Below are 57,111 nucleotides of genomic sequence, written 5' to 3' on the forward strand. Positions count from 1 at the left end.
ACTTATGCAAATTTCCACACCCAGCTTGGATTTCTCCTTAGAAAATGGGATTTTTTTCTTTTCCATTATATTGTTGGGCTGCAAATTTTCTGAACTTTTATTCTGTTATCTTTTAAAACTGAATGCCTTTAACAGCACCAAAGTCACATATTGAATATTTTGCTGCTTAGAAATTTCTTCTGCTAGATAACACTAAATAATTTCTCTCAAGTTCAAAGTTCCACAAGTTTGTAGGGCAGGGGCAAAATGCCACCAGTCTCTGCAAAAACATACCAAAAGTCACCTTTGCTCCAGTTCCCAACAAGTTCCTCATCTCCATCTGAGACCACCTAAGCCTGGATTTTATTGTTCATACTACTATCAGCATTTTGTTCAAAGCCATTCAACAAGAATCTAGGAAGTTCCAAACTTTCTCACATTTTCCTGTCTTATTATGAGCCCTCCAAATTTTTCCAATCTCTTCTTGTTGCCCAGTTTCAAAGTCACTTTCACATTTTCTGGTATCTCTTCAGCAATACTCCACTCTACTGGTACTAATTTACTGTATTAGTCTGTTTTCATACCACTGACAAAGATATAGCTGAGATTGAGCAATTTATTTTTTAAAAAAAGAGGTTTAATGGAGAACTCACAGTTTCATGTGTCTGGGGAGGTCTCACAATCATGGCAGACAGCAAGGAGGAGCTAGTTACATCTTATGTGGACGGTGGTAGGCAAAGAGAGAGCTTGTGTAGGAAAACTCCCATTGTTAAAACCATCATATCTTATGAAAACTCCCATTTTTAAAACCATCAGATCTTATGAGACTCAGATCTTATTCACCATCATGAGAACATAACAGGAAAGAGCCACCTGATAATTCAATTACCTCCCTTCGGGTCTCTCCCACAACACATAGGAATTCAAGATGAGATTTGGGAGGGGGCATAGCCAAACCATATCAGTGTGTCTAACCTCTTAATCCCCTTCCGTGAAGTTCTTGTTTGATCTCTGCATAGCTCAAACTGCTCATGTGAGAATGAGTCTTTTCCTGAGGTGGACGTCTGAGGTTTTCATCAAATTCTCAAAGAAGCCTGTGACCCCAAAAAGGTTAAGAACCACTGGAGTAAGCAATCAATGCTAGTCAAATGAGAAAAAACTGGGATTGTTTTAACTGCTCATTCTCTTCTTATATCCAATGTCCGGCTCAGATGAATTATTAGAGACACATCCTTTGGTCTCCATTTTTGGTCAATGGCACCACTTTCCATTTCTATTTTTACATTTTAGCTTTACTATCATGCTCCAGGTTCCACATAATTTGGTCATGGTTGTTCTGGTTACTCTCCAAGGAGAAATACATTTTTAAAATGTTCTGCTTGCTTGTTCATGTTTAATTATAAAGAATTATTCTCAAAAGCGTTTCTAAGCTGGAACATTTCTGTTAATTGCACTGACACATCTAAGACCAATTTTCTAGGGGTAAAGTATGCATGAGCAATACAAGATGTCATATGAAGTAGACAGATGGAAAGGTTTTTTTTTTTAATTATATCCAGACAGTCATTATTCTATGTCATTAACATAGTCTTGGAAGGCAAGTTAGTGAAGAAAATTTGAGAACACATTGTTTTACCAACAAGTAAGTCTAAATAGAATAGTTGCAAAATAGCTCATATGCTTTTGGTGACATGGCTCATTTTCCTTTATTGCTTAGTTTTGCTTTTCTCTTGAGAAGATATAAAACCTAGTATGTTGCTTTGGGTGGAAGTCTTTTAATTAGGCTGCATGGTACAAAGCATGGTTCAATGAAGGAAACACAGATGTTGGGGTAAAGAAGCACACCCAGTTTTATGGCTTTTTTAGCAACTTCTCTGTTCTATGCCTGAAAACCCCAAAATTAATGCCAGTTGTAAGAACTCAGCTTCCCAAGTGGCTGGGTGAAAGAAGACAGCTCCTTCCCGAATAGACCTGAAGAAATCTCTGATGAAAAATCAGGGAGGCTCAGACTCATCCATGAACTTAAGAGCCCACGGTCACTGTCTCTATTAAGAATGAGTGATGGTGATAGAAATCAGTCAAATGACTTCAGATGCTTCACAAGATGATACCATAGTTCTGCTGTATTTGAGGCCCCAAGTCCTGAAGTTTAGATTTTAGGTAATTACTGATGTTTGCTGTGTGAAGTGCTTCTTTTATCAATTTATTTTATAGCTGAGGATTTCCAAGCAGGGGATAGGCACCAAATATCCCCATGTGGCAATAAGTCCTTGTGTATTTTGTCCAAAAAGTACTGTTGAGTCATGTGTAATAAATATTCATCTCGGAACCTGGTAAGCATCCTGCAGTTTGAGAATTTTGTACTTTTAGACATTCAGCCAAAAGACATGAGTGGGAGCCATAAAGCACATTCAGGAAGGACCTTACCTTCACATTCCACTGTTTTCTATCTGCCAATCTTACTTCTGCCCCATGAAACACACACTATAAGCTTAATCCTGTGACTACAAGGCAGGCCTTCCGATAAGTTTAGACAGCTATCATGCCAGCACTAAGCCCTTTCTTCCCTGAGTAAATGCCTCCAGAGTGTTGAACCAGTCCTTGCACAACAAGTTTTCCAAGTCACTCACTGCTGTGGATTAAATGTCTATGTCTCCTCCAAATCCATTTGTTGAAGCCCTAATCTTCAATGTGATGGCATTTAGAGATGGCGCCTTAGAAGGTAATTAAGTTTAGGTGGACTCAGGAAGGCAGAGCCCCTGTGATGAGATTAGTGCCCTTAGAAGATGTAAAGACCAGAACTTGCATTCTATGTGCATGCACCATGGAAAGAGCATGTGAGAACATAACCCCAATGGGAGCCCTCATCAGAAACCCCAACCATTCTGGCACCCTGATCTCAGACTTCTAGCTTCCTAAATTATGAGAAATAAGTCTTTTAGTTAAGTCACCCAGTCTTCAGTATTTGTTATTATAGCCTAAGCTGACCAAATACCAACCTTGTCCCTCTCTTCTGAATGTGCTTCAGGTTATTCCTATTTCTCCAAAGCTGGTATCAGCTAGAACTAAATATAGCCTGTTATCAATCCAAGAATATAAGCATGCCCCACCTTACATTCTTGAGTTTATGATTCTGCTTATGTGGCTTAAGCCATATCATGCCATACTTGAATAAACCTTCCTCTCTTTCCTTGGTACTCTCATTTTAAAAGATTATCTTTTCATGACTGTAGATGAGCATTGACTGCCAAGTAGTTACTAAATGCTGAGTATAAAATATACCCTATGATAATACATATATAATATATAAATTATTAAATATATGATATCAATATAACATAAGTATTATAACATATATAATATAATGAGAAGTAAGGTGCTCCCCTGCCTGAGAGATCTAGAGGCTAGTCTGAGACACAAAGTAAAAGCATCTAATTCCAAGTCAGTTATTTCCAAAGTCAGAGGAATAAGGCAGCTCACAGAGGGGAGATTCTACAATATGCTAAGTTAGGAGGGATCATTCTAGAAAGAACATGGCACTTGGCAAGAAAATTGCTAGCTAGAAAGCAATCATTACACAAATATTTATTTTTATACTTATTACATTCCAGAAACTAAAAGGGAAAACTAATTTAATTAGGACTCAGAGAATGTCCTGATGTAGTCTACTTTCTAGAAGCATCAAGGATTCCCCAATTGCTCATATGCTTTTCTAAACAGGCCTTCTGGAAAGCAGATGAGAGTGCCAAAATCAGTTAACACTTCCTTTGCAGTAGTCCTCTGAGAAGAAAAAAGGCACATGAGAACTTTGCATCCACATCTGTCCCCAATTATGACTGATTTTCACTCTGCTCAAATGCATTTAATGTGGATACCCTTGTTGGCTTAAGTGACTGAGTCATTGGCATTAGACCCGAGGAAAATAAAAGACACTGATTGCTCACAGAATGGTGATTATGCCTGGCCTCATCATGAAAGAGCCCACCCATTGCAGGGATCTGTGCATGGCTTCCTCCTCATGGTCATCCTCAGAGGCTAGAAATGAAGTCCAAATATGCAAAAAGTCCACTATGGGTCTATTAGAATATAACAGAACTGAGAGAGGTTTCGGAAAATATCTAGTGCCATGAATAGCAATAGGTTTCTTTTGTTTAAATTTCACATACAATCTTGGCATTGAAAGTACTCCAAAGAAGAGAAGTGACTTCTTGTAGCATGGCGTTGAGATGAAGTCTGACCCTGCAGAAAGATTCAATGAGAATATGTTTAGTAACTGATTAGCTACAACTGCCTTTGACATAGAAGGAAGATGTTGAAAAAGTGGTGCCACATATTTGCAATTTAGTTTCATGCCCTCATTATACAAATGGAAAAACTAGGACTAGAGAGACAGTATCTTCCTCAAGGTCACACAGTTGGTGCAACGTATTACCAACACTAGGTCCTCTTCTCTTCCTATATATCTTTCTTTTTAATTTCAATCTTTACTTCAGAAAAATTAATCCTATGAAATATACCTAGACCCCATGTCAGATGATCTTGAATTTGGTTCTGGCTTTGTTAACTAAAAAGGTAAGCAACCTATTAGAACTTCTTCCAGAAGTAAATCCTAGAAGAGACCAAAAGGATAGCCCAATCAGATGCACTCATTGCATAGATGTGAAAATGGGTCCAGAGAGGTTTCCATGAATTAGTAGAAGAGCCAGAATTAGAACATGTTTCCAAAGTGTTGTCCTTCACAGTATCCTTTCTTATTTGTAAAATCTATTTATTAAATAAGCATTCATTGGGTACCTGGTATGAGACATGCATTGGCCCATTGTAAGGGGGGACACAAAGATAAGTTTGTGATTTAGTAGGGGAACTGGTTGTGTAAATACTTTTCTTACATTTTGATGAGTGCCAAAAAATGGTTTGTGTAAAGGTGTAAAGTGTCACTAAAGAAAGGGAAGAACCACTGAACTCTTCCTGAGTCATGACAACATTCACAAATAAGGTGAATATTTTGGTGAGTCTTAAAAGTATAAATAGGAGTTTCACAAGAATACAGAGTGGGCCAGGGTGTTCCATATAAAAAGTACCACATGAGAGAAGGCACGGAAATATGAAGAGGCATGGCATAGTTTAATACCCACAAGTCATCTGGAAACTAAAGAAAGGTAGATGAAGACTCAAGCAAAAACGATCTTGTGCATGACTTGACCTAGGATTCAGACTTCATCTAGGAAGGCAGTGATGAGACATTAGTATATCAGTGAAAAGACAGGGACAGGATCAATTTTTTACTTCGGAAATATAATGATAATATGTGAACAGAAGAATCAGAAGTTTAGGAGACCAGCTAGGAAAAAAATTACTGAGGACTAAGTGAGAGAAAATGGCAGCCTTGGTAAAGCTGGTAATGCTGTAGGAGTGTTTAAAGGACTGACTCAGAAACAATTGCAGAGGTATAATCAATGGCTTTGATTTACATTGGATATAAGAGTTAAGGGAGATAAAATACCAAGAAATGAAAATAATGCATTCTGCTTACCTTATATGGAAGTAGAAATGAAATGAGGTTGTGGATAAGAAAGTGCTTGGGGACAAAATCAACAACATGCAAAGAAGGCATTTTTATTATCACAGGTCTTATTACCAAATACTATCTCAGTTTGCTCTTTGGCCCAAAGACATGGATCAAATGCATTTTGAACAAAGAAACATGACAAAAGGAAAAGTGCAATGTATGGTGTTGGATTTATCCATTTGCTCCTCCAGCAGTCACTGGCAACATGATGGATTAGGCTTTGCAAAGTGGTGAAACAGAGAGATGAACCAACTACACTGTCTGTAGATCAATGGTTATGGTTTACATTTGCTTAAGGAACCTTACCTATTTCAGTAAAGAAGCATCATCTCAGAGTTTCTCCAACCAAATGATATAACAGACCTTTAAAGAAAACTACCTTAGGTGAGTGGCAGAAGATATTTAAATATGTGAATCTGGTTTAGCTACTCCACCAACAAGCTGTCAAATTGAGCTTTTTTGTAATTATCAAAACATCTGTAATAGGATTAGCGTGTCAGAAGTAGCTGCTGCTTTCTTGGTAGGAGAAGGAGGTGGGGAATTTGGACATGGACTTCACTTTAGTCCAGATGTTTCTCATTTAGAGAAAGGATAAAGGGTAGACACTGAGTCAGTAAGAAAGCATTAAGACAAAAGTGAAAAAGGACATGATTTCAAATCACACTGGCCCTAAGTTGACTCAAGTGCATACCATGGGCATGTGGTGAGCAAAACTTCCCTGCTCTCCACAGTCCTGGGAGCTAGGCTGGTTTGCCAAAAAATGTCCTAGTAAAAATATTTATATGAAAACAACACAAAGGCAGTGTTAAGAGCACTGCTGACCCCTTACAGTTTGACCTCATCTTTCCACCACAACAAGAACTTGGAAAATCTCCCTCTCTGTGTGGATGATGCAAGACTCTTGGTTACACTAGGTGGCTGAGCACTTCCTTCTGGCTATGAGCCTTCAAAGACTGGGAGGAGCACATGGGAAGCTCCAATGAATTACAGAAATACTTCCATGAGAGAAGCTATGTCTTCTGAGAAAGGCTGGACAAGTTATGACAAAATTCAGGCTCTAGCTCTCTACTTGAGAGAATAACCTGACTGAATGCAATGATGTATTCAAGTAATCAATGGGCAAATATTTATTGAGCACATTCAATGTGCAAGGCAATGTGCCAAATGTAAGGACAGCATGGAATGAGACAGACAAATTTCCTGCCCATATTTGTCCTCACAGTCCAGGGAAAATATGATTGCACAAGTAAGAATTTAAATTGCAATTGTCATAAATATTGCAAAAGACAACTGCCCAATGAATTCAGTCATGTCATAGTTTTTACAACTTTAGGTTGTTCTGCATGTGTGTAAAGTGTTGGTCATTAAGTTGCAGAATCCAGTAAAACCAGCATCTAATAAAAATGAGCCTTCAACTCCCATTTTTTTTATTAGAACATTATCTTAGGCCCTCTGGCTTTGGTACTACCTCTGACAATTTTCTGCATTCCCTTCTTCCAACGTCTACTCAGAGTCTGACTCATTAGCTACCATTCTGTGTGCTTTTGTTTTTATTGATGAGAATTCTGTTTTTGCATCCATCATGCACAATGAGACAGACACCCTTCGAAGAGAAGATTAGACAAGGATGACTTCATTCAACTAATGGTCAGTCCCGGGACAGAACTAGACTCAGAGGGGGCCTTTAGGGATAGCGCTGAGCAAAGCCTTTGGCCAATTATGAAGGCAAAGCTTCTTTTGATGGCCTTCAGCTCCTCAGTAGCACTATTTCTTCCTGTTCCATGCCCCTTGACTTTTTTTTTAACTTTCTTTCTTTGCTTAGAACAACCTTTTCCCTTATCTCTAGCTTTCAAAAGCATATTAATTCTTCAAATCTCACCTTAATTGTCATACTTTCTGTGGGATTTTCCTGCTTCCCACCTGCCTAAAGGCAGCTCCTTTAAACTCCTTTAGTACTTTGTACTTCTCTTGGGATGTCAGAGCCAGTCTTATTTTATTGTGCTGCTATTTTATTTTGCTTCTAATTAAATGAAACTATGTCTTATTCATCTCTGTATTCTATGCAGCCAGTGGTACAAAATTTTGCACACAGTATGTACTTTATTAGAACACTTTAATATAGATCTTCAAGTTAAAAGTGCCTTTTACAAAGATACAATTCACTCATCTCTGCACCTACTTATTCATCTCATCAAAAAATAAAATAACAACAGTGAAGTGATAGGGTTGCTAAGAGCAGTAAATGCTGGACCATATGGAAATCCCTAGCCTAGAGTCTGGCTCACTGGGGACATTCCACAATTGTTTTTTCCCCTTCCTGCTCTCAATATGTTTTATTGAATTAAAAATGAATTAAAACTGAGAAAATGGAATTTGAAAGACATTGAATAACTCACATTTTCCCAAAATCTGCTTCATTTTTTTGTTGTCATTCCATTGTTTAGAGGAAGGGTCTGTAGTTACAGCCTATGGGCCAAATCTGGTCAAACACTTGTTTTTGAAAATAGAGTTTTATTGTAACATGCCATGCACATTCATTTACATATTTGCTACGGCTTCTTTCACATGACACCTGTAAAGTCTAATAGCTGCAACAGAGATCATATGGCCATGGCTGGCTATGCCTAAAATACTTAATCCCTAGAATTTTGCAAGAAAAGTTTTCCAACCATGGTTTCTACTTAAGTTGGGGCTCTTGTTTCAGAAAACTTCCATGAATATTCAAACATACTATCTCCAATAGGCGTTGTGTCAAGCCACTTGCACTTGTTGTCATATTATTTTAGATCAAATTACCAGATGAGATTTGAAAGCAAAGAGTGAAAATTAAGGGAGAAACTTTCTGGGGGTGTCAATAAAAGATGGGGAGTACTGGGCCAAAGATGCTGACTCATAAAATAGAGAAATAAGCTTTGTTTTGTGAGTAGGGGAGTGGAGAGCTAATAATCAGCCATGGAAGCCATGGTTGGTGAACCTGAAGAAATGGAATCTGTATAAGAGGAAGAGTAGTGCCAATAGTAATACCAGTTACTCATTTTACCAGAGTTCTCATGAACATAGAGATTGAAACAAAGGTTAAATGCTAACTCCCCTCAAATTATTGAGATTGAAATCCCTGAAAACAGAAGTAAAATAAAGGGAAAAGTGAGGCAAGGAAAGGAGAGTCATTTCAATAGCATGCTCATAGCAAGCACTGCTGAGTGCTTAGTCTTATGGGGCATGAGAGAACTGCCTGAAACTATTGCACCTTAGAGCTGTCAGCTCTACCCAGTGACCTCAGTTCAGTTCTCTGGAGCCACCTTGTATGGATTTTGTCTCTTTTCCATATGCCCCAAATATGTGAAAATATCTAAACAAGTTACTTAACCACTCCAGGCCTCGGTTTACTTATATATAAAGCACAGACTAGTGTTGCTGTCAGGGAACAAAAAAAGGCTAGCTCCGAGCTCTTGTTAGTCAAAGTGTTCACAGAATATTGATTCTGTCTCATCTCAGAATTGCACCTCCTCATCTGGGGAAGCCAGAACCTGAGCCAGCAGCAGTGACATCCACGGCACAAGTCACAGAATGAGGGGTGAGCCCATAGTTGCCCATGAGCCTCGTCTGCAGCCTGCAACTGGCAGTCTCACTGGCCTGGCTGAATGAACCAAAGCACCAATGCGGGCACCTCTCAAGTTCTCTTGAGCCTTACAGGCAAGAGGGAAACACTGGCATGGGAAGTACAAAGTGAGCCAAGGCACTGCCAGGTCGTCAACGCCAGCAACACAAGGCAGCAAGAAACTTCCTCACAGTGGGGCTGTTGGGCCAAGTAACAGAGTTCCAAAAAGACACAGCCCCCACCGTGGAGAGCTGCCATGAGGATTAATGAAATCAAAACATCCTTTCTGTGGCCTTCAAGAAAGCATTTGACACTGGGCAATCTTCATAGAGAGTCATCAGTCACACAGACCTACACTCACTGAATCTGGGGAGGTGCTTACACTAAGTCCAGCGCACTACAGCTTATGAGCACCTGCTATAGTTAACCTGCCTTCACACACACACACACACACACACACACACACACACGTATTTTAATCCTCAGGAAACCACCATGAGTAATGCACTTTATATATGAGTAAACCCAGAATGGTTAAGATATGCTCACATATTTGGGGCATGTGGAAAAGAGACCAAATCCATCCTAGGTGGCCCCAGGGAACTGAACTGAGGCCAATGTAGAAATTACTAGAAACCAGTACTTAGAAGAGGAACTTTCTAGAAGTCTGAGCCAGTTTTCCAGCAATGCTACAGGCAATCATGAAATTAGAGTAAGGTGCCCACAGATGGCACTAATGAGTACATTGTGGATTTCTCTGGGAGAAAGGCAGGATTCTTTTGTCTGGTGAAGATTGAACTAGATGAAGTCAGAAGACTTCCAGGATCAATACCAACACACTTTTCTGATGTTATTTTAATGTCAATACAGGAGAAGAAAAGATACTTACAATATAATGATAATATCCACCAGTATTCAGCTTTTAATATGTACCAAGCATTTGGCAAATAGCTATATAAAATTTAGTCTTCGTAACAACTATGAGTTAATTATTATCATTATCATCAATTCACAAAAGAGAAAACTGAGACTGGCAGAGTTAAACCACAGAAATTTGCCCAAGGTTCCCAGCTGGTAAATGTCAATAACTGACTGCTTGCTAAACCAATGCTTTGCTCTGCTGCCTCAAATATTCTGCTTTGCCTGTTGTAAAGTCAAAATTTTAGAGCCTGAACACCCATGAAAGAAAAGTCACATATAAAGACACTAGGTGGGTCACTTTGGTAGATACAGCCACATTTGAAACAGCTTTAACATTTTTTTCCGTCCAAGTTCTCTGAAAATCCTTTCCTCATGAATCCTTTATTTTTCCATTTTATTTAAACACCTCCCAGACTGTTTGCTGCCATTTAAAATGTTTTGAAAAGCATTTTTGCAGGTTTCATCCAACAAAAAATCAACCAAATCATCAAAAGACAGACTGGGTTTCCTCCTCGCCTCCCTCAGAGTAAAAATCACCCTGGGGACAAGGCAACTAAAATATGAAAAAATAGCACTGGGAGCAAGTTGTTAGTACAACAAAGGGCTCGTGGCTGGTAATAATTTTAGGTGATTCAGACATAATCAAGTCTGCAGAAAATAAAAATTAAAAGAGAAAAACTTCAGCATTTTGAAGGCTCTGGCACCAAAAAGCCAGTGACAAGATAGCCCAAAACTGCATCCATGGAAAATCACAGCTGCAGGAAACCACAGGCTGATGGCTAAATGCTACCGCTGTGTTGTTTCCAATCTCCGCCTGAGACAGCACACATTTATCAGTGGTCTGTAATGCCTCATGACAAAAAATCTTTCTGCTTAAACTGTATTTTAATTTTGAAAAGATACATCTTGCTACAATTTACTTTTTAATGTCACCTATTAATGTCTAATATTAATATTCCTCCTTTTCTTTTGACAAAAACAAAACTCCTCTATCTGTGTGGCCTCATGGCCCTTCTACTTATTCTCTGTTATATCAGTAAGTTATCCTGCTCCTGCAGTATACGATCTTTTTTCCGCTGAGATGGAGTCTTGCTTTGTCACCCAGGCTGGAGTGCCGTGGTGTAATCTCTACTCACTGCAACTTCCACCTACCGGATTCAAGCACTTCTCCTGTCTGTCTCCCAAGTAGCTGGGATTAGAGGTGTCCCGCCACTATGCTTGGCCAATTTTTGTATTTTTAGTAGAGACAGGGTTTCACCATGTTGGCCAGGCTGGTCTTAAGCTCCTGACCTCAAGTGATCCACCATGCCTTGGCCTCCCAAAGTGCTGTGATTACAGGTGTGAGCCATCATGCATGGCCAGAACATGACATTTTAAACATCTACAATCCTTGGGCCACCAAAGGCTAAATGACTAATGATGAGCACTGGGAATCTGACCATTATGGCCTCCTCTTGAAGTCATGTGTGACTCTTGCCCCAGTTTATTCAATATCTTGTCTGTATATCCCCCATCACAGTTCTTCTTATACATAATTGCTTTTTTATGGTCCATGTCTCTCCTTCCCACTGAATTATGTGCCTCTTGAGTGGAAAACACTAATCTTATTTTTTTTTTCCCAAACCTCATAACATAGGTATAATATGGTTATTTACATTTTTAGATAGAAGAACTCTTAGGATCAAGTTTAAATCCTGGCACAAAGACAGTTACACCTTGAGCTCCTAAGGGAACAAAGTCCTACCCCTGACAAGGGGCAAATCCAGGTACATCATATATATGTGCACAATTTAAGCAGTGGGATCTACTTTGCTTTAAAACCTGACACTCTACTGGTACACTGCTTTGCTTCTGAGTAGCTACTGCAGTTCTAGCTATCTTAAAGGGGGCATTTAACAAAAAATGCAGAGACTACCACAGAAGAAGACTATGATTGCTTATGGCATTTGCCTATCTCACCTTTGCCTAGGCCTCTAGTCAAGCTGCTCACCATGATGCAGAACCTACTGGCAGCCCTCAAGCCTGGTTGCTTAGTATATTAAGGAATCTACTAATGTTTACATATGACATTATCTATACTTTGTTTCTGGCATAAAAAACTTTTGCTTTTTGATTTTTGATAGAAACCAGACATCACATCATTGATGTGTCATCAAAAGCAGTGCCAGACTTCCTGTTCTCCCTGAGAGGGATTCCATGGCTAGTGAAAATACATAGAGAAGGTCACCCTGGGGATTCAGCCCAAATATATAAATGCCAGATCCAGGGCCTCAAGATATGAAATTAGTTTTGCACAGAAACAACAGGGAAGCTTCTGAATTGAACTGTCAGCAAGGCTCGGATTTCCATCCTTGATTTATTCTTTGGTAAAACAGGGATGTTCCAATATTATGCCAATGTCTGCGCCATAAACAAGATTCACAGAGGTGAAATATGTGTATATTTACACACACATATAGATATGATACCTTCAAAGAACAAATATAGAAATGGTTCAATCTTTCAGAACAGATTAAAATTGTATAATAATAGAGGTAACAGATGTGTCCCGATGTATTGGTGGAATATATAAATAGTAGAAAACTGTGTGTGCATTAGAGTCTGAGGAAAAATAACTTTATAAAATTCTGGTACAAACCATGTGTATAACTGATTTCTCCTTTTTGTAATATCAAAAAATATTAATATTATTGAACATTGTTAATCAAGTACCGAAGTGAGTTACACATTTATATTTAGGTTATCTGCATATTTGCACCGAGGAAACAATATAACATTTGCAAACTGCATAACTTTAGTGGCCTTGCATGCTCTCTTTATCAAATGTATTTGGGAAGAGGTTCGTTCCTTCGTTAGGGTCTAACATAATTGCCTATGTGATGTCCATTGTAAGCTAGCCTAGAGGAGCCACAAACCCCATACTTCAGAAGATTATAGAGAGGCTGGTGCTAGGAAGGAGGAGAGATACCTACAGAAACTTCAGTATAAAGCTCAGAAAAAAATGTCTGTGTCTGTTCATCCTCGTGCATTTCTATTCCAGGATGAGGGGCACCTGGAGAGAGTAAAGTCTCCCACCTCCCAAAGGCTAAAAGTAATGAGGATAGCATCTAATAATGTTTCATTCTTGTATTTATTTGGGCAATAATGAGTGTGTGAAACCCTTTGGTTAATTTTTATTACCTGAATTTTTATTGTCATTCCAAATAAAATAATCAAAGTTCTATCTAACATAGAAAAGAATTTACTCCGATTGGGGGAGATTCTAAAGAAGGATAGGATGAAGATACTTTCAGGTAAAATGGAAGAGCATTTGAACCGACAGGAAGCGGTAGTAGTAATAATAATAATGTGCATTTACTATGTGATTATGCTAAGTACCATGCTAAATAATTTATATGCATCTCATCAAAATGCAAATTCAAGTGTGGATCCAAGATGGCCAAATTGGAACAGCTCTGGATTGTAGTTCCCAGTGAAAATGCAGAGAGTGAGTGATCACCACATTTCCAAAAGAATTTCTACTGCCCACAGACCAAGAGATTCCTGGGTGGAAAAGTGCAACGAGTCTCCAGCATGGCTGTTACACCAGTACAGCAGGTCTCCATATAAAAACTCACACAAATCCAGGTGCCATTTCAACTGACAACTGAAACACCTGGAACACAGAGTTGCCCATTCAACTGAAAAAAAGGGGGCTGAAACAGGGAGCCAGGTGATCTGGCTTGGCCAGTCCCATTCCCACAAAGACCAGCAATCTGAAACGCTATGGATGAGAGTTTCACAGCAAGCACAGCTGGACCTGGGATGGTCCAGCTCTGTGGGGGGAAGGGCATCCGCCATTACCGAGGCAGTCCACCACTACCAAGGCAGTCTGCCATTACTGAGGCAGTTCACCATTACCGAGGCATTCTGCCATTACAGAGAGAGTCTGCCATTTCTGAGGCAGACTGCAATTACTGAGGCAGTTCTAACTATACCTCTATAAACAAAACTGCAAGGAAGTTAAGACAGCAGCTGGGCAGAGCCCACGGCAGCTCAGCAACACCTCTGCTGGCAGACTGTGACTAGGCTACTCCTCACTGGGCAGGGCATCTCTGAAAAATGGCAGCGGCACATCAGGATCTTATAAATAAAGCCCCACCTTAAAAGGACAGAGCACCTGGGAAAAAAAGGCAGTTATGAGTTCTGCTGCAGCAGACTTAAATGTACCTATCCAGTAGCTCTGAATGGAACAATGGAGCTCACAGCTCAGACTTGAGCTCCTATAAGGGACAGACTGTCTTCTCAAGTAGCTACCCAACCCCTCTATGTCCAAAGAGACACCTCATAAAGGAGAGCTCAGGCTGACATCTTGCAGGTATCCTTCTGGGACAAAGATAACAGAAGAAGAAACTGACAGCAATCCTTACTGTTCTGCAGCCACTGCAGGTGATCCCCAGGCAAGGAGGGTCTAGAGTGGACCTCAGCAGTCCTACAGCAGAGGGGCCTGACTATTAGAAAGAAAACTAAGAAACAGAAAGAAATAACTTCATCATCAACAAACAGGACATCCACTCAGAGACCCTATCTGAATGTCACCAACTACAAGGACCAGGGGTGGATAAATCCACAAAGATGGGAAGAAACCAGCACAAAAATGCTGAAAACACCCAAAATCATAAAGCCTCTCCTCCTCCAAGGGATCACAACTCCTTAACATCAAGGGAACAAGGCTGGATGGAGAATTAGGCTGATGAATTGATAGAAACAGGCTTCAGAGGGAGGATAATAACAAATTTCTCTGAGCTAAAAGAACATATTCTAACCCAATGCAAAGAAACTAAGAACCTTGGAAAAAGGTTTGACAAAATGCTAACAAGAACAAACAGTTTAGAGAGGAATATAAATGAATTGCTGGAGCTGAAAAACTATACAAGAACTTCGCAAAGCATACACAAGTTTCAATAGCCAAGTCAACCAAGCAGAAGAAAGGATATTAGAGGCTGAAGATCAACTCAATGAAATAAAATGAGAAAGCAGGATTAGAGAAAAAAGAGTAAAAATAAATTAACAAAGCCTCCAAGAAATACGGTATTATGTGAAAAGACCTAATCTGTGTTTGATAGGTGTACCTGAATATGATGGAGAGAATGAATCCAAGCTGGAAAACACTATTCAGGATATTATCCAGGAGAAATTCCCAAACCAAGCAAGGCAGGCCAATATTCAAGTCCAGGAAATACAGAGAACACCACAAAGATATTCCTCAAGAAGAGCAACCTCAAGGCACATATTCATCAGATTCACCAGGGTAGAAATGAAGGAGAAAATACTAAGGGCAGCCAGAGAGAAAGGTCAGGTCACCAACAAAGGGAAGCCCATCAGACTCACAGTGGATCTCTCGGCAGAAACCCTACAAGTCAGAAGAGAGTGGGGGCCAATATTCAACATCCTTAAACAAAAGAACTTTTAACCTAGAATTTCATATCCAGCCAAACTAAGCTTCATAAGTGAAGGATAAATAAAATCTTTTACAAACAAGCAGTTGCTGACAGATTTCATTACCACCAGGCCTGCTTTATAAGAGCTCTTGAAAGGAGCACTAAACAAAGAAAGGAACAACAAGCACCAGCCACTCTGAAAATGTATCAAATGGTAAAAAGCATGGACACAATGAGGAAATTGCATCAACTGATGGGCAAAACAACCAGCTAGCATCAAAATGGCAGGATCAAATTCACACATAACAATATTAACGTTAAATGTAAATGGGCTAAATGCCCCAATCAAAAGGCACAGACTGGCAAATTGGATAAAAAGTCAAAACTAATCAGTGTGCTGTATCCAGGAAACCCATCTCACATGCAAGGACACACACAGGATCAAAATAAAGGGATGGAGGAAGATACCAAGAAAATGGAGAGCAAAAAAAGCAGGAGTTGCAATCCTAGTCTCTAATAAAATAGACTTTAAACAAACAAAGATAAATAGAGACAAAGAAGGATATTACATAACGGTAAAAGGATCAATGCAACAAAAAGAGCTAATGACCCTAAATATATATACACCCAATACAAGAGCACCCAGATACATAAAGCAAGTTCTTAATAATCTACAAAGAGACTTAGACTTCCAAACAATATAGTGGGAGATTTTAACACTCCACTGTCAATATTAGTCAGATAAACAAGACAGAAAATTAACAAGGATATCCAGGACTTGAACTCAGACCTAGATCAAGCAAACCTGATAGACATTTACAGAACTTGCCACCCCAAATCCACAGAATAACATTCTCCTCAGCACACATCAAACCTACTCTAAAAATTACCACATAGTTGGAAGTAAATCACTCCTCAGAAAAGGCAAAAGAAGGAAAATCATAACAAACAGTCTCTCAGACCACAGTACAATCAAATTAGAATTCAGAATTCAGAAACTAACTCAGAACTGCACAACTTCATGGAAACTGAACAGCTGGCTCTTGAATGTTGACTGGATAAACAATGAAATTAAGGCAGAAATAAAGATGTCCTTTGAAACCAATGAGAATGAAAACACTATGTACCAGAATCTCTGGGACACATTTAAAGCAATGTCTAGAGGAAAATTTACAGCAATAAATGCCCACATGAGAAGCAAAGAAAGAACTAAAAAAATTGATACCCTATCATCAAAATTGAAAGAGCTAGAGGAGAAAGACCAAAAAAAAGCTCAAAACCTAGCAGAAGGCAAGAAATAACTAAGATCAGAGCAGAACTGAAGGAGATAGAGACCAAAAAAAAAAAAAAAAAACTCTTCAAAAAAATCAATAAATCCAAGAGCTGGTTTTTTGAAAAGATCAACAAAATAGACCACTTGCCAGATTAATAAAAAAAGAGAAGAGAAAATAATCAAACAAATGCAATAAAAAATGATAAAGGGGATATCACCAAGATTCCACAGAAATACAAACCACCATCAGAGATAACTACAAACAACTCTATGCACATAAACCAGTAAACCTGGAAGAAATGAATAAATTCCTGGACACTTATACCCTCCAAGCCTAAACCAGGAAGAAGTTGAAACCCTGAATAGACCAATAACAAGGGCTGAAGTTGAGGCAGCAATTAATAGCTTACCAACCAAAAAGAGCCCAGGTCCAGAGGGGTTCACAGCTGAATTTTACCGTACATACAAAGAGGAGCTGGTACCAATCCTTTGGAAACTATTCCAAACATCCAAAAAAGAGGGAATCCTTCCCAAATTATTTTATGAGGCCAACATCATCCTGATACCAAAACCCAGCAGAGACTCAACAAGAAAACAAAACTTCAGGCAAATATCCATGATAAACATACATGCAAAAATTTTCAATAAAATACTAGCAAATTGATTACAACAAAACATCAAAAAGCTTATGCATCACAATCAAGTAGTCTTTATCCTGGGATGCAAGGCTGGTTCAACATATGCAAGTCTATAAACATAATTCACCACATAAACAGAAGCAAAGACAAAAACCACATGATTATCTCAATAGATGTAGAGAAGGCCTTCAACAAAATTCAACAGCCCTTTATGCTAAAAACCCTCAATAAACGAGGGATCCATGGAACATATCTCAAAATAATAAAAGCTATTTATGACAAACCCACAGCCAATATCACACTGAATGGGCAGAAACTGAAAGCATTCCCTTTGAAATATGGCACTAGGCAAAGATGCCCTCTCTCACCACTCCTATTCAATATAGTATTGGAAGTTTTAGCCAGAGCAATCAGACAAAAAAAAAAAAAAAAAAAAAAAAAAAAAAACAAATAAAGAGTATTCAATTAGGAAAGGAGGAAGTCAAATTGTTTCTATTTGCAGACTACATGACTGTATATTTAGAAGACCCCATCATCTCAGTCCAAAATCTCCTGAAACTGATAAGCAACTTCATAAAAGCCTCAGGATACAAAATCAATGTGCAAAAATCACAAGCATTGCTATACACCAATAACAGATTAAAGAGAGCCAAATCAAGAACAAACTGCCATTCAAAATTGCTACAAAGAGAATAAAATACCTAGAAATACAACTAACAAAGGGTGTAAAGGACTTCTTCAAGGAGAACTACAAACCGCTGCTCAATGAAATAAGAGAGGACACAGATGGAGAAACATTCCATGCTTATGCTTAGGAAGAATCAATATCGTGAAAATGGCCATATTGCCAAAGTAATTTACAGATTCAATGCTATCCCCATCAAGCTACCAATGACCTTCTTCACAGAACTGGAAAAAACCACCTTAAACTTCATATGAAACCAAAAGAGAGCCCACATAGCCAAGTCAATACTAAGCAAAAAGAACAAAGCTGGAGACATCACACTACCTGATTTCAAACTATACTATAAGGCTACAATAATCAAAACAGCATGGTACTGGTACCAAACCAGAGATATAGACCAATGGAACAGAACAGAGGCCTCAGAGGCAACACCGCACATCTACACCCATCTAGTCTTTGAAAAACCTCATGAAAGCAAGCAATGGGGAAAGGATTCCCTGTTTAATAAATGGTTTTGGGAAAACTGGTTAGCCATGTGCAGAAAGCAGAAATTGGACTCGTTCCTGACACCTTAATTAACACCTTCCTGATGCTAAAATTAATTCCATATGGATTAAAGATTTAAACATAAGACCTAATACCATAAAATCCCTAGAAGAACATCTAGGCAAACCCATTCAGGACATAGGCATAGGCAAGGACTTCATGACTAAAACACAAAAAGCATTGGCAATAAAAGCCAAAATAGATAAATGGGACCTAATTAAACTCCAGAGCTTGTGCACAGCAAAAAAAAAAAAAAAAAAAAAAAAAAAAATCATTAGAGTGAATCTGCAACCAACAAAATGGGAAAAAATTTTTGCAATCTACCCATCTGACAAAGGGTTAATATCTGGAATCTACAAAGAACTAAAACAGATTTACAAGAAGAAAATAAACACGCCCATTCAAAAGTGGGCAAAGGATATGAACAGACACTTTTAAAAGAAGACCTAAATGAGGGTAACAAACATATGAAAAAATGCTCATCATCACTGGTCATTAGAGAAATGCAAATCAAAACTACATTGAGATACCAACTCATGCCAGTTAGAATGGCAATCATTAAAACATCTGGAGGCAACAGATGCTGGAGAGGATGTGGAGAAATAGGAACACTTTTATACTGCTGGTGGGAGTGTAAATTAGTTCAACCATTGTGGAAGACAGTGTGGCGATTCCTCAAGGACCTAGAAATAGAAATTCATTTGACTCAGCAATCCCATTACTGGGTATATATCCAAAGGATTATAAATCATTCTACTATAAGGACACATGCACACAAATGTTCATTGCAGCACTGTTTACAATAGCAAGGACTTGGAACCAACCCAAATGCCCATTGATGACAGACTGGAGAGGGAAAATGTGGCACATATACACCATGGAATACTATGCAGCCATAAAAAATGGTGAGTTCATGTCCTTTGTATGGACATTGATGAAACTGGAAACCATCATTCTCAGCAAACAGACACAAGAACATAAAATTAAACACTGCATGTTCTCACTCATAGGCAGGTGTTGAACAATGAGAACACATAGACACAGGGAGGGGAGCATCACACACTGGGGTCTGTGAGAGGGAACTAGGGAAGGGACAGTGGGGGTTGGTGAGCAGGGGAGGGATAACATGGGCAGAAATGCCAGATATAGGTGATGGGGAGGAAGTCAGCAAACCACATTGACATGTATGTGCCTATGCAACAATCTTGCATGCTCTTCACATGTACCCCAAAACCTAAAATGCAATAAAATATATATTTAAAAGAGAGAGAGAGAGAACACCACCTTTGAACTTCAATTAAGGAAAACATTATCCTCTCCCAAAAATTCAATTTTCTCATTAGTGGATATGTATCACAAATAGCATATTATATATAAATACTTACATTATTACATATAGCATTATATTATTATTACATTTAGGGAAATTTGGCATGTTATCATAATTATCTATGAAATTCCCATTTTTGCCTCTTGACTCTTTGCTGCAACAAAGTCTAAAATATTTACTGTATGTCCCTTTAAGAAAATGTTTGCCAATTCCAGGTCAGGATAAACTATGCTGCAGTAAAAATAAACCCTGAAACATCAATGGCTTAATACAAGAGGGGTTTATTTACTATTCATGGCTCAGCCTAATGGGGTCCTACAATTCTTGATGCCCTCCTCTAGTGGTGATGCAGGGATCCAAGCATCTTTCATCTTGCAATTCTGTCATTTTGGGGTTATTTTCACACTTTTATTTGAAAGGGAGAGAATACGGAAATTCACAACTGTGTTTCTAGGTTTAATGGAAGTGATGTATCACTTGTGATTAAATTTGAGAGCCACCAGAATAGGATAATATTTAATAACATAGTAATAAATGAGATCATCCACAAAGGAAATAGAATGAGAAGAGAAAAATTACTCAAGGACTTACTTGATGCACCTTGGTATATAGCTGCCCAATCAGAAGGAGGAATATAAATAGAGAAGGCCATTGAGAATGACAGCCAGAAGAGAAGGAACACCAGGAGAGTTGGATGTCACAAAAGCCAAACAAAGTCTCAAAATGAAAAAACAGTTATAGTCTGTGGCATCAATTACTAAGTGTCACTAAGGCAAGTCATAATTCCCATGAACTGAATTTCCCACACCTGTGTAATAATATGATAATATCTACTTCAAAAGATCTAATATGAAGATGAAAAGCATTTATGTATTTGAAAGTATTATAATTCCTATGCAAATTATGATAATAATAATCATTGTAGTCACATGACAGAGGCACCTCTACTCTACACCAAACTTCCTTGAAGAATTAGAATTCTCCCATACCCTACCTTAACCATTGCTTCCAACTTAATATATCAGATTTTACCAAACTAGTTTGGTTGTGGAAAACCACAGTCTAATTGAAATTCAGTGATTCCCAGCCTGAAGCATTTCAGAGGCCTACCCAAGAATATGAATATCTCTTTCAGCAGAATAGGAGTGGTGTGTTAAATGCTTACAATTTTTCTGGGACAAACAACCAACTCAAGCTGGCAGTTACTGAGCTACCACAAGGCCATAGGCAAACACAATAAGCTATACACTGAAATTCTAGTAAACATTGCCTCAAACTGCAGGAAATCATAAAAGCAACTGAATGAAATCTGTGTCTGAAGCTCTCTGGCCATTAGGCATGATCAACAGTGAAGGTAAAAGTCAACAAATGTAAATATGTCTCTACTTAACTTTAACCTTTCACTTCACAGATTTTTATTTAAAGGCATTTACAAAGGTACAGAGGTTGGTTGTGCTTTCTTAATTCTTTTTCATAATGATACATTGAAATTATCCAATTGAAACCATATGTTGGCTCAATAATTCTCAATTGCAAAATGTGTACCATTTCAAGAGCCAATAAAAAGGGGAAGGACTAATGTAGCTGGATAAATACTCTTCGACAGATGGAACCCTGTGTTTCCAATCTACTGGAAATGAGGAAAAGCTGCCTCTTTGATTAATTATGTACGGAGCAAAAATGCGATGCCAATGAAGTAACGATATGCTGATGTATTAGAAAACACAATCTGGAGAGAAACAAACCTAAGTTCAAAATTGGCTTTTCTACCTTTTCACTCTGTGTTCTTTAAAGCATTTGTAATCTCACTGAGGCTCAGCTTCATTTCCTGTTATGTGAAACTAATAATGATGCCTACCTTACATAACTGTCACGTGAAACAAATAAGCTGAAGAAGCTAAAGAATACATATGTATAGCATTTGGTTGAGGCTTGACAATAAATAAAATGGATGACAACTTGATACGGTTTGATTGTGTTCCCATCTAAATCACATCTTGAATTGTCGTTCCCATAATCCCCATGTGTTGTGAGAAGCACCTGGTGGGAGATTACTGAATCATGGGGAAGGTTGCCTCCGTGCTGTTCTCATGATACTGAGTGAGTTCTCACAAAATCTGATGACTTCATTAGGGGAATTTCCTGGTTTGCTCAGCTCTTCTCCTTCCTGCTGTCATTTGAAGAAGGACGTGTTTCCTGCCCCATCCACTACGATTGTAAGTTTACTGAGGCCTCCGCAGCACCACAGAACTGCGAGTCAATTAAATCACATTCTCTTACAGGTTACCCAGTCTCTGGTATTTCTTCAAAGCAGTATGAGAACAGACTAACACACAACTTGAAGCTTTATTTTAGATTCTGCTACTCTTTGTTTTTATTCTTTTGTTTGTTTTTCTGAACCAATGATGGAAAATTGAAAAGTCAAATGGTGCAGCAATTCCATAATATGCCAAAATCTGAAGCATGTATTAGAATAAAACAGAATGTAATTAGTGATGAATACTTAACATGTACCCCCCTACCTACTTCAAACTTCTTTAAAGTTAACATGCATCCCAATTATCTGGGACCTTGGTAAAATACAGATTCTAATTCAGTGAGACAATGAGGGTTCTAAAATTCTATGTTTATAACAATCCCCAGGCGATGACAATGCTAAAAAATTAGTGAGCAACATTTTTGCACAAGAGATAATTTAAGAAAAATGCAGCTGTTCATAAGCTACTTCTTTACTTCCAAATTTTAATAGCTTTATTTTATTTCATTTATAAAACTTCTCATTATTAGAATTTAAGTTAATGATAATAGTCAACATTATTGAGTTTACAATGTGTTACTTGCAATGTTAAATGTTTTACACATATTTTCTTACATATATTTCATTTTTTACATATATTTAGTTCTCTCAAAGAGTTACAAAAGAATCCTTTTGCAACTAGTACTGTGTTAGCATTTCCACATTAATAAAGCAGAGTCCAAAAAAAGTTAAATGACTTGGTTGAAGTCTTGTAAATATAAAGCCAGCTTTTAAAAACATATTGGATTCTATAGTTTGTACAACTTTCTGCCTCTGGTTTACTGAAAAATACAATATCCACGAGAAGTTAGGCATCACGCTTTTACCAAAATAATATTACTGAGAAGAAACATTTGAAATTGAAGAACATGGAAGCCACTTTTTAATTTTTATCCCTCTTCGAATACAGCTTTAGAGGTCACAAAAGGTGGTTATATGCATTGTCTCACTTCATCTTTAAAATTCAAGCATGGCATTATTTTAATTTCCAGTTTAAATCAATGCTTAGAATAATGCCTGGCACATAACAGGTGTTCAATAAATCCTTGCTGAGGTAATGAACATATATATGAATGATGAATTTATTGCCTGGAGCCCTTAGAGATCTTGCTGAGAAAGATACATAGCTAAGATAGAAAGCATGTTGTGGCTAGATGCGGTGGCTCATACCTGTAATCCTGCACTTTGGAAGGCCAAGGCAGGTAGATCACAAGGTCAGGAGTTCGAGACCAGGCTGGCCAACATAGTGAAACCCTGTCTCTACTCACAATACAAAAATTTGCTGAGTATGGTGGTGCATGCCTGTAGTCCCAGCTACTTGGGAGGCTGAGGTGGGAGAATTGTTTGAACCTGGGAGGCAGAGTTTGCAGTGAGCCAAGATTGTGCCACTGCACTCTAGCCTGGGTGACAGAGGGAGACCCTGTCTCAAAAAATTTAAAAAAAAATGTTGTGATTGATTTGTAATCTATGTCATGGCTGTGGTATGGTCTATGTCACATAATTGCCTTAGTTGCACTAGGACATAAGCCCTCAAGGGTTAAGATTGATTTAGACTTAAATCTCCTAGCTTCATACTGTAGCAATATAGCGGAGAAAATCTGGTACTAAATTTGAAAATGGTGTAAATAGATTGGCCTCTGAGAGTCTGATTTTAAAATAAAGACACAATAAACAAATATTTGAGATTAAAATATATGAACACTGGCTTGCATAAAAATTAAATGTGACAGTATCTTACTAATAGTCTCAACCTGAATATTTCAATTAGAGAGGAAGTAGAAGATTGAAGGCTGGTGCACAAAGAACTTGGAAAAACTGTGAGTCAGAATGGTGGTTCTTAACAGTGCAAGCAAAGCACAGTTCAAGACTGTGCCATGGTTAAGGGTGTGGCTTCTTCAATTCTCTTATGGCAGGCAACTTTCTATGTGAAGATGACTGTCTCGCTTAATTAATGTTGGTACAGCCAAACGTTTAAAATATTTTTAGTTAACTCATTTTGCATGTAGGGTGTGCTAATTGAAGTAACTGAGTATGAAGACTTCCTAGAATAAATACACTAATAATTTGACATTCATATATACAGCCTCATAAAAAGACAAGGCAGAATAAACTCTACTTTTTGCTCATGATAATTCAAGATAGAGCCAGTATTTCCAATTGGTCTCTTGGTTTTCACCATAGCAGGCCCCATTGGCATTCGAACTCTAAATTTTGGGGGGTCCACTGTGTTCTATAATCAGTCACAGCCTCAGCATCCCTGGATTCAAATTTTCAAGGGAGAGTAATTCATAAGCCAGGTGTTTGTTCTTGACTCATTCATCTTTTGCCAGCAGGGCAGTGGACAGGACAGATTAAACTAAACATAAAAGTTGGCTGAAATATCCAGCATGAATATGTCCTAGAAAGAAGAAGACATAATACCAATCTCACATCTTTAGAGGGGAGCACTAATACCAACAAATACATGAAGCCAGGATATAAAGCTCAGCACAAGGTAAACAAATGATTTCCAATAACTGAGTAAACTGCTTTTTTCTCCATCACTGGAGGTGCTCAAACAGACATCGGTGACCACTTGCTAGTGATGTGATTAAGAATATGCCTGTATTGCTGGAAGTTAGATTAGACAATATCTAAGAAACCTCCTTCCCAATAGACTCCACGATTTATTGACTCCATAGCAAAACATAAGAAAAATCAAGTTGATTAGCATTATATAACATTTAAAATCCAAGTATGTCACTATGTTTTTCATAGGGAAGCAAGTCATTCCATGCCTCACAATGTATCTTCCAAATGCAATCTGCGTTGTGCATATCTAGAATAGATACTACATACAAGATTCCCCAGGAAAAAAGCAGACAAATGATAACAGAGCATTAATTTGCATATCCCTGGGCTCTACCAATGGATGGTGACTTGGTTGGGAGAAAACAAAGAGTATTATCATATGTGATTCTCAATACAAAGATGTGCATCGAAAAATAGTTGCTTCACTTCTTTAACACTGACTCAAAGAAGTGAAAGAGGTGGCAGAGCCCTTCGGTCTTCAACAAACATCAGCTTCTAGTGTCAAATCTGGGCCTGGCCTCCCAGAATGGATGTAGTGTGGTCAGATAGGAATGCAAATATGAACAGAAGTACAGATAACATTGTTGGACACCAGGGGTATTAGAACTTTCTGGACTTTTTCATGTATTCTTATGAAAATAAGTTCCCATTACAAGTTTTTTTCAAAAAACATGTTTTTCTAAAATGTAATTTTGGTGTCTTATGACATTTCAAAAACAGAACAGATTAAAGCAGCTTTTATTCATTCTACAAATGTATATTGAACACCTATTCTCAATCATACAGTGAAATTTCCTTGAGAGAAAACAGAAAATTTAGAGCAAAGATAATGTCAGAGTGTTTTTGGAGATCCACACTAGCTTTGAGAAGCATTAGATTCCTTCATTCCATCAGCCCTTAGGGAAAGGTTAACACAGTGGTAAAGAGCTTGGAAGCTTATATTAGGCACAGTTGCATTGAATTCACAGTTCCTCAATTTACCAGTTATAAGACCTTCCTTAGGCAAGTTTATTTACCTCTACGAGCCTCAATTACTTCATCTGCAAAGTATGAATTAAAAAAGATAATTCTGATTTCCTATGACTACTACAAGGATTAAATAGAGTATGAAAAGCACTTGTCCACTGCAAAATGTTCGATGTTGCACTTCTTTGGCTCTAAGACACACCTTTTATGACACTTTAATATTTCTAAAATTAGGATGTGTTTTATAATACATGACAACTTATACTCATTGTTGACCATGCACCAATTGTGAGATAGATGTCATTTTTTGTGCTTATGGATGCTTATATTATTTTCATTTAAATTGCTATATGTACATAGTTGTTTCTACATCTGCTACATTTTAAGAGTCTTAAAGAAAATTACTCTATGATTCCATTAAAATAAAATTTATTGAATATTCTAGAGGTCACAGAAAAAGAGTATTGGAGCATTTAATATTAGGCACACAAATATCATGGTTGCAAAAATATCACCAAAATTTCCTATTTTCTGGCAAAGCAACAATCAAGTGCTTAACAGGACCTAAGAAAGAAAGGTACCTGCAAGTAAATGATGCTGTTACCTTTTTTAACCTAAATAGCTACAAAAATTACCTATTACACACCTAGCTATGGAACTAAAGAGAGCAATAACTGGTACCTGGAAGCAGTAAAGCAATAAGAGGCTAATGTGACCAATTCATGTTTTACACAGAATAAGTGATAAATTATTAAACAGAAATTAGTGAAAAATCTACATCTGACTTTGAGCTTAAATTCCAAAGATATATAATCAATGAAGAAAAAAAGAAAAAGAAACAAAGGAAGAAAGAAAAGGAGGGAGAGAAGAAGGAAGGAGACAGGGAGGGAGAGAGGAAAAAAAGATGATGGGAGGAAAAGAGGAAGAAAAAAAGGAGGGAGGGAGAATAAAGAGGAAGGAAGAGAAGAAGGAAGAAAGGAAGGAAAGGTGGAAAGGAGGAGGGCAGGAGGGAGAGAGGGAGAAAGGGAAAGTGCCATCATTAAAACTGTAGATTAGGCATTATTGGCTTAAAAGAAAATCCTAGGGAAAACAGTGGAACGTTGTGTTATGATTTTTTTGTTGTTTGTGGGTATTAATGATGAGTTCATAAGTGATTTAGAAGTGGTAGTCTACAAATGGAAAAGTTTAGGAAGAGTACAACAAAATTAATTTCTTTTATATTTTTCTTTCAATACATTCCCCCAAAATGATAAATGATAAAAGCCTGAATTTAATTCTAAGAGGGTTATTTTAATAAGAATAGAATAAAGATTTTAGTAAGATAGCATTCTGTTCTAGTCTAATTAATAACTTTTTTGTCGTTATGGCCCACAAAGTAATCATGCATCTTAAAGTTGATAAGCTCTTAGAATCGATAAAATATGTAAGCATTAGGTATTGCAATATAGCTCTATCTCCATGATATTAGCAAGATTTCTCTCAAAAATATTTATCGATGAAAAATAGAGTCAGTTTTCACTTTCAAAATTGCACTATAGCTGCCAGGGTCCAATTTACAGTATGTACAACAATAGCCAAGCTATTAGACCAAAAAATATTTAGCCACTTGCCTGCTTTCTTCATCTCAAATACAGTTGTACAATTTCCTGGAAATTTTCTCCCAGGTACCTTTTGGTAACACTTCTGCAAGGTTCAGACACATGCAGTTAACACGTCAGCTAACCATTATGATTGACTCAGTCTGTCTGTTTGGTCCAAGACATGATTCAATCCATTTTTTTCTTCGGTGAACTTCCAGCCAGGGTTGTAAGCACCCACCTTAATAATGGTCTGCAAAGATACCAGAGACAGTTCTGAAGGTCACAACCAAGACATCCCTTGAGAAATGTTGCCTGTCATCTAACTTTGTCTTGAGCGTTACCCTCCTTCCCCATCAGTAACCCATTGTAGGCATGAGTTTCACATGTGCATGTACACACACGCATACACACAACACAAACATACACACACAGTACTTTCCAGCTTTCAGCTGACTGTCAAATACCAGAATAAAGGAAGTTAAACACAGGCAATATTCCAGGAGAATATATTTGCAATTCTAATGGGATGATAACCTGAGTATGGGTGATATATTGTGTTCCCTGTAATCTATTTGTGAAAGGATACAATGGGAGAAATGCAAATAAAAATAATGTAATTTGTGGCTTTAAAGCTCCCAGCAACTCAAATCCTGGCATAAATAATAGGTTTGCAGGAATATTTAGCTAGCCAGCATTTCCTATGTGTTCCAGTGAGAACACATAAAACTTCTATGAGCTAAAGGAAACAAAAAGAAAATTTTTGAAGTAAAAGAGTTGGGCAGAATGTGGTAAACCTACATCTTTTTCACTCCAAGTCCTAGAATGGGAGTAGGAGAAAGCAAAAGAACTCGTAATACAAATTCAAATTCGAAGTAGAAAATTCATAGGCTTTTTTTTCCTGGATGAAGTTCTGTAAAATGATAGGCAACTAAAAGAAATAGCCCAAAATAATAGGCAACTAAAAGAAATAGCCCACAGTTCCAAGATCCAGCAGTAGCAGATAGGGTATAGGGACCTGCTGAATCTGAGGTTTTGGAGGTCAGCAACACTCTCAGAATTTTTTATGTTACCATAATATATGAAAAGAGAGCAACAATTACTGCATAAATTATCAATCTTTTGCTGGCCGTAGCTTCTGGTGTCCTCATCACGTCTGGTTTCTGCTCTAGCAGGATCCTATTGCTGGATATGTGGTATATTTTGAATTGAGCAACTTACACCATCATGGCAAGAGTGATCTTACTGAATCAGAGCCACGACCATCTAATTTCCTGGCTGCTTCTTTCATGGCTTATTTTGAACCCATAGGAAAGTGAAAGTTGCTTTGCCAAGGCAAAGAGTGGGAAAGTAGGTCTTTCAACTCTGGATTTTCCAAACACTCCACAAAAGGAAACATCACTTAACAAATATTTACCATATTGCTCTCGGTGAAATAATACTTTAATAGCTTTATTCATGTTTAATAAAATATGGTTATTTGACAGACATATAGGTTCACATTGTATATATCTGTGCAACCATCACTAACAAGATAATGAACATGTTCATTATCCCAGAAGTTTCCTCCTGCAATTACTAGAAATTAATTTGAATGTCCTAGAATTAAACATAAATGAAATCATACAATATGTACTCTTGTTTATCTGGCTTAATTCAGCATAATTATCTAAAATTCTTCCATGTTGTTGCAGCTATCAATAGTTCATTTCTTTTTGTTGCTGAATAGTATTCTGCAATTGTTTATTCACCTCTTGAAGAACATTCTGGTTATTTCTTGTTTATAGCTATTACTAATAAAGCTTCTATGAATATCCATGTGCCACTTTGCATGGTTACACGTTTCCATTTATCTTGAGTACATATCTAGGAGTACAATGATGGTGCAATATGGTAGATACATGTTTAAATTTTTAATAAACCATCAAACTATTTTCCAACATGGTTGTACAGTTTTACATTTTTACCTGTGATGTCTGAGAGTTCAAGCTGCTCCAAGGCTATACTCTTTCTAAGCACAATATTGTCATATTAAAATTTTAGAAGTGCTTGTAAGTGTGTAATATAGTAATAATACATTATGGTTTCAATTTGCGTTTTGCAGATAACTAACAGTCTTGGTCCATTTTCTTTTGCTTATAGCAGAATACCTAAAATTGGGCGATTCAGTAACAAACAAAATGTATTTTTTACAGTTCCAGAGGCTGTCCAAGGTGAAGGGGGGCACATCTGGTCAGGGCCTTCATGCTGGTGGAAAACTCTCTTTGGAATCCCAGGGGAACACAGGTCATCACATGGTGAGGGAACTAAGCATGCTAGCTCAGATTACTCCTCTTTTTTAAAAAACAAAATTTAACTCAAGTAGACATTGATCTCTTCCTCTTCATATAAAGCCATCAGTACTACTCCAGTGTGAACGTATTAATTCATTAACCCATCATTCCATTAATCCATGAATGGATTAATCCATCATGAGGGCAGAGGCCTCATGACCCAATCACCTCCTAAAGTTACCACCTCTCAATATTGGCACATTGGGGAATGAATTTCCACATGAGTTTTGGAGGGGACAAATCCATAGCACAAATATTGCTGATAAATTTTTCATATGCATATTTGCCAACATGTGCATATCATTTCTTAGATTACAGGTCTGTTCGAATCTTTTGATCATTTTTATTGGATTATTTTCTGTCTTATTGTCAAATATTAGGTGTTCTTTATATATTCTGATTTCAAATTCTTTGTAATATATGATATGCTAATAATTTTTCCAGGCTGTAACCTTCTGTTTTCTTAACAAAGTCTTTCAAAGAAAGGTTCTTAAATTTGATGAAGCCATATTTATAAATTTTCTATTTTCTATGATTTTATATAATATTTTAAATAATTTTGTGCATGAAACATTTGTGTTAAGTACTTATGTGTGGAATTTTCCACCTGTGGTATCATGTGAGAACTAAAAACCTTTCTGATTTTGGAGCATTTCAGATGTTGGATTTTCTGATAAGGATGCTCAATTTGTATTCCAGTTCCACTTGTTGAAAAACTTATTTTTCCATTGAATTGCTTTTGCAACTGTGTCAAAATCAATTAATGATAAATGTACAGGTCTATTTCTGGATTCTCTTTTCTTTTTCATTGATCTTTTTCTCTATTTTGATGCCACTATTTAGACAACTGAAGCTTTTATTATAATTTAATATATCTTCAAGTCATATAGTACAAGTTATCCAAATGTATTCATCTTTTTCAAAGTTATTTTAACTATACTGGACCTTTTGCATTTCCACGTGAATTTTAGAAACAGCTTGTCAGTTTACAAAAATGTTTGCTGGTATTTCAATTTTCAACCTCATTTTCTTGACTCAAGGAGGCCACTGGGCTCCACCTGGGCTCCCCTTCCCTACAAGGGACTGGTTTCCTGTCTCCCAGGAGTCACTGTCCTCCATTGTCTGATGCCAATGCCTTGAAAACTGTCATTTAATATATTGTGTCTGGTATTTTAGTTGTGTCAGGTTGAAAGGTATATTCAATCTCTGTTATTCCATCTTGTCCAAAAGTGCATCAGTGTGATTTTTTAATGTCTTAACTATAATATTTGGGTTAATACGTTCTCATGGTATTTGAGATGACATTTCTAAATCAACAGGTGTTCTTCCCCAAATTAAAATGCCTAGAAATCTTTTCTTATTTAGGATTCTAAGGCCAGACTTTTAACATATTAAAATCTCTAAAGTAAGAGCAAAACACAGAAATATTAACCTAAACATTGCCAAGCACTTACAATCCCGATGAATCCAAAAAGCCTGATGTTTGGTTTCATATACATGTACATTGGAATGCTTGCTTTTTGTTTTCCCTGACAGCTATCAAAGTTTATATCCATGAGTGCAAACTACAGTGAATTCACCATTCCACAGCTAGCTAATCCCTTTCTTCCTTTCAAGCAGCTTTGGAATGCAGCCAAACCTGAGTCAAGAAGAGCTCACAAGGTTAAAAATAAGAAATATTTTCCTCTAATTAGGGATCATAAAAAATCCTTCTACAAGTAGAAAGCAAATTTTTTAATGAAAAGTCATGTATGGTTGCTTTTAAACTTTCTTATTCTTGACAGAATTCTTTTTTCTCTTGGGATCATTTTGTCCTTTTCCCTTTGGCTTCAATTTTGGAGATAAAGCTATTATCAATAAACCATTTGAGGAAGAAAAGAAAGGAAGATGGTATCCCCGGGCAGAAAGGCCTATGTTCATCTTATCCGAGCATGTGGGTGGACCTCTACCACATACTCCACAGTGAAGTGGTTGCTATTCCTTATACTAACAATCTAAGAAAACCAGAGAACACGTTTATCTTGTGTTCTGTCTCTATCAAACATTTGCAGACCTGTTATATTACTGTGCTGCCACAACAGTGTTATTATAAATTACCAGACTTTCCATTATCCTTAAATTATAATTTGCTGTCAGTTTGTACAAGACACTGATCTACTTTGGGGAAAACTAAACTAAAAACTGTGTTCTCTATCTTAGAGATTATTTGAGTCTTTCTAAACACCATCAGTCACTTGGCTACTAGGCAGACCTCCCCGGCAGTACTTGCTCTGTTTTTAAACATTTAAAAAATCCAAACTTCAGTTTTATTTTTTCCACAGCTTTGGAAAAAAATATTTTAAAAGTTATACTCCACGATTAATGTTAGGACCAAGAAACAGTACCATTAAATTCTATTAAAACCTGTCCTCTTTATTTTTAATTTTCTAGAAAGGGAAATTATACCTTTTCCTCTATTTTCTTTACAATAACATTAGCATGTGGACAATCTTACATCTTCAAACTTTGTTCAACAGCCCCGAGGGAAAACTTTATTTATATTAAAAGAAATGAAAGAAAAAAATGTGATATCTAGAGACATGGATCTTAAAATTTTTTCTCATGTACATTTCCAGATGCAAATTAGGCTATGAAGCTACTAGAAACCAGAAAATGTCTGAGACAGGTCTCAATCAATGAGAGATTTATTTTACATATATATATTTATAATAATTATAGGTTTATTCTGCCAAGGTTGAGGACACGCCTAAGAAAAAGAGACATAAGTTAGTTACAGTGGGATCTGTGGCTTGTAATTTTTCAAAAGAGGGTTTTGAAGACTTCAATATTTAAAGGGGAAAAAGTGTCCAGAAAGGGAAAGAGATAGAGTCCATTATGCATTCATCTCATACTCAGCAAATCTGCATTTATTATAAGATAAAGTAAGCACACAGTAGAAGTTAAATGTTCATCCATCTTAGGGTGGGCAGAGGGATGATTTCTAATCTTGTCTTTGTCCCTCACCTGTGAAGATAAGTTGATAATTAACATCATCAGGGTGAAAGAGGCCACCTGGGAAGCTACATAGCCTTCTATTAATATTATGCAGCCATCTCTTTAGGAACAAAAGAAGGCAGCTATTTTCTATGACTCAGTCCCCAAGCTTAACTTTTCCCCTTGGCATAGTGAGTTTGGGGTCCAAAGATTGTTATCTTCCCTTCATACTACCTAACAGGAAATCCCATCCATTTATGTGATGGTGTGAGGCAAAATCTGGAGAAGCAGTAATTACCTTAATAAATATACAAGAGACTTAGAAATGAGGAAAAAAATTAAATCCAGTTGTTCTGGATCATTACAGAAAATAATGAAAAAAATGTTCTGGATTTTTACTAGAAAGGGGAGCCCAATTCAGACCCCAAGAGAGGCTTCTTGGATCTCACACAAGAAAGAATTCAAGGTAAGTCCTTGAATTCAAGTGAAAGTCCTTTCACTTTCACAAAGTAAAGTGAAAGCAGGTATATTGGAGAAGTAAAGAAACAAAAGAATGGCTACTCCACAGACAGAGCAGGATGTTCCTGAAAGCAAGAGGAGGAACAAGCCCACCTTAAGTTAAATGCTTGCTTATATATAAGATAACAAAGAAAAAAAATGGGGAGGTGTCATCTAGTACAAGGCCTCCTAACATAGGATTGTTAATCTTTGTGTAACTACTGACTTTTGCAAGAATCTATATTATCTTTAAAGCAAAACTTATTCTTAAACTAAAAATGCTTTTATTCTTTAGATATCAGGATATCAGTATATTTCCTGGGTCTGTGAGGTCCTGGGTCTGTTTAGTAAACATTATTAATCAACTCCCTTAACCATAAACATTTTGTGGCTAAGAATGCCTAGCCTCCTGGGAATGCAGCCAGCAGGTCGCCTTATCCAGACTCTATGCAAGATGGAGTCACTCTAATTTTAATGCTTCTGACACAACTAGCTTCATACAGAGAGACTTTATCACAAAATAATATGCCACAACACGTAAGGATTACATATTTCCTCACTTTGCCTTCCAACCATTTACTGAATAGAATATCCTTTCCCCATTGCTTGTTTTTGTCAGGTCTGTCAAAGATCAGATGGTTATAGATGTGTGGTGTTATATATGAGGGCTCTTTTTCTGCTCCATTGGTCTATATGTGTGCTTTGGTACCAAGCTGTTTTGGTTACTGTAGCCTTGTAATATAGTTTGAAGTCAGGTAGCATGATGCCTCCAGCTTTGTTCTTTTTCTTGGGATTGCCTTGGCTATATGGGGTCTTCTTTGATTCTATATGAAATTTAAAATAGTCTTTTTCTAGTTCTGTGAAGAAAGTCAATGGCAGTTTGATGGGAATAGCAGTGAATCCATAAATTACTTTGGGCAGTTTGGCCATTTTCACAATATTGATTCTTTCTATTCATGAGGATGGCATGTTTTTCCATTTGTTTGTGTCCTCTCATTTCCATGAACAGTGGTTTGTAGTTCTCCTTGAATAAGTTCTTCCCATCCCTTGTAAGCTGTATTCCTAGGTATTTTATTCTTTTTGTAGTGATTTTAAATGGGAGTTCATTCATAATTTGGCTCTGTGCTTGCCTATTGTTGATGTAAAGGAATGCTTGTGATTTTTGCACATTGATTTTGTATCCCAAGACTTTGCTGAAGTTGCTATCAGCTCAAGATTTTTTGGAGCTGAAAAGATGGGGTTTTCTAAATATAAAATCATGTCATCTGCAAACAGAGGCATCTTGACTTCATCTTTTCCTATTTGAATACCTTTTATTTCTTTCTCTTGCCTGATTGCCCTGGCCAGAACTTCCAATACTATGTTGAATAGGAATGGTGAGAGAGGGCATCCTTGTCTGGTGCTGGTTTTCAAAGGGAATGTTCTCAGATTTTTCCCATCCAATGTGATATTGGCTGTGGATTTGTCATAAATAGCTATTATTTTGAAATATGTTCCATTAATAACTAGTATATGGAGAGTTTTTAACATGAAGGGATGCTGAATTTTATCAAAGACGTTTTCTGTGTCTATTCAGATAATCATGTGGTTTTTGTCTTTGGTTCTGCTTATGTGATGGATTATATTTATTGATTTGCATATGCTGAACCAGTCTTGCATCCCAGGAATGAAGCTGATTTGATCATGGTGGATAAGTTTTTTTGATGTGCTGCTGAATTTGACTTGCCAGTATTTTATTGTGGATTTTCACATCAATGTTCATCAGGGATATTGGCCTGAAGTTTTCTTTATTTGTTGTGTCTCTTCTCAGTTTTGGTATCAGGATGATGGTGGCTTCATAAAATGAGAGTTAGGGAGGAGTTCCTCCTTTTTAATTGTTTGCAATAGTTTTAGAAAGAATGGTACCAGTTCTTCTTTGTATTTCTGGTAGAATTTGGCTGTGAATCTGTCTGGTCCTGGGCTTTTTTTTGGTTGGTAGGCTATCAATTACTGCCTCAATTTCAGAGCTTGTTGTTGATCTTTTCAGAGATTCAACTTCTTCCTGGTTTAGTCTTTGTAGGGTGTACGTGTTCATGAATTTATCCACTTCTTTTAGATTTTCTAGTTTATTTGCATAGAGGTGTTTGTAGTATTCTCTGATGGTAGTTTGTATTTCTGTGGGGTCAGTGGTGATGTCCCATTTGTCATTTTTTTGTGTGTCTATTTGATTCTTCTTTCTCTTCCTTTTTATTAGTCTAGCTAGTGGTCTACCCATTTTGTTAATTTTTTTCAAAACCAGCTCTGGGATTTCTTCATTTTTTGGAGGGTTTTTCACATCTCTATTTTCTTCAATTCTTTTCTGATCTTAATTGTTTCTTGAATTCTGCTAGTTTTTGGATTTGTTTGCTCTTGCCTCTCCAGCTCCTTAAACTGTGATGTTAGTGTATCAATCTGAGATTTTTCTAGCTGTCTGATGTGGGGATTTAGTGCCATAAATTTACCTCTTAACACTGCTTAGCACTTCAATCATAGGTTCGGTTTTTTTATGAAGTCCCGTATTTCTTGGAGGCTTTGTTCATTCCTTTTCATTCTTTATTCTCTATTCTTGTCTGCATGTCTTATTTCAGCAAGGTGCTTTTCAAACTCTGATATCCTTCTTCCACTTGGTCACTTTGGCTATTGATACTTGTGTATGCTTCACAAAGTTCTTATGTTGTGCTTTTCAGTTCCATCATGTCATTTATGTTCCTCTCTAAACTGGTTATTCTAGTTAGCAATTCCTCTAACCCTTTATCAAGATTCTTACCTTCTTTGCATTGAGTTATAACATGCTTCTTTAGCTCATCATAGTTTTTTATCACCCATCTTCTGAAGCTTATCTCTGTCAGTTCATCCATTTGATCCTCTGTCCAGTTCTCCACTCCTGATGAAGAGACATTGCAATTATTTGGAGAAGAGGCACTCTGGCCTTTTTGGTTTTCAGCATTTTTTCATTGATTACTTCTCATCTTCGTGAGTTTATCTAGTTTTGGTCTTTGAGGATACTGACCCTTGGATGGGGTTTTTGTGGGGGTCTTTTTTGTTACTGTTCTTGTTGATGGTGCTGTGTTCATTTTCTGCTTGCTTTTCTTCCAGTAGTCAGGTCCCTCTTCTGTACAGCTTCTGCAGTTTGCTGGGGGTTCACTTCAGGCCCTGATTTGCTTCTGTGCCTGAAGATGTCACTCAAGGAGGCTGGAGAGCAGCAAACATGGTTGCCTGCTCCTTCTTCTGGGACTTCTGACCTCGAGGGGCTCCAACCTGATGCCAGTAGGATCATTCCTGTATAGCGTATCTGACAACCCCTGTTGGAGGGTCTCACTCAATTGGGTGGCATGGGGATCAGGACCCACTGAACAAATAACTTTGTCCCTTGGTGGAGAAGGTGTGTTTCACTGGGGGGAAACCCACTCATCTGGGCTGTCCAGATTCCTCAGAACTACCAGGAGGAAAGGCTAAGTCTTCTGGTCCATAGAGAGTGTGGCCACCTCTCCTCATATGGGCTCAGACCCAGGGAGATCTGAGTTCTGACACTGAGCCTCTGGCTGGAGTTATTGGAGATCCTGCAGGGAAGCCCCACTCAGCAGGGAAGGATGGGTTGGGGTTAGACCTGAAGAGACACTCTGGCCACAGACTGCCACAGCCAGTGTTTGGGCTGTGGGAACAGGTCTTAGGACCAAGCTATTCAGCCACCCTGGCTTCAGCAGGGGAAAAGCATAGCCAGAGCTATAGAAATGGCTGCTGCCCTGCCCCTGACCAGGGAGCCTAGCATATTAGTCAGTTGCAAGTTTCAGTGCTGGAGGCTGCCCCTCCTGCAAGGAACTCAAATGGCTTAGACAGCAGGCAGCCTGCAGCGGTGCTGGCAGCCCCTCCTTCTGGGAGTTAAGTAGGCTCAAGTAGATTTTAGCTGAGAGGCTGTAAGAATCTGCATATCCCAAGGTTGGAACGGTAGGCCCAGGTGGTGTGATTTCGTGAATGGGATCTTCCAATCCTTGGGTTGCAAGGTTCCATGGAAAAAGCACAGTTTCTGTGGCTGGGTAGTGGGCTCACTCACCTCCTTCCTGCCCTGTGTGGCTCTCAGGTGGGCTGCTGGACCACACTGTTCTTCCTTCTGTCTGTGGGTCATGCCAGCCTTCTAGTCAATTTTGATGACAGCACCAGGATTCTTTGGTTGCTGGTGAAGGAGTCACATGCTTGTTATGGTTTTTTTCAGCAGGAGCCTCTGAGTACCTCTGCTTCTATTTGGCCATCTTGTTATTCAGATTAACTGTTTCTTATCAAAACTTGTTGCAAATGTTGTCCCATTCCTTTTATTGTGACTGTAATGATTTTTACATTTTTAATGAAATAAAATTTATTATACTTTTCTTTTATAGCTCTTCATTGTTTTGTTTGCTTTTCGTTCTTTACACAGCTGCCATAGCATGCTAAACATATGATTAGCTATGACCCAGACTCTCTACAAACACAAGATTCATTTGTCATAAACAAAAAGATTGCAGGAAAAGGACATCAGTGAATGCGTATGTCTCCCCTATCTACATAATCCTTAATTGCACCATATATAACACCTATTGGACAGTGTTGACCACGTGAATGAATTGTGCTATGGTTTGGAGTGGTTTGTCTCTGCCAAAACTCAGGTTGAAATTTGATTCTCAGTATGACAGTGTTAAATGGTAGAGTTTAGTGGAAGATGTTTGTTTCATGGGCGAATAGATTAATGCCCTCTTGCAAGAATAAGTGAGTTCTCACTCTCCAGAGAATGAATTAGTTCCTAAGAGAGCAGGTTATAAGTGACTCCAACCTCTCCTGCGTGTCTCTTTGCACACACCTTCTTCCCCTCCACTGTCTGCCGTAAACTGAAGCGTGAAACCCTCACCGTGATGGCCTGCCCAGTCTTTGACTTTCCAGCTCCAGAATCATAAGTCAAATAAACTTTGTTTTTATAAATTACCGAGTCTCAGGTATTCTGTTATAGCAACACAAAACAGACTAAGACAAATTATACCCCAAGTCTATATCTTGAGTCCTCTTAAGTCCATAGGTCAAAACATATGCTCAGTACTACATTCGTACCCTCACCAAAAAAATTTTTTTGCTTAGTATTTCTATCAACAAACATTTACTGAGCACCTATTTGAACTGGGTCAGATTGAAGAGGATCCCAGTTGTAACCAAAATTATTCTCTTAATTGAGAATCAATGCCTAAGAAGTATGTTTAAGTGATTTCTTACACAGCAAACATCTGGATGAGCATACTCTTCCACTTCCATCTGTTTGACATTTGAAGTCATCAGGGTCATCAGCAATAAAGGTCAAATAAGGAGTAGGTAAAGAAAGTGAGAAGTAGAGTGTACATATTTATTAGGGAGCTCAAACAAAGCTGCAAAATAAGAAGCGGAGTAAGTTGGTTCCACCCTAGAACTAAAATCTGGAAATAAACTTTCTGAAGCATAATCCGACTTCTGCTCCCAAAGGCAATAATACCAAGCCCATTTTGATTTATCTCCAAAATAGCCTCTGTTATTCTCTTCCAGCAGCATTTCTTTGGAATGAAAATTGTGTTTGGATTAGGATTAAAATGCTAATCAAGGACTTGTTCACTGCAAGACAATTTTTAAATCTTCAAGATCTGGAAAAAAGGCAACCAAGTACCAAGAAACATAATAGTGGAAGATGTTCTTGTTTTCTGAAAAAGGAAAGAAAGATGCTGTTACTAACCTCACCACATCTTCCACTCCCTAGCCCAGCTGATTTCTGAGTATCATTAGTTTGGCCATTTTAGAGCCTCTTTTACAAGCTTTGTTCAGACCGAAACAGCATACTACACTGAATAAAAAGACAGACTGACTCAGCCCCACTCTTCTTTAGTAAACTCAGTCAGTGGCTCTTGGCCTAAAAGTCTCAAGACACTTTTTCTCTTCCCAAACAGATATGAGCTTTTACTTTCTCAAATCATCATTTTTGCACATGCTGGTAGGTGCACGTTGTATGATCCTCACTGTATACAGTCATGCATTGCTTAATGACGCAGAGACATCCTGAGAAATGTGTTGTTGGGCAATTTCATCATAATGCACATGCCATAGAGTGTACTTACACAAACTTAAGATGCTAAGCCTATTACATACCTAAGCTATACAGTATAGCCTGTTGATCCTATGCTACAAACTTGTACAGCATTGTGGTACTATACTGAATACTGTAGGCAATTGTGATACAATGAAATTTGTGTATCCAAATTTATCTAAACATTTAGAAAATGTACAATAAGGTCAGGCGCGGTGGTTCACACCTGTAATCCCAGCACTTTGGAAGCCCAAGGTGGGAGGATCCCCTGAGGTCAGGAGTTCGAGACCAGCCTGGCCAACATGGCGAAATCCCGTCTCTACTAAATATACAAAAATTAGCCAGGCATGGTGGCATGCGTCTGTAGTCCCTGCTATTTGGGAGGCTGAGGCAGGAGAATGACTTGAACCCAGGAGGCAGAGTTTGCAGTGAGCCAAGATTGTGCCACTGCACTCCAGCCTGGTAACAGACCAAGACTCCATCTCAAAAAAAGAAAATGTACAATAAAAGTATAATATTATAATCATATGAGGCCACCATCATATATGTGGTGTGGCATTGACCAAACATTGTTATGCAGTGTATGACTATACTTCCAACCATTGCATTCATTTGCAGACTTTTTGTATACCACTCCCCCCACCCCCCTCACCCCCCCCAACAGATTGTAAAGATGTGTCTATTTCTTGTTTCCTTTTGTGGTTGCTGAACAAAATGCTTGCAGAATCAAAGTGAGACTGGTAGACTCTCTTTCTTATACTCTGTCTCTATGCCTCTTCTCATTTCCCCAATTCTTTTGAGCTTGAAAATTAAAATGATGAGAAATATATTTGGCTGAATATTTGTGTCTTTGTAACTCCACCTGTGGAAATTTAATCACCAATGTGACGATTTTAGGAGGTGAAGTGTTTGGGAGATGATTAGGCCATGGTGGTGGAGTCCTCATGAATAAGATTATTATCCTTATAAAAGGGATCTCAGAGAGCTCCTTCACCCCTTGCACCATAGACGGTGAGAAGACCACCATCTGTGAGTTATAAAGTGGGCCCTCACAGACACCAAATCTTTTGGTACCTTGATCTTGGACTTCCCAACCTCCAGAACTGTAAGAAATAAATTTTTGTTGTTCATAAGCTACCCAGTTTATAGAATTGTGTTATAGCAGCCCAAATAGACTAAGACAAGGAAAAATAAAACACTGCTCACAGAGGGAAAATAAACAAGGTCTGATTCTTCTCCAAACCTGCCTGGATCATAATCCACAATACACACTTTCAACAGAAGAATAGTGAAATTTATTACCAGGCAAATAGCACATTACCCTGCATGGTGGTCTGATACTTCTCTACTTTGCAGACCACAGTGCACTAGGACTATGTGTACAGATTGCTGCATACTTTACTTAGAATGGGTCAAAAGCCTCCCTTCTGAATGATACTTCCTTCTGAATGTTCTGAACATTGGAATTCATAGGGCTCTCTCCTTTCTTTCCTGCCAAGATTATTTAGATTGAGTGAGACTCTCACTGGCTGACTGTTGGCCAGACCAAATAAGTATTTAAACAGACAAATTATCTGACCATTATTAAATAGTAGAATTCCTTAAATTCTACAGTTTAGCTATCACAACAACTAACAAATATTTGGCCCTTGCTGTATGCTTGGCTGTGTGCTAATCACAGGGTATATAAAAGCAAATAAATTATAACCTTATCGGTACCTTTAAGGAACTCTCAGTCTAGTGGGAGAGATAGCTAAGTTAAATGTTCTAATACAGTGTAATACATATTATAAAAGAACAAAGAAAAAACGCCATTGAAACACTAACCAAAAAATCATCTCATTGAAATATTAAATAGGAAGTGACCAACTTAACCTAGGATGTGAACATGTATTCATTGAGTACTTCCTGTGATCCAGTTACAAGGGAAAGATGGGGAGCACTAATATTCAGAAACTGAGGAGGGGCTTTTAGAGGAAATGAAATTACAACCAAGATATGAGAAGTGAGATGGAATTAGCCAGGAAAGAAGTTAGAAAAGGGGGTTCCTGGCAGAGATGGCTTGAGTAAAGACCTTCAGATAAGATGTAAGTGTTTATAGAACCCTTATAGCTTGAATATAGGAAACTAAGTTGGGAGTCCCAGGAGATCAAAATTTAGAGGCTGGGACCAGGCAACTCAGGGTCTGGTGGGCCAGCTAAAGAGATGACATTTTTGTCTAAGTGCACTGAGAGGCCATTAAAGAGCATAAATTGGTAGTCAAATTTCTCCCAAATTGCTCTGAGTCCTTCTCACATATTTAAATGATCATGGTACAGTACTATATAGATAGACACTATTTGAGTTTTGGGTGCAAGACCCAACCTCTTTGCAACAGACTCCTCTTCTGAATTAACTCCTGCACTCATTTTCAATGATTACATCTCCTCCTTGAGTATTTAACTGTCTCCTCTGTCTCCCCCCACATACCTTACATCTAGTAACTGTGCCCCCAGAATCCCCTTCAGCCAAGCTGATCCATAGTCTTCATACTTCTTAGGGTGTTTTCTCCCCTCTAGCTTTCTGAAGCACCAATCCCTTTGACCTCCTTCCCTTCCTTCAGATAGTAATTCTTACTTCCACCTCTCTGACTCTCCCTAGCTCCTCTCTTCTATGATTTGGTGTGTACTGTGTTCATGGGTGAAATGAGCAGAAAAGATCAGAATCATTGAATCTGATAACGATAGCAAATTGTGTGTAGTCTTTTTCTTTGCTTGTGTTTTCTATCCTGACTGAAAATATGAAATATTTGCATTATTGTAGAATATATTTCACAACTTACCTACTCCCTGTTTGGCAGTTTTAGAGCATTTCTAATAGGTACTTGTTCTGCAGAAAAGTGTAGTAGAGACACTTAGTGTTCATTTACATCTGGCTTTTCTCTCCTTCTGGGCACATGAAAGGGTAAGACTCCCTTTCTCTTTGCACCAAGACAGGGCCATGTCACTAGCCAAAGGTCTGTAATGCCAAAGTGACATGTGTCATTTTGGAGCCAATGCATTTAAGTGCAACACAAGACTCTTCAGAGCCCTCATCTCCTGCTGCACCAACCCAGGAGGTCCCACATTGCAGATGGTGCATCAGAGTTGCCATAAAGAGGAAAGTTGCTGAGTTACCTTGAGCTACAGTGAACTTGAATTTGATGTTAACACTTTTGTGACATCTGTTAGCATAGCATATCATAGCATATGCTGATATTCTAATACAGAAAGTTGTGAGACCTGATCAGATTCCCTTCTCACATTATGCTTATTTCCTTGCAAGCATTCGCATTGTCTTCATAGGTGTGTTTTATTGCCTATATTTGATAGGAAGTTTGTTTGTGATTATTCTTGTTAATTAAGTCTCCCTCTGCCTCTAACCAATGTTCTTTTAGCAAATAATTATATTCACTTCATTGAGTTAACATAACAAAAAGCACAAATGAATCAAATTTTATTTCACTCTCCCCCTTCTTTTCATCTTTCATTTTATCCTTCCTTCCTTGCTACCTTCTTTTCTTCTCTACTTCTTGCTTTTTTCTTTCTTTGATCCATTTCTCCCCCTCTGTCCTTTTTACCTCCTGCAAACAATGGCTACTCAGTAAATGCTACTGATTACCTATTAGTTGATTTTTTTTCATTCCCAAAATGCTAAGTACTATATCCTTCTTATCTTCCCCTCTTCTTGCTTTCCTCTCTCCTCCCACCTTGGGACCCCTACTCTGGTTTAAAATAACACTCTGTTTTTGTTGTGATTATTTTTTCTCCTTTGACATGGTTCAGGGACTCAATCTGACAGTTTGAAGGAATGTTGAGAATGAGGTCTTCCATCTCCCCTTTGGATTTCTAGGCTGCATGGTAGAACCAAATCTCCACAAAGCCTCATACTATTTTCTCTAAAAGTTATACTATGGCCAGGCGCCGTGGCTCATGCCTATAATCTCAACACTCTGGGAGGCCACGGTGGGTGGATCACCTGAGATCAGGAGTTAGAGACCAGACTTCCCAACATGGTGAAACTCCATCTCTACTAAAAATACAAAAAATTAGCTGGGCACCTGTAAATCCCAGCTACTTGGGAGACTGAGGCAGGAGAATCGCTTGAACCCAGGAGGCGGAGGTTGCAGTGAGCTGAGATCATGCCACTGCACTCCAGCCTGGGAAACAAGGGTGAAATTCCATCTCAGAAAAAAAAAAAAAGTTATACTATTAAAATAATCAGAAACAGACAGTAGATCACAAAAACCTTTGGCAAGGAGAAGTCACAGAATTTAAATCTCTGTCACATAGGTCTTCAGATTCATATTTCCAACCTAAATTTTTCTAGTACTTCTCTAAAATGATAAATGATCTAAAGAAAAATTTAAAGTGTACTGAAAATGATAAAGTATAAGCAAGTCTTGAGCTGGCAGTTTTGCTGGCACTGTATAGTAGTGTTTACATACATATGAACAGCTGGAATTGGGCAATGATGCTCACCTATTTCCTTATACAGCCACTACTCCTGAGGTCCTTCTTTATCTTTAAATTCACCCAGTTTCTGTCCTTTTATTTGGTTTCTAGTTTTCAGCCCTAGACTCAACTCAACTACTATCCTTATCCATAGATGGTACTTCTTGATTTTAGTCTTCAAAGTCCTCTGTCTGGCATGTCTATGTTTAGACATTTCCTCTGGCTTTATTCATTCTAGGTTAACCCTCAGAAGCCCACCTTAGTTCTGACCTCAGCAGCCCAAGATGGAATTGGGCACATATGAACAACATAGAACAGAAAACATTTTAAAAGTGAACATGAAGTGTTTAAACAAAAGGCCATGCTGTGTTACTTTGCAAGTCAGTTGTTAAACATGGATATTATTTTAAAATAAACTGGCTGGGTGCAGCGGCTGTTATCCCAACACCTTGAGGACCAAGGCAGGCAGATTGCTTGAACCCAGGAGTCCCAGACCAGCCTGGACAACATTGTGAAACCCCGTGTCTACAAAACAAAATACAAAAACTACCCAGGCATGGTGGTGCTCACCTGTACTACCAGCTAGTCAGGAGGCTGAGGCTGGAGAATCACAGGAGCCTGGAAGGTTGAGGCTGCAGTGAGCTGTGATCATGCTACTGCACTCCAGCCTGGGCAACACAGCAAGGCCCTGTCTTAAAAATAAATAAATAAATAAACAAACTTTTACCTAAGTTATGTTAAAATAAAGGGAATGTATATGCAAACTAATCACTTCTTAACTATTTTACTGGATTTTTACTATTTTCTGTTCTCTTGGTGTTATTTTCATCTAATTTATCTGCATGGTGGGAATTTTATATAATGGTGTACCACTGTGCACGTCTTCCCAACTTTGAGTTCAATGACACTGGCCATTGTAAAAGTATTTTGACTAAGGAAATCAACAAATACTACAAATGAAGGCATTTTTCTCTATACGCCCAGCTGATCAACACTTAACAGCAAGGGTGGCAGTTTCTCTTGGATGTGGTTAATAAAGACAAAAGCCATAAGATAAGGGAATTATTCATGGTTACTTCCCCAGAATGTGCTCCTATACGGTTCCTTTCCTTAACAGGGCCCTAAATCATCCAGGCATGTAGTTTGCTACATTAGCTGGGCACCTGTAATCCCAGCTACGTGATACCTTTGCCTTCAACTGCAAAACGGGGTTTTTATCGTCTTAAACCAAGTGGTTTAATCCCAAACCTCACTACAGTCAGCCTGGTTTGAAGACATATTCATGATCCAAATCAGGCCAACTATGACCACTGAGGCTGATTTGAAGGAGCTGCATTTAAGCTCCCAGGAAATCCAATCTGTCATTCCTGTTACATATGAATAAGGAAACACATATGCCTGGAAGACACTGGTAATCATCTTGGAACACAAATGAAAGAGACTGCCCATGCATGAATATAAGCCAAGGACATAAAACCAACAAATAGAGAAAAACTAGGTTCTGGACCAGGCCTTCTCTGAATATTTAATCTTAGGCTTTCTGTAAGTTAATGTGCATAGTTAGACAGAAGTGGATTTTTAGTTATTTGTACAGAAATGATTCCTTTCTAATACACAACATGAAGTGTGCATCTTTAGATGAGGTCATTGCAGGAAGAAAGTAAACACTCTTCACTCTTCAGATGATAACTTTACCTGTGTATATGCCCAACTTTCTAAAAAGACAGCAAGCTCTTTGTAGGCTGAAACTTTTTATTGTGCATCTTTGTGTCTGTGATAATTACCTTAACACTGCACCCTGCAAGTGGGGAGGAAGTACTAAGTGCTTAATATAGGTTTGCTTAATTGAATTGCTAAGTCAGAGAGAGATTGTGCAAGAAGTGGAATGAATCAGAGTAAATTCCTCTTCTCTTCTTTGGCCAAGCAGCCAATATGAATCCATCTGTTGTCATTTCTGAATGTCCCAGGGAAAAAGGAATGAAGCAATGTAGCTCTTGAGTCCAACAGTCCAGTCTTTTAACTGAAGGAAGTTATCATTTTCTTCTGAGATAAAGTGAAAATAGGCCTTGGTCTTCCAGTTGGCATAAACAGTAAGAAAACTTCTTTGGTCTATGTTTTCATGATGCTAAGTATCTGGATAAGAACTAAAATGTGCAGTCAACATGCTTCAAAAACTCTATGCATGTGATGCCACATCAGCAAAATATTCAGTTACTTAACCAGACTTCTCATTGTCTCTGCAGGAGCCTGGGTTGCTTATGCCCATGAAAGTGATGACAACGAGTATAACAGTCCCCGAACAGTGTGGCACCATGAGTCTGAAGGAAGCCAGTCCCTTATTACTTGGGAGGGAGATAGGTATGGAACACTGGCAAGTCAACCTGAATGTTTCAGTTACATTTCAAGGAAGAAAGAGAAAATACCCATGGAAACAGGAGTGCTGCCTGTGTCTGCTTTCCCACACTTCCTCTGTTTCCTTTCCTCTACAGCCCTATTTGATGTTCAACATACATCTTATTTACATATTTTTCTTTTTTTGAGACAGGGTCTCACTCTGTCACCCAGGCTGGAGTGCAGCAGTACGATCTAGGCTCACAGCAACCTCCCTCTCCTGGCAACCTCCCTCTTCCGGATTCAAGCAATTCTCCTGTCTCAGTCCCCTGAGTAGCTGGGATTACAGGCATGCACAATCATGCCCAGCAATTTTTAAAATATTTTTAGTAAAGATGGAATTTCACCTTGTTGGCCAGGCTGGTCTCGAACTTCTGACCTCAAGTGATCCACCCACCTTGGCCTCCCAAAGTGCTGGAATTACAAGCATGAGCCACCACGCCTGACCTATTTTCATAAATTTTTCTATTTCCCAAAATGTAAGTGCCAGGAAGGCAAGAATTTGTCTTTATTTTTGTTCACAGCTGTACCTAAAATAGATTTTCACACACAGCAAATGCTCAAAAATATTTATTAAGCAAATGAATGGTCTTTAGGATGGCCATTTGCCAATCAGTTCATAAATTAGATATTAAAATGGCTGAGTTAAAAAAAATCCCCCCCACCCGCCAAGTGAAATTAAAAGACCTTGTAACAATTAGTTCTGGCTCAATAAAAGTCTAATTGTGTGACTATAGTCAATTTGCTTAACATTCTGATCCTTCATTTCTCCATCTGGAAAATGAGCATAATAGTCCGAGAAACATTCTTCAAAAGCTTTCAAGAATCTCAAAAGAGGCAAGAACTATAAAACTATTCGGTTCAAGATTCAATGCAGATGCTTAGCATTGTTTCATAAAATTAAATAGGGATCTCACTGTCCTTTTACTTACTAAACCGGCAAAATTTAGTTTTTCAGCTTCCATTCTTATACATGCTAATGACAGTGCATTAAGAAACTTTCTGTATTTTCATTTCATCCAAAGTATTGTTTATATCAGTTTTAATTAACCAATCATTTTCAAACAAAACTGCCATTTCTGACCCTTTAAATTTGCCTTCAAAGTCACAAACTTTTAAAGATAAAAACAGACATACTAAAAAATACAACCTAACTGATATTTATTGAGACACGTGGAATGGCATTTTTCCAGGGTAATCATTCCTTTCCTCTCTCAACATGTCAATAACAAACCAGGTTTTTGTTTTGGAAATTCCATTTATTCTCTTCTCATTTTCTCCTTCAAGCTAAATTCTATTTCAGAGTCTCCCCTACCAATCTTTAAAAAGTGACCCTGTACCTTTAATAGCAAAGACCTGGTAAGAGGTTTTCTTCCAAACATGTTCCCTGGCTTCCAAGTGACGAAACCAGCTGTAATTTGAGAGCAGAGAGATCCTCAGGATATCTTCAGCCAAAGGAAACTCTCCGCATTCCCACCCAGTCCAGAAATTGAAATACTATCAGGGGGCAAGAGCCTTTCTCTCCAGCTACACGCTCAATCTCCCGGGAGAAAGGGGAGAGGAGGGCAACGGAGCCAGCATCTTGCCCGCGCTGCGGAGGAGGGGTTCCCCGCTTTGCCTGTGCTGCACCCGGGAAAAGGCCGGCGGAGTTCCAGCCACCAAGCGAGGGGCGCACGGGTAGGTGCATCCTGCGCTGCTGCGGCCGCACCACCCAGACGCTGGTGTGCAGAGCCACATGAAGCCTGCTGGGGACTGGGGGTCAGGGAGCAGCAAGCCGGCTAGGACTGAGGCTGAGGCGGCCGCTGTCTCAGGGAGACGCTGACTCGCAGACACTCCCTTCCTTGTGCCTGGGTGAAAAGTCTTCTCCTGGGGTCCCTGGCCATCCTGAATATCCAGAATGGTGTTTCTGAAGTTCCTCTGCATGAGTTTCTTCTGCCACCTGTGTCAAGGCTACTTCGATGGCCCCCTCTACCCAGAGATGTCCAATGGGACTCTGCACCACTACTTTGTGCCGGATGGGGACTATGAGGAGAACGATGACCCGGAGAAGTGCCAACTGCTCTTCAGGGTGAGTGACCACAGGCGCTGCTCCCAAGGGGAGGGGAGTCAGGCCAGCAGCTTGCTGAGCCTCACCCTGCGGGAGGAGTTCACCGTGTTGGGCCGCCAGGTGGAGGATGCTGGGCGCGTGCTGGAGGGCATCAGCAAAAGCATCTCCTACGACCTGGACGGGGAAGAGAGCTATGGCAAGTACCTGCGGCGGGAGTCCCACCAGATCGGGGATGCCTACTCCAACTCGGACAAATCCCTCACTGAGCTGGAGAGCAAGTTCAAGCAGGGCCAGGAACAGGACAGCCGGCAGGAGAGCAGGCTCAACGAGGACTTTCTGGGAATGCTGGTCCACACTAGGTCCCTGTTGAAGGAGACACTGGCCATTTCTATGGGACTCAGGGACAAATACGAGCTACTGGCTCTCACCATCAGGAGCCATGGGACCCGACTAGGTCGGCTGAAAAATGATTATCTTAAAGTATAGGTGGAAGGGTACAAATGCTAGGAAGAAGGAATCAAATCAGCCCCGTTTTGGAGGGTGGGGGACAGAAGATGGGGCTACATTTCCCCCATACCTAGTATTTTTTTAATATCCAGATTTGCACTTTGAGAATAAATCTAAGGTCATCTTTAAAAAGAAAGAAATTGGAAACTTGAGTGATTTTGTTTTGTTTTGTTTGTATATTATTTATGGGATTGTTATGGAATTATCACCCGGAAAGAACAATTTTAAGCAATGTCATTTCTAGATGGCTTTCTAATTCTACAGTGTTATCTGTTTCAGCCACATCTAAAAGAGCACAGTTTATGTGGTGGGGAACTGAACTTCCCCATCCTGTAGATTATGTGGAAATACCCAAAATAATAGTGCATACCTCCTCTCAACCTCTAGCCTTCACTCCACTCCTGGGCTCTAAAAGCTATCCGAGTTGCCTCTTTTTCAGATGAGGTTCAAAGTGCTGCCTTGCATGCCTGGCAACCCATGGAAGTTGTTTGTTACTTCTTTTCTCTCTTATTTATTAACCATGGTCTAAGAGTTGTTTTTATATTTTGTAATGGCATTGCCACAAAACTGTAGGCAAATCTCGTTCACAGGGAGATTTCTGGTGCCTCTGTGGGTGTGTGTCAGTTAAAGTGGCCACATTTAAGTAGGCCAAGCTTTGTAGTGATTGCACAGTCACACTGATAATGCTGATTTGTGTCTCTCATTGTATGTCTATGCTTTGTCATCAGTGCTATAGTAAATTACAAAGAAGTAGATAGATTGTTCGAACACACCCCCAAATGCCTATGATTTAGGTTACCAATGTATTCTTTCTCATTTGTGGTTTTGCTTCTGTTTGTTTACTGGAAACTTGTACTTCAAGTAGGGGGAATTCTAATTCTAACAACTCCTTAGCTAAGTTTTATTATTCATCCAATAAATATGTTTTCATATAATACTGGCTTACTTTGTAATTTACATCTGTAACTTTCATGTTTCAAAAAGGGATCAATGCAAAAGGAGAGAGAAAGACTGGATTTAAGCCAGTTTACTTAGAGTATATGATAAAGAAGGCAGATGAATAGCTATGTATTTGGCAATTCTCTTCTCCCTAGGCACCTTAACATCCTCACAAGAAAAATCTAGCCTGTGCCAGAACTTTACATTTGATCTCTATGGGTCTGCTTAGAGACTCGAATTTTCTCCAGTTTTTCTCATAAACTCAACAGGAAAATTTCTGACAAGTCTCATACCCTATACCCTTGCGCAGAGCAAGCATTCCATCCTAAGTTATAAACTACAATGATGTTTACTTTTGAAGCCAGGTCAACATTATTTAATTAACTGTTTTAAAAGGTGGAGATGCACTTTATTTAGTGTCTTTCCCTCGCCAATTCTTCCTCTCACCTTAAATATGCTTTCTTCTTGCATATATGCATGGATACACACATACATACAAGAGAAAAATAAATAAATGAATGTTCATATACTTCTGCTCAACAGACATGTATTTTCTCCTCTCTTTTGAATATGAAAACAAGTTTTCCATTCCTATGAAGTGTCTAGTATCTTTCTATTACAGTAGGGGAAACTGAGGCTGAGAAAGGCCAAGTGACTTATCCTCTGTCAGTTATAACAGCCCCTGTTCTCTTAAATTTAAGTATAGGACTTCCCTAAACTACTTTTTTCAAGGATACTGAGAAATGAGAAAGAGCTATCTAAGACCTGAAACTTTGCTTAACTAACTTATTGTGCTTAAAATGACGTATAATTTCTTTTTATTACTCAGGGCCTCACTTTTTGTTGCTTTCTAGTGTGTAGACACAAGATAAATAATCACTTACAAGAGTTTCCTTCCTTATTCTAAAAAAAAATGAGGAAAAAATAACAGTGGCAAATAAAATTATATTTGGTACTAAAATGTTTGTAGTGTGTAGTCACAACCATTCATGCCTCAAAACTTTCATATCACTCACTTCATAGTAATCAGATCTAATTCATAGACTTACCAAATGTCGTCTTGAATTTTCCAGCTATAATAGGAGGATATTGGACATGTGATAGTGATGGAAAACTGTTTTCCTTGTGCATGCTAATTTCAATCTAGTCATAATGTTTGCATATCATATTGAGATAAGAAGGATTCAAAAGACACAAAAGGGAAGAGTGCCATCCCTAGTTAGATATATCTTCTATGGGTGCAGGAAGGGGAATGGTGACACATCTGCTACAAATTTGAAAGCCCTGAAATAGATTATGTATGAGGTTCTTTCCAGTGCTAACATTCTATGATTTCTACAAAACCAGAACAAAATTATCTGGCATCCAAACACTCCACTCAAGCCTAGATGTACAGCCAGTAATCCCACAGAGTCTTATGTAAATGCCCTCAGAGGGCAAATGGGAATTTCCAGGTGGGGAGAGGAAACAATCCTGAACTGCCAGCCCAGAAAATAACATCACAAAGCTGTTCCAAACTTTCTTATGGTAGGGAGCCAGACCTACTCACATCTTTCCTCCCCACTTCCTCATGATTCTTACTAGACCCTGTTATTCATGCAGTGACAAATTCTTTTTTCAAGTAGTAGTTCTCTTTATTTCTTAGACCATGAACTATTTTGAAAATTGAAAGAAAACTACATACTCTCTTTTCTGCAAAATCTACTTTCAAATGAATCTATACAAGTTAGGATATTAATGATTTTTATATTTGTTGACTAATTAGTGCCAGGCACTGAGCTGGGCTGTGGGTCATTCTGGGATGATACAAAGCCTTGGGGATTCATCTGTAAAGAAATTTTAAAAGCCTGTTAGAGTTTTATTTGGGATAGGAGGGATTTATTATTGTTGTTGTTTATTAACAATTAAAAAACAGCTAATTTTTCTGAAAAGTCAGTACTATTGGTAAGGCCCTGTGCTAAAAATGTTGCCTGGGTCATCAAACTACATGAGGAAAGCATTTTGTAAAAGGAAGTCATACACATGAAGCACTTAGAATAGTACCTGAGACTAAGTGAATCCTCGATAAATATTAGTTGCTGTTATTACTGTTTTGATTATTATTTTTTTTTATAGCTGAGGCCTTGAAAGCCTAGGTACTATTTTCAAGATTAAAACTGTGTGATATCTTATATACCTCACTATGCTCTCAGTTTTAATTGATGATTCTCTAGTCAGGTATACAAGCAAATACAAGAATGTGGAGGATAGGGGATTAATGGGGCCTCCAGTTCTCCACTTTAAATGTCCTCTGCAGTTCAGATTCTTGATAATGTCTGGCAGTCAGAAGCTGGTTGTCTTCTCTGTTTACAGAATTATCATTGATACTTTCTCTGGCAGATGCATTGTTCAGTACCACTAATTCTTCTCTCAATTGGACCACATGAAAACATCTATATAACTATTTTGACCTGTTCTGCACGTATCTATCTGGAGGCTGTTGATGAAAGACACCAGGCTACTTTAGCCTCTGCAAGCACCAAAGTCAGGCCCATAGAAGCCGTCAGAAGCTGTAAGAATCCAGCAAGTGTGTTATGCACAGCAGTACTGAGAAGCTGTCCAATAGTTCACACACTTTTCATTGCCCTTTAAACTCTCATTTACAAGTCCACTAAGGAAATGGGCTCAAAAGTTTCCGGGAGGACCCTTGAAACTCAGATTATAAAGTATTTTAGTAAGTTATAAAAATGTCCATGAAACCCACTAATTATATGAAATATACTAAGGGGCAGCATGGTCAAGTTTCTGAGGCTTTTTGATCAAAAATTATTTTTGATCTAGAATGTAATACTAAATTCCATGTAAAATTGGGATGTAACATTTGATATGGAATAATTATATTGAATAGAAAGTGGAAATGCTAAATATGATTTGTGAATATTTTAATATAAAGGGGAAAACAATTGCAGACATAAGAAGATTTGGTTTGAAATAGAATACCAAAAACTAACAATTACTCACTAGTATAGAAAATGGGGTTCTTGCAATCATCTTAGTAACTGTGGAATTAAAGTGGTCTTTCGGAATAGTATTTCTAAAGTCAGGATCTTGATGGATTTATCATTCATTAAATGTTTTAATATGCCACTATCTGAAATACCCAGAATAAAAAATAATTATAAATAGGTGAGGAAACTGACACCTAAACAAAGAATTCAAGTACAGCAATGTGGGAGATTGGAGTATGTATAAGGTTCTATGGGAGCTCAGCAAGAATCTAAATTAGAATTGTCTGGAAAATGTAAAGTAGTATATCTTAGTCTAATTGGTGCTGCCATAACAGAATGTCTGAGAGTGAGTAATTTATAATGAACAGAAATGTATTAGCTCATAGTTCTGAAGGCTGGGAAGTCCAAATCAAGGTGTCAACATCTCATGATGGCCTTCTTGCTACGTCCCAACATGGTGGAAAGAAAGAAGGCTAGAGAGAACAAGAGGGGCCAAACTCATTCTTTCATACTGGCACCAACTACATTCATGAGCATGAAGCTCTCGTGGCCTAATAACCTCATGAAGGTCCTACTTCTTAATGCTGCTGTAATGGCAATTCAATTTCAACATGGGTTTTGGAAGTCTCAAACATTCAAACTTTAGCACGGTGCAAATAAAACAAAGATTTGTCAAAAACACATATCCAAGACATGCAGAATTTTTATTCTTGCTGCCTGTGTTATTGCTGCTTGGCCTTTTTAATAACAATTTTCTGATGATGAAAGTCATTATCTGCTGAATTGCTAGTAATATAGAAAACACAGTAGCACAAGATAAACAAAATCATTCATATTCTTAAACTCCCTCTGCCACATACTCACTATTTGCATTTTGATATACTTTTTTCCATGCTTCTCATGCATATCTATGTATATTTTTTCTTTAGAAAAATTATTATAATACATTGTTTTGTATCAATGTCTATTTCAGGTGTTAAGAATATTTAACTGCATAAATGTTTTTTAAATGCTTAAATCCACAATGTTTCAGGAGGTAGAAGTCCTAGGTTCTAGATGTTGCCTCACAATATGTTAGCTGTGTAACTTTGAATGAGTCCCGGAAATGTTCTGAAATTCAGTCACATTGTTTCAAGATGAAGATAATTATAGCTAGTAAATTTTTAAACAGGCACTGCTCAAAGTGTTTTCCATATATTATTTTATATATTCTGGCTAGAATTATATTCCAGGTTGATATTATATTTTGTGAATTTTTCAGATAAAGAAACTAAGACACAAAGAGCGTAAGTGATTTGCTCAAGGTTTCACAGCTAGACAGGAATGGAGTCGATATTCAAACACAGATTTCCCTGCTTTCCTAGTAGTCCATGAATGATGTTTCTGAAGGCAGGATACTGGACACATAATCTGCTAACTGTCTTCCAATTCCATAATCTATGATAAATGGCCTCTGAAATGAATATTTCTCTTATATGATTTTCTTAATTGAAAAAATTCAAAACCACATTTTCTTGAAGAAACTTTTTCTTTCTCTGCTTGAATTTATGTTGGGTAAAATATAAATTCCTTATTCCTTACATCTGCATGTGTAACTCCATGATTCTTTGCGTAAGAGCAACTGGCTTCTCCTACATTTTCCAGGCCCTTTCACATGCATTATCACATTGGCTATAACAAATTTTTATAGATGCTGAACTGGCATGGACAGTTTATGGTATTCACCATTTGGCAGGCGGCAGTCCAGTGTTCACAGCTAGCAAGCTATTCTGTCAATCTGTTATACTTTATATCTGAATGAAGATATAAAAAGATTTCTTAGGCCTGGCATGGTGACTCATGCCTATAATCCCAGCACTTTGGGAGGCTGAGGTGGGCAGATGGCTTGAGGTCAGGAGTTCAAGGCCAGCCAGGCCAACATGGCAAAACCCCGTCTCTACAAAAAATACAAAATTAGTGAGGTGTGGTGGTTCAAGCCTGTAATCACAGCTACTTGGGAAAGGCTGAGGCATGAGAATCGCTTGAATTCAGGAGGTAGAGGCTGCAGTGAGCCGAGATCATGCCACTGTATTCCATACTCCAGCCTGGGCAACAGAGTAAGATTCTGTCTAAAAAGAGATTTCCTGTCCATGCAGGTCTCCCAAACTAAAAAATAAAAAATATATACTATTAGGAATTGCTATGTACTGTTTTAGATAAGAAGGTTTAAAAAGCCCCCTCTGAGTAAGTAGGAAATATCTGAGTAAGTAGGAGATATCTGAATTGAACCATACATCATAAATAGAAGTCAAGACTGTGAATGTCAGAAAAGAAAAAAAAAACCGTTCTGGTAACAGAATAGCAACTACAAAGTCCTTCAAGCAGACACAACTTTAGATGCATGCTTAAAAAAAAGAAAAATAGTGAAATTATAGCAGAATAAATCAGAGAAAGAATAAAATAATTTGAGTTGAGAACAGGGTCTTGATAACAGAGGAACTGGAAGGCCATAATAAAAAATTTGGATATTATTCTGATTTCAATGGAAAGGCACTGGGGTGTCTAAGCAGAGGAGTAGTATTACCTGATTTACACAAAAAGATCACTATGGAATATTAGTCTACAGGGAAGCAAGAATGGAAGCAGGAAGGCCACTTAGCCAGGTAGCTCCTAAGATATGCCAATTATAAATGATGCAGGCATAGTTTGGTGGTGAAAATGGCAGAAACTGCTGTTTATCTTACACGGATATGTCCTATTATGGCTTTTGTCCCCCAAAAATCTGTGACATTCTTCTCAACCTGCTCCTGCATTGATCCAGTTTCCCAAATCTAATTGCATTTCTCTCCATTTGGATTTGATGCTAGCCTTGCCTCCCTCTGACTGACCACCTTCCTCTCCTGACTTCAAAGAAATCTATCAATGGGATTTAGCTACTCTTCCCAACTGTATCAGGTAATATATGTTTTCTAGACTATCTGTCTGACTCTAAGTCCCAACTCTGCCCACCAGCCCAAGCCCTGTTTACCCTATTTATAAACTAGGAGAGACAGATCTATAAAGGTGAAGATTTGCAGTCAACCACATGCATGCCTCACATATTTTTCAATTACATATAAACAACTGTGATGGCATTACAGTTTGGAAATCTTCCCTTTATCAATGATGTCTTGTCATCACTGCATCTGTACTTACTCTGCATTTTTCTTCACAAGAGCTATATCTAAACATAAAAAATATAAGCTATATCAAAATAGAAAAATGCTCTCTTGAGGATTTCCAGTGTCTTCCGTATTCTACATTGCTTTGAATTTAGTAAGGTCATGCAACATTCTATTTGGACTCTAGTAAGCATTTACTTTGATGACTTGTATATTTTACCATTTCCCTCTTTTGCTTTTCCATGAAATACAGAAGATATTTTGTATGTCAACAGCTTGCTGTTTACTGAAAGAACACTGACAGCTATGATTAATGAAGTAAAGTCTCCATGCTCCAGGGTTGGCAGTAATGGCCTGCATTTTCCAGTCATGAAAAGTTTCCTCCTGCTGGCAGTTAAAGAAATGTGTTTCCTGAATGTCTTCTCTCACTTTGATCTTTGCCCAACTCTCATCCCAAGACCAAGCAAACGGGTATGCTCCACTCAACATTCAAAATGTAAACTTCGCTGGCACTTCCACGAGTTGACCACTAACAATTTCCACCAGATGCTACTATAGAATTATAAAGCGTGGAAAACCTAGTTAGTGAGTTTGCACTGTTCTGAGTTATATTTTTGCCTCTTCAAACATCCATTTTCTCCCGCCCCAGTTCCCTTCTCTCCTGTTCTCTCCTCTTTTTATCTCTTTCCCTCTTTGCCTCTGGACGGTATAGATTTCACTGTTAGAAGTATGAGAAGTAAAGGCAGAAACTAATTCACATTGTGCCTTTGCAGCATATTAGCTAGGGAATCTGAGCAAATTGTATAACCTCTTAGAACCTCAGTTTCTACATACAGTGGGGAATATGATACTTACTTTGCAGGGTTCTTGTAAAGGATTTGATAAGCCAATGAAAGGGGCTTACTATAAGACTGAGACATAGTGTCACTATTCCCACTCAATCTGGCAACATATAGTTCATTGGGGATCCCCTTTTAAGAAAGGATACCTTATGTGTTCTTTGGTTGAAAAAGATTGTGTTTCAAATATGCCTTTGAGATTCTAAGTATTTTCTATCAGCCAGTCTTGACCTCCTCTTTTGGCAGGATCCTCAGAAGCCAAATGTGTGTTCGTTCCCATTTATATAAGAGAGGTTCCTATACATGTGTTTATACCACAAACACCCTCTCCCTACTTGGGCCAAGAAAATGAATGCTGCAGCAGGAGATAACAAAAAACGTTCTTATCCTTTATTTCCCAGTGTTAACAAGAGGTCTACTTTATGCCTTGTGCATGAGGGTAATGTCCATGAAAGTAACTTGGGAATTTCAAGATATAGACAACAACAGTGAGAGAACTCTCAAAACTTGGCAACAGGCCACAAAGTT

At 38.2% G+C, this 57,111-nt stretch overlaps 1 protein-coding gene across 1 annotated transcript; it reads left to right on the forward strand.

The window, feature by feature from the left end:
- Window positions 1-47,591: 47,591 nt before the first annotated feature.
- Window positions 47,592-49,613, forward strand: FIBIN (fin bud initiation factor homolog). The gene has a single exon (XM_002755124.6). The coding sequence runs from the start codon at window positions 48,022-48,024 to the stop codon at window positions 48,655-48,657; it is 636 nt and encodes a 211-aa protein (XP_002755170.2). The 5' UTR covers window positions 47,592-48,021; the 3' UTR covers window positions 48,658-49,613.
- The last annotated feature ends 7,498 nt before the right edge of the window (window positions 49,614-57,111 follow it).

This window comes from Callithrix jacchus, chromosome 10 (assembly GCF_049354715.1).
Source record: "Callithrix jacchus isolate 240 chromosome 10, calJac240_pri, whole genome shotgun sequence".
Classification (NCBI taxonomy): Eukaryota; Metazoa; Chordata; class Mammalia; order Primates; family Cebidae; genus Callithrix; species Callithrix jacchus.

What these genes read in the sequence shown, in the direction of transcription:
- FIBIN (XM_002755124.6), top strand. Translation starts at nt 48,022, where the DNA reads ATGGTGTTTCTGAAGTTCCTCTGCATGAGTTTCTTCTGCCACCTGTGT.